This window comes from Erinaceus europaeus, chromosome 15 (genome assembly GCF_950295315.1).
Source record: "Erinaceus europaeus chromosome 15, mEriEur2.1, whole genome shotgun sequence".
In the NCBI taxonomy this organism is placed as follows: Eukaryota; Metazoa; Chordata; class Mammalia; order Eulipotyphla; family Erinaceidae; genus Erinaceus; species Erinaceus europaeus.
In genome coordinates, this window is record NC_080176.1 from 94,917,964 (window position 1) to 94,984,912 (window position 66,949).

Here is a 66,949-nt window from a genome sequence, read left to right on the forward strand (position 1 = left end):
GCTGTGGCCTTCGCTTAGGTGCTAGTGCTGGAGTGAGTTTCAGGGCCTGTGACAGGGACGGGTTGTGCCTAGTCCTTGGAGCTGGGGAGCCAGCGGCCCTGCGTTTCTCCAGACTGCAGATGCGTCATTTTGACTGTGGTGTTGGAGACATGCTGTATTATGAGCAAAAGTACTTTCTCTCGCTAAGAAAGTGATGTTCAGCTTCTGCTGAGGGGCCCAGGACAGGGCGTCGATCGGGGAATCCTCGAGAAGAACGTGGCCTTTCTCTGGGTGAGCAGTAACTGCCACCGTGATTATCATGGGGCTTGCACACAAAGCCACCATTCCTGGCAGGCACTTTTTCTTTCTTTTTCCTATTTTCATTAGATAGGACAGACAGAAATAGAGAAAAGGGGGTCGGGCGGTAGGTAGCGCAGCAGGTTAAGCGCAGGTGGCGCAAAGCACAAGGACCAGCGTAGGGATCCCGGTTCGAGCCCCCGGCTCCCCACCTGCAGGGGAGTCACTTCACAGGCGGTGAAGCAGGTCTTCAGGTGTCTGTCTTTCTCTCCCCCCCTTTTTTTTTTTTTTTTAAATTTTTAGTATTTATTTGTTTTCCATTTTGTTGCCCTTGTTTTTTTTTTTTTTTTTTTTTTTTTTTCCTCCAGGGTCACTGCTGGGCTCGGTGCCTGCACCATGAATCCACCGCTCCTGGAGGCCATTTTTCCCCCTTTTTGTTGCCCTAGTTGTTGCAGCCTCGTTGCGGTTATTATTGCCATTGTTGACGTTGCTTTGTTGTTGGATAGGACAGAGAGAAATGGAGAGAGGAGGGGAAGACAGAGAGAGAGGGGAGAGAAAGATAGACACCTGCAGACCTGCTTCACCGCTTGTGAAGCGACTCCCCTGCAGGTGGGGAGCCGGGGGCTCGAACCGGGATCCTTATGCCGGTCCCTGCGCTTTGCGCCACGTGCGCTTAACCCACTGCGCCACCGCCCAACTCCCTCCCCCTCTGTCTTCTTCTCTCTCCATTTCTCTCTGTCCTATCCAACAGTGATGACATCAATAACAATAATAACTACAACAACAATAAAAAAACAAGGGCAACGAAAGGGGAAAGAAAGAAAAGAAAGAAGTTGAGAAAAGAAGGGGCTAGAGGAGACACCTGCGGACATGCTTCACAGCAGCCCCCCCTTCAGGCGGAGAGCGGAGACTCAAACCCAGGTCCTCGCTATGCAGCTGTGGGTCCCGCTGTGCCGGGCGAGGGTGGCATGGCCCCGGAAAGGACTGGCTGGGCGGGACACAGGTGGCCACACTGGCAGTGTTGTGCAGCCCTCCCTCACCCTGCGGCCCCTGTGGACAGGACTACCTGAGCAAGGGCCTCACACAGGCTCCTGCGCTGGAGCCCACACAGCACTCGGGGGGGTGCGGCCTGCCCGGCCCGAGTGGCGTTTTCAAGGTCAGACGCGAACGGTCCCTCTGTGGGCCTGCCCCAGCTGGTCACTCTGCACTTTGTCCTTCGGCTGCTGCAGCTGATGGCCAGTTCATGTGGGGTCCCTCTGTCCCACAGCAGGTCCACACGGGGGTGACAGGCCTGTCACAGGGGAAGCCCAGGATGCCCAAGGAGCCTCCCCAGTGCCCACCACTGGGAGTTGGTGACTACGTGCTGTGTGGGCTCCAGCGCAGGAGCCTGTGTGAGGCCCTTGCTCAGGTAGTCATGTCCAGTGTGGCCACCTGTGTCCCCGCCCAGCCAGTCCTTTCCGGGGCCATGCCACCCTCGCCCAGCGGGACCCACAGCTCCCCAATAAGCCTGGTCCGTGAGGCGGTGGGCCCAGTGTCCCATCCCCCTGGCCCGGCCCGGCCCGCGGCTCTGCCCTGAGCTCATGTGCATGGACTGTGGGCAGTGCTCTGGTCTCAATAGAACTGCAGAAGTCAGGAGAAGCCACCAGGTAGGGTGAGCACTGCCATGTGTGTGACCCACACCCAGGCCCTGGTGCTAATCAGAAGAACCCTGGCATGAGAGGAAGCTCTGTGCTGTGGCACCTTTCCATTTTCTACCTGAAACAGAACAGCTGTCTGGGGAGTGAAACAGCCCATGCAAGGCTCTGGTATGGAAAAAACAAAACAACAAAAACGAAAGCCAAACAATCAAAAAACACCAAGAATTGGATTAATGCACGGGCTACAAACAACATCCCCTGGGTCTCTGAACCGTCGTCTGCTGGCTTTCCTTAGTAGCTTTCCTCAGTGACGTCGCCCCAGAGCAGGTGAAAAAGGCTGGGGGGGCTGTCAGGCAGCTCCTGCTCAGCTCTCCGTCTCCTCACATGGAGGGGGTGGGTAAGGGGCTCAGGCCTCAGTGCTGACAGGCTCTGCCCGCAGCTCAGGGCCCCCAGCGCCTCCTGGGCATGCACGGGCGTCAGGGGTCGGCACGGCTCTGCCCGTGGCTCAGGGCAGGAGTCAGCAGTCAGCACGGCGAGTGGATCCATGCAGTATCTCGTGTCCAGCTGTTTCTGTGCCTGTGACGCAGGCATCTGGGGCCTCGACACCTGGAGCAGGCGGACACCCTCCCACCTGCAGGGCCACCGCCTTGAGCAGGAGACACAGCACCTTTATTCTGGTCACTCCCGGCCACGCTCCTGGGGACCAGCCCACTGTCCAGAGACGTCCGCTGCTCCCAGCCGCAGGCCCGACATCCCCGGCAGCCCTGCTCAGTGTGGCCCGAGGGCCCTCAGTCACCTCTGTTCCTGCCACTGTGGCCACTGGCTTCTGCCTCTGCCTCGGGGTCTGCCCATCCACATCCATCCAGCTCCTCCTCGTACCCAAGGCCAGGCTCCTCGAGGTCCTCCTCCGGGTCACCTTCATCCTCCACCTCCCACAGGGCGCTTTTGGGGGAGAGGTCTGCGTCTCGGCGGGCCCTGGCCTTCTTCCTCCTGCTGCTCATCTGCCTAGTCAGCACTGCCAGCTGCTCCTGCCCAGGGGGGCTCCGGCCCACAGCCCCCTGGCCCTCTTTCTTCTTGTACTCCATGATCTGCTGGTTGAGAGCCTCATGGTCGATCCCGCACAGACTCCAGCTGGCAGTAGGGGGTGGCAGGGCACACGGCAAAGGGGCCTTGGTGGGTCTACAGGAGACAGAAGCTTCACCCTCCGCTCAGGCCAGCACCCCAGCCTCTGCGTGGCCTAGCTCACCCCACTCCAGGCCCAACACGTGGCCTCCTCACACCCACACTCCACAGCCCAGCCCAGCCCACACCTCACCCCATTCCACACGAGGGCCCTGCTACACTCTCCATACACACATACCCCAAAGGTATCACTAGGGCCCACACCCGAGCGGCACAGGGGCACAGCCTCCCCGCCCCCCCGCCCCAGATGGAAACATGACCCAGGAGGCACCTGGAGTCCCGCACGAGGGTACCCTTGTCCTCCTCCAGGGGTCCAAAGTCAGCGACTGCCAGCAGCCGGTCCACCTGGAGAGCGTGGGCAGAGGTGAGCATGGCTCCCCTCAGACACCAAACACACAGCAAGTCTCCTGCCACTGCTTCCTGGCTGCGCCACACCCATTTGTGCCTGTCCCGTTTGCAGGAGCAGCCAATCGGGAGTGGAATTCGGTGACGTTCACGGTGCCTGCCGCTGTCTCATCAGACGTGATGGAAACACCAGAATGTGCCGCTGGGGGAAGGTCTTCCCTCAGGCTCTCTGAGAAATCAGGGAGCAGGGAGCTCACAGCGGCTCACCCACAAAAGCCAGCACGCAGAAGAGAGGGCAGTCGCCACCAGAGGCGAGTGGGCAAAGGGCAGCCCACCCACACCGACAGGACCTGACAACCCACACGTCCTGCCCTCCGTCCAACTCCAGACTCCTGCGAGCAGACGGGCTGGGGGCCTAAGCTCTGCAGGCCAGCAGAAAGGCCTGAAGAAGGCCCCCAGAAGTTGTTAACCAAACATTTATTACTTAGCCCTAGACACCCTCCCCTCCTACCCTCAACTCGCATCCTCTGTCACTCTACTCAGCTGACTACACAGACAAAGTAAGACTTATCTCCCAGTCTCTCTGACAGCATCTTTACTGTCACCCCTTGACGCGCGCTTGCAAAGAAAGCAGGTAAGGAGTTGGCCAGGAGAAGCACTGGCAAAAAATACATGTCAACCGAAAGACAATGACTGTCCCTGTGAAAGCCTTTATTAGCGTCATCCAACAAGCAAATGCAGTGAAACTCGAGCCTAGCTTAGTCACAGGGGCATTTCCCCCGCAACTTGAGGCCAGACCCCATAGACCTAGTAAAGGTTTAGATACAACAGATGTGACACTCAGCACTCTAACAGCTGAGAGAAAACGCAAGCTCCTCAGATAAAGTAGGGACGACAAAAGCTGGAAAAGGGCAAGAGACGGGCTCACCTAACAGTGGCCTTTTTGGTCACTACCAGGCCACCCCATCCTCTGGGATTCCCACACAGACATGATGGACCTGGACCTCTAGCAGACCCTCTCTCCACCGTCACTGGTCACGTCCATCAGGAACGCCATCACAGCCCTCCTGTGGCCTCCCCAGGACCGGCCCTCACTGCAGAGCAGCCATGGTGGGGACGCCCCGCTCTCTGGAGGGAGGCTGGTCAGCCTGTTCTGCCCCTCGAGGAAGACGGGTCCTGACAGGAGAGCAGCCTGGAATGTTCCAGCTGTGCCCAGGGACTGTGAGCTCAGACTGATGGGGACTCAGAGGCCACACGGGCTCCTGTGCTGGATGTGAACAGACACGGGCCCTGGGCAGATCCATGGGGCTTACAGTTAATGGTATTTAGAGTGGGGATAGATAGCATAATGGTTATACAAAGAGACACTCATGTCTGAGGCTCCAAAGTCCCAGGGTTCAAGCCTCAGCACCACCATGAACCAGAGCTGAGTAGTGCTCTGGTAAAACAAAAACAGTTAATTGTATTTATACACTTTACTCAAGTTTGGGAGCTACTTTTTGCTCTAATCCAGATTCTTGGCCCTATTTGAAACTCTACACCTTTCCAGACAGTACTTTTAGGCCACTTCCATGTAAACTTTCAAGTTCAAGCCAAAAATCACTAGTCATGAACCCATAGAAACAAACCTAAAATAGACTTCCTGTATTCTTACCACCTTAAAATCCCAATTCACACCTGCTCTAGTCCTACTTTCTGGTTCCTATTCAGTAAACATTTTGTTCTGCCTCATAACTTACTGTCTTTCAGACATCAGTCGTAAATGCTGCTGCAAGTCTATCCTAAACATACGCAGACCTCACCAATGGTCCTGGAACTTCATCTCTCTCTCTCTCTCTTTCTCTCTCTTCCTCTCTCTCTCTCTCCATATATATATAATGTATTTGTTTTTTACCAGAACACTGATCAACTCTGGCTTGTAGTGGTACAGGGGATTGAAGCTACGACTCTGGAGCCACAGGCATGAGAGTCTCTTTGCATAACCATTATGATATCTACCCTCACCTCCAGAGCCCTAGCCTACCAGGGGAAGAGAGAAACAGGGGGTATGTATCCACTTGCCAACGCCCATGTCCAGTAGAGAAGCAACTACAGAAGCCAGAACTCCCACCTTCTGCTCCCCAAAAAGAATTTTGGTCCATGCTCCTAGAGGGGGAGAAATGTCAGGGGAAGATGCCCAGAGGGCTCTGAACCCCAATTCCATCAGGACCCAGAGAGAAGAGGAAAAAAAAAGGACATTTGGATAATAGGTGTAGGTGTGACTTAGAAATGAAGAGAAGGCAGAACCATTGAAAAAATGAGCCAAAAAAAAGAGATAGTTACAGAAATAATAGTTAAGGTGTGATGGATAGCATTATGATTATGCAAAGAGACTTTCATGCCTGAAGCTGCAAAATCCCAGGTTCAATCCCTCAGCACCACCATCAGCCAGAGCTGAGCAGGGCTCTGGTAAAATAAAAACAGGTGGCGCAGCGGGTTAAGTGCAGGTGGCACAAAGCGCAAGGACTGCCGTAAGGATACCGGTTCGAGCCCCCGGCTCCCCACCTGTAGGGGAGTCGCTTCACAGGCAGTGAAGCAGGTCTGCAGGTGTCTGTCTTTCTCTCTCCCTCTGCCTTCCCCTCCTCTCTCCATTTCTCTCTGTCCTATCCAACAATAACATCAATAATAACTACAACAATAAAACAACAAGGGCAACAAAGGGAATGGATAAATATTTTTAATTTTTTTTAAACTTTATTTATTATTGGATAGAGAAAGAGAGAAATGGAGGGGAAGGGAAGCTAGAGATGGAGAGAGACAGAGAGACACCTGCAGCCCTGCTTCACCACTCTGAAGCTTTCTCCCTGCAGGTGGGGATCAGGGCCTTGAACCTGGGTCCTTGCACACTGTAATGTGTGCACTTAATTAGGTGCGCCACCTCCTGGCCCTGATAAACATTTAAAAAAAAAATAAAAGAAATAACAGTCAACTCATATCTGTGACCTTTGGAGAACCACTGCAGTTTCTAATGGAGAGAATAGGGACACAGAACTCTGGTGGTGGGAACAATGTGGAATTATACCCATTTCTGTAATACTACAAATCACTACTAAAAAAAAAAAGTTTACCTCAGCGGTAGGGTGGTAGCACACCTGGTTGAGCATACATGTTGCAATGTGCAAGGACCCAGGTTCAAGCTCCCGGCCCTCATTTGTAGGGGGAGGGGAACAACATGTGAAGCAGGGCTACAGGTGTCTCCCTCCCCATTCTCTCATAATTTCTGCCTGTCTCCATCAAGTAAATAAATTTTTAAAAGAAATTAAAAAATGAAAAGCTTACCTCTGCTAGTGCTGCCTTCTCTCTGTCCTGAACAAACACAAGTGGAGGCACATTCCTCAGGATCTGCAGAGACATCAGAAGGTGCCTGTGGAGAAAAGCCCAGCTCAGCTGTGGGAGAGAGAGAGAGAGGGGCTGCAGCCAGGCACAGCCATGGTGAGTGTGCAGTGTCCACAGCTGTGAGGAGAGAGAGAGAGGGGCTGCAGCCAGGCACAGCCATGGTGAGTGTGCAGTGTCCACAACTGTGAGGAGAGAGAGGGGCTGCAGCCAGGCACAGCCATGGTGAGTGTGCAGTGTCCACAGCTGTGAGGAGAGAGAGAGAGGGGCTGCAGCCAGGAACAGCCATGGTGAGTATGCAATGTCCACAGCTGTGGGAGAGAGAGGGGCTGCAGCCAGGCACAGCCATGGTGAGTGTGCAATGTTCACAGCTGTGAGGAGAGAGAGAGGGGCTGCAACCAGGCACAGCCATGGTGAGTATGCAATGTCCACAGCTGTGGGAGAGAGAGAGGGGCTGCAGCCAGGCATAGCCATGGTGAGTGTGCAGTGTCCACAGCTGTGGGGAGAGAGAGGGGCTGCAGCCAGGCACAGCCATGGTGAGTGTGCAGTGTCCACAGCTGTGGGGAGAGAGAGGGGCTGCAGCCAGGCACAGCCATGGTGAGTGTGCAGTGTCCACAGCTGTGGGGAGAGAGAGGGGCTGCAGCCAGGCACAGCCATGGTGAGTGTGCAGTGTCCACAGCTGTGGGGAGAGAGAGGGGCTGCAGCCAGGCACAGCCATGGTGAGTGTGCAGTGTCCACAGCTGTGAGGAGAGATAGGGGCTGCAGCCAGGCACAGCCATGGTGAGTGTGCAATGTCCACAGCTGTGAGGAGAGAGAGGGGCTGCAGCCAGGCACAGCCATGGTGAGTGTGCAGTGTCCACAGCTGTGGGAGAGAGAGGGGCTGCAGCCAGGCACAGCCATGGTGAGTGTGCAATGTCCACAGCTGTGAGGAGAGAGAGAGAGGCTGCAGCCAGGCACAGCCATGGTGAGTGTGCAATGTCCACAGCTGTGGGAGAGAGAGGGGCTGCAGCCAGGCACAGCCATGGTGAGTGTGCAATGTCCACAGCTGTGAGGAGAGAGAGAGAGGCTGCAGCCAGGCACAGCCATGGTGAGTGTGCAATGTCCACAGCTGTGGGAGAGAGAGGGGCTGCAGCCAGGCATAGCCATGGTGACTGTGCAATGTCCACAGCTATGAGGAGAGAGAGAGAGGCTGCAGCCAGGCACAGCCATGGTGAGTGTGCAATGTCCACAGCTGTGGGGAGAGAGAGGGGCTGCAGCCAGGCACAGCCATGGTGACTGTGCAATGTCCACAGCTATGAGGAGAGAGAGAGAGGCTGCAGCCAGGCACAGCCATGGTGAGTGTGCAATGTCCACAGCTGTGGGGAGAGAGAGGGGCTGCAGCCAGGCACAGCCATGGTGAGTGTGCAATGTCCACAGCTGTGAGGAGAGAGAGAGAGGCTGCAGCCAGGCACAGCCATGGTGAGTGTGCAATGTCCACAGCTGTGGGAAGAGAGAGGGACTGCAGCCAGGCACAGCCATGGTGAGTGTGCAATGTCCACAGCTGTGGGAGAGAGAGAGGGGCTGCAGCCAGGCACAGCCATGGTGAGTGTGCAATGTCCACAGCTGTGAGGAGAGAGAGAGAGGCTGCAGCCAGGCACAGCCATGGTGAGTGTGCAATGTCCACAGCTGTGGGAGAGAGAGGGGCTGCGGCCAGGCACAGCCATGGTGAGTATGCAATGTCCACAGCTGTGGGGAGAGAGAGGGGCTGCAGCCAGGCACAGCCATGGTGAGTGTGCAGTGTCCACAGCTGTGGGGAGAGAGAGGGGCTGCAGCCAGGCACAGCCATGGTGAGTGTGCAGTGTCCACAGCTGTGGGGAGAGAGAGGGGCTGCAGCCAGGCACAGCCATGGTGAGTGTGCAGTGTCCACAGCTGTGGGGAGAGAGAGGGGCTGCAGCCAGGCACAGCCATGGTGAGTGTGCAGTGTCCACAGCTGTGGGGAGAGAGAGGGGCTGCAGCCAGGCACAGCCATGGTGAGTGTGCAGTGTCCACAGCTGTGAGGAGAGATAGGGGCTGCAGCCAGGCACAGCCATGGTGAGTGTGCAATGTCCACAGCTGTGAGGAGAGAGAGGGGCTGCAGCCAGGCACAGCCATGGTGAGTGTGCAATGTCCACAGCTGTGAGGAGAGAGAGAGAGGCTGCAGCCAGGCACAGCCATGGTGAGTGTGCAATGTCCACAGCTGTGGGAGAGAGAGGGGCTGCAGCCAGGCACAGCCATGGTGAGTGTGCAATGTCCACAGCTATGAGGAGAGAGAGAGAGGCTGCAGCCAGGCACAGCCATGGTGAGTGTGCAGTGTCCACAGCTGTGAGGAGAGAGAGGGGCTGCAGCCAGTCACAGCCATGGTGAGTGTGCAATGTCTACAGCTGTGGGGAGAGAGAGGGGCTGCAGCCAGGCACAGCCATGGTGAGTGTGCAATGTCCACAGCTGTGAGGAGAGAGAGAGAGGCTGCAGCCAGGCACAGCCATGGTGAGTGTGCAATGTCCACAGCTATGAGGAGAGAGAGAGAGGCTGCAGCCAGGCACAGCCATGGTGAGTGTGCAATGTCCACAGCTGTGGGGAGAGAGAGGGGCTGCAGCCAGGCACAGCCATGGTGACTGTGCAATGTCCACAGCTATGAGGAGAGAGAGAGAGGCTGCAGCCAGGCACAGCCATGGTGAGTGTGCAATGTCCACAGCTGTGAGGAGAGAGAGAGAGGCTGCAGCCAGGCACAGCCATGGTGAGTGTGCAATGTCCACAGCTGTGGGAAGAGAGAGGGACTGCAGCCAGGCACAGCCATGGTGAGTGTGCAATGTCCACAGCTGTGGGAGAGAGAGAGGGGCTGCAGCCAGGCACAGCCATGGTGAGTGTGCAATGTCCACAGCTGTGAGGAGAGAGAGAGAGGCTGCAGCCAGGCACAGCCATGGTGAGTGTGCAATGTCCACAGCTGTGGGAGAGAGAGGGGCTGCGGCCAGGCACAGCCATGGTGAGTATGCAATGTCCACAGCTGTGGGGAGAGAGAGGGGCTGCAGCCAGGCACAGCCATGGTGAGTGTGCAATGTCCACAGCTGTGGGGAGAGAGAGGGGCTGCAGCCAGGCACAGCCATGGTGAGTGTGCAATGTCCACAGCTGTGAGGAGAGAGAGAGAGGCTGCAGCCAGGCACAGCCATGGTGAGTGTGCAGTGTCCACAGCTGTGGGAGAGAGAGGGGCTGCAGCCAGGCACAGCCATGGTGAGTGTGCAATGTCCACAGCTGTGAGGAGAGAGAGAGAGGCTGCAGCCAGGCACAGCCATGGTGAGTGTGCAATGTCCACAGCTGTGAGGAGAGAGAGAGAGGCTGCAGCCAGGCACAGCCATGGTGAGTGTGCAATGTCCACAGCTGTGGGGAGAGAGAGCGGCTGCAGCCAGGCAAAGCCATGGTGAGTGTGCAATGTCCACAGCTGTGGGAGAGAGAGAGAGGGGCTGCAGCCAGGCACAGCCATGGTGACTGTGCAATGTCCACAGCTGTGAGGAGAGAGAGGGGCTGCAGCCAGGCACAGCCATGGTGAGTGTGCAATGTCCACAGCTGTGGGAGAGAGAGGGGCTGCAGCCAGGCACAGCCATGGTGAGTATGCAATGTCCACAGCTGTGAGGTGTAATTAGAGGTGAGCAGATGTTCACAGCCATGGGGATGTACAGAGGGTACAGACATGGGGATTGTTCATATATGCTCCGCTGTGTGGTGGGCAGTGTGTGTGTGTGTGTGTGTGTGTGTGTGTGTGTGTACACAGACAGGGTCAGCTGTGGGGCGGGCAGTGTGTGTGTGTGTGTTTGTGTGTGTGTGTGTGTGTGTTTGTGTGTGTGTGTGCGCACACAGACAGGGTCAGCTGTGGTGGGGTGGGCAGTGTGTGAGTGTGTGTGAGTGTGTGTGTGTGTGTGTGTGTGTGTGTGTGTACACAGACAGGGTCAGCTGTGGGGCGGGCAGTGTGTTTGTATGTGTGTGTGTGTGTGTGTGTGTGTGCGCGCACACAGACAGGGTCAGCTGTGGGGCGGGCAGTGTGTGTGTATGTGTGTGTGTGTGTGTGTGTGTGTACAGACAGGGTCAGCTGTGGGGCGGGCAGTGTGTGTGTGTGTGTGTGTGTATGTGTGTACAGACAGGGTCAGCTGTGGGGCGGGCAGTGTGTGTGTGTGTGTGTGTACACAGACAGGGTCAGCTGTGGGGCGGGCAGAGTGTGTGTGTGTGTGTGTGTACAGACAGGGTCAGCTGTGGGGCGGGCAGTGTGTGTGTATGTGTGTGTATACACAGATGGTCAGCTGTGGCGCGGGCAGTGTGTGTGTGTGTGTGTGTGTGTGTGTGTACAGACAGGGTCAGCTGTGGGGCGGGCAGTGTGTGTGTATGTGTGTGTGTGTGTGCACACAGACGGTCAGCTGTGGGGCGGGCAGTGTGTGTGTATGTGTGTGTGTGTGTATGTGCACACAGACAGGGTCAGCTGTGGGGCGGGCAGTGTGTGTGTGTGTGTGTGTGTGTGTGTGTACACAGAGTCAGCTGTGAGGCGGGCAGTGTGTGTGTGTGTGTGTGTTTGTGTGTACACAGACAGGGTCAGCTGTGGGGCAGGTTGTGTGTGTGTGTGTGTGTACAGACAGGGTCAGCTGTGGGGCGGGCAGTGTGTGTGTGTGTGTGTGTGTGTGTGTGTGTGTGTGTGTGTGTCGGGGGTGCTGCACCCGGCGGGTACTGAGGCCAGCAACATCTGTCAAGCCACCAAGACCTGCTGAAGGAGGGGATAGGGCCCTGCTGTGAAAGCAGTGTTAGCCTCTCACTCCGGACCCCGACCTAGATCGTGGGGCACACTCTGAAATCTAAGCCAGGCCCCAAAATGCGGAAGTGCTTCCAGAGCTTCCTGTGGCGCAAGGGCATCGAGAGGCAGGCGGGACTGAGGGCGCAGCACGAGCAGCAGGGCCTCACCTCATGTGCGCCGCACTCCTCTGTAGCTCGGCCTGCGCGCGCGCGTTCCACTCCGCAGACAGTGATGTCCTCCAGTACACGCGGCAGGCGGAGAAGTCTGACGTCAGGGAGACCTGCCCCCCCACAGGTCCAGGTTAGGCCTCTGAGACAGACACTAGGCCCCCAGCCAGAAGCTCACGCCCACCACTGAACCGGCTGACCCCACATGGAGCACTCGGCGGGGGGCCCACCGCCAGTCTCGGTGTCCCGCGCTGTCCTTGGACAAGACCAAGACTCAGCAGCTACAAGGCAGAGGGTGGCCTCCCTCTCTCCACACGAGGAAGAGGCAGGCAGAGCCTCTTCACCTCACCTCCTGTCCTTCACGCTCCGTCTCACCACACTGACAAGGCTCCTGGCCACTTGCTCAGTGCTCACAAGGGCAGGGCCAGCCCCACTGCTGTGAGCCCACGCAACCTGCATACACGCCCAGCCCCACCCGCACCCCACTGAAGGCCTCGCACGTGAGGTGGCCTGTGTCTCCCGCACGAGCTGCCGGTCACGCAGCCTGCCTCCTGTGCCCCGGTACCTTGGAGAGCTCCACGTCCAGGTCACAGACCTCCTGGCTGACATGGGGGGTGCACAGCAAGTCTGTCAGTGCCTTGTAGAGCAGGCCGTTGAGGGCCCGCAGGCGCACATGGTCTTCCTTCTGGGCTCTCCTGGCAGTGTTCTTGGTCAGCACATCCACCTGGGACGGCTTGTAAGCCTTGGAGGAAGAAAGCAACTACGTGTCGGGCGGGCATCTGCCACCAGGACGCCCGCTGCTGTGAAGCTCAGCATTAACTGATCTGGGGGCCCAGTGAGAGCACACACATCATGGGCAAGGACTCGGGCTCCAGCCCCCACTCCCCACCTGCAGGGCAGCCTCACAGCCGTGAAGACTGTCTGCAGGTGTCTAGCTTTCTCCCGCCTTCTCTTTTAATTTTTTTTTTTAATATTTTATTTTATTTATTTATTCCCTTTTATTGCCCTTGTTGTTTTATTGTTGTAGTTATTATTGTTGTTGTCGTTGTTGGATAGGACAGAGAGAAATGGAGAGAGGAGGGGAAGACAGAGAGGAGGAGAGAAAGATAGACACCTGCAGACCTGCTTCACCGCCTGTGAAGCGACTCCCCTGCAGGTGGGGAGCCAGGGTTCGAACCGGGATCCTTATGCCAGTCCTTGTGCTTTGCACCACCTGCGCTTAACCTGCTGCGCTACAGCCCGACTCCCTCTTTTAATTTTTTTATCTATTTATTAGATAGAGACAATCTAGAAGGCAGGAGGATATAGAGAGGGAAAGAGACAGACATACACCTGCATCCCTACTTCACCACTCATGAAGCTTTCTTCTCTCTTCCATCGGCCTCTCCCCTCTCAATTTTTCTCTGTCCTCCCAAACAAGAAGAAAAAGAAAAAGGGAAATTGCCCCTGGGAGTGGATTCACAGTCATCACCAACCCTGGTGTAAAAACTACTTTTAAAAACCCGTTTGACAGACCCAAGTCCTTCCACATCACCGAGTTCCCTTTCAAGATGAAAAGTACAGTTAGAATTCGTTCCCCTTTTTTGTCACTAGCTTACTGCTAGGGCTTGGTGTCTGTATGACAACACTATCTTGCTCAATGGCTGATCTTTCTTTCCTCCCTTTTTTTTTTTTTTTTTTTTTTTGCCTCCAGGGTCGCTGGGGCTCAGTGCCTGCACTATGAATCTGCGGTGACTCCAACAGGAGTTTGGGACTATTAGCATACAAATGACGTCACCCTGAGGAGGTGCTTCAGAGAAGGGATGTAGAAAAGCAGGGACTTTGAGCACGTGAGCCCCTTTGGCTGCTGCTGCTGCTGCTGCTTCTGGTCAGAAGCTTCTTCTGGTCAGGTATCCGCCATGGCTGTTTCTCCTGGGAACTGAACATGTGACTCTGTAGCCAGTAAACTGTTAGAGCCCTCTACAGCCGTGAGCAACCTTTACCTCAGCTTATAATTGTTTATCTTATGGGACCAAACTTTTGATAACTATGTGTAGACTTTAAGGACCTAGTTAGTATACTCTTAATCCTTGATGATAAGTGTTTATTTTGCCTTTTACCTGTTTCACCCTAATAAATCTTGTGTTGTTTAAACCCGTTCTAAGACCCTGCTGTGAATCCTTCTACTCACTGCGCAGCAACCTCAACCCCCAAACCTCTTTTTAAGCTAATTTTCAACATAAACCCACTGCTCCTGAATGCCATTTCCCCCTTTTTATTGCCCTTGTTGTTAATATTATTACTGCCATTGCTGTTGTTGGATAGGACAGAGAGAAATGGAGAGAGGAGGGGAAGACATGGGGAGAGAAAGACAGACACCTGCAGACCTGCTTCACTGCCTATGAAGCAACTCCCCCCCCCCCGCAGGTGGGAAGCTGGGGGCTCAAACCGGGATCCTTACGCCAGTCCTTGCGCTTTGTGCCATGTGTGCTTAACCCACTTCGCTACCACCTTCTTTCCTTCCTAAGAGAGAGGCAGACAGAATGAAAGAAACCAAAGCACTGAAGTTTCCTTCCGTGTGGTGGAGGCCAAGCTTGAATCTAGGGACTGGACTCGAAACCTCAGAGCCTCAGGCAAGAGTCTTTCCGAAGAAGCATTATGCTATCTCCCATGTCCCCGTGTTTCATTATAAAAGATAACTGCACGGGAGTCGGGCGGTAGCGCAGCAGGTTAAGCGCACATGGCGCAAAGCGCAGGGACCGGCTCAAGGATCCCGGTTCCAGCCCCCAGCTCCCCACCTGCAGGGGAGTCGTTTCCCAGGCGGTGAAGCAGGTCTGCAGGTGTCTGTCTTTCTCTCCCCCTCTCTGTCTTCCCCTCCTCTCTCCATTTCTCTCTGTCCTGTCCAACAACGACGACATCAACAACAATAATAGCTACAACAACAATGGAAACAACAAGGGCAACAAAAAGGAAATAAATAAATGAATATTAAAAAAAAAAAGTAACTGCACATGGGGGCAGGGGCGTCTCTCAGGGTGGAGCACACATCTCACACATGTGGTTCTGGGTTCGACCCCCAACACCACACACACACACATATAACCCACAGACTACAGAGTGCTCCCTGTGTGTGTGATGCAGTTCTCAGTGCACATACTGTCTTCTGAGCACTGTCACCTGTGTAGCCTTTCACAGCTCACGTGTGCTACCATTTGTATGCAGACACCAGCTGGTGTTACCACACTGGAACTGAGGAGAGGACAGGCTACAAAACCTCAGTGTCAAGTCTTTAAAGGTTACAATGTTGTGGTCCAGGAGGTGGCGCAGTGGATGGAGCATTGGTCTCTCAAGCATGAAGTCCTGAGTTTGATCCCTGGCAGCATATGTACCAGAGTGATGTCTGGTTTTCTCTCTCTCTCTCTCTCTCTCTCTACTATCCTTTTCATTAATAAGTAATATTTAAAAAAACAAAAGGGGGGGCCAAGTGGTGGTGCACCTGTTTGAGTGCACATGTTACAATGCGCAAGGTCCCAGGTTCAAGCCTCCAGTTCCCACCTGCAGGGGGAAAGCTTTGCGAGTGGCGAGTCAGGGTTGCAGGTGTCTCTCTCTATCACTCCCTTCTCTCTTGATTTCTCTATTCAATAAATAAATAAACATAATAAGATTTTTTTAAAAAGTTACAATGCCCCAACACAGCTGGTCCCTTCTACTGCAGAAATGGAAGGACAGCACGCTTAGCCCCACCCCAAATTCCACAGTTCCTCCACACTTACCAGGTGAGGGCCCAGGGAAGGAGCATCATACCAGAACTTCTTTCTGTGGGGAGAAAGCAAACTGCTGGATGTTGGTAGCAAAGGGAGGAAGAAAAGTTTACACAAGCTTCCTCAAAGTCATGACACCACACCTGTTTCTATATATTTTTTTTTTTTGCTTCCAGGGTTACTGCTGGGGTTCAGTGCCTGCACCACAAATTCACTGTTCCTGGAAGCTATATATTCCCTTTTGTTGCCCTTGTTATTTTTTATTGTTATAGTTATTGTTGTCATTGTTGGAAAGGACAGAGAGAAATGGAGAGAGGAGGGGCAGATAGAGACAGTGATAGAAGGGATGGTGACAGAAGGGATGGTGACAGGGAGGGATGGTGACAGGAGGGACGGGGACAGGAGGGATGGTGATGGGAGGAACAGTGACAGGGAGGGATGGTGACAGGAGGGACAGTGACAGGGATGGACAGTGACAGGAGGGATGGTGACAGGAGGAACCGGTGACAGGAGGGACAGTGACAGGGAGGGAAAATGACAGGAGGAAGAGTGACAGGAGGGACGGTGACAGGGATGGGCAGTGACAGGAGGGACAGTGCCAGGAGGGACGGTGACAGGAGGGAGAGTGACAGGAGGGACGGTGACAGGAATGGACAGTGACAGGAGGGACGTTGACAAGAGGGGCAGTGACAGGAGGGATGGTGACAGGGAAGGTGACAGGAGGGACAGTGACAGGAGGGATGGTGACAGGAAGGACGGTGACGGGAGGGACGGTGACAGGAGGGTCGGTGACTGGAGGGACGGTGACAGGAGGGTCAGTGACCAGAGGGACGGTGACAGGAAGGTGACAGGAGGGAAGGTGACAGGAGGGACGGTGACAGGAGGGACGGTGACAAGAGGGCCAGTGACCAGAGGGACAGTGACAGGAAGGTGACAGGAGGGAAGGTGACAGGAGGGACGGTGACAGGAGGGTCGGTGACAGGAGGGACGGTGACAGGAGGGACGGTGACAGGAGGGCCAGTGACCAGAGGGATGGTGACAGGAAGGTGACAGGAGGGACGGTGACAGGAGGGACGGTGACAGGAGGGCCAGTGACCAGAGGGACGGTGACAGGAGGGCCAGTGACCAGAGGGACGGTGACAGGAAGGTGACAGGAGGGACGGTGACAGGAGGGACGGTGACAGGAGGGCCAGTGACCAGAGGGACGGTGACAGGAGGGACGGTGACAGGAGGGACGGTGACCAGAGGGACGGTGACAGGAAGGTGACAGGAGGGAAGGTGACAGGAGGGACGGTGACAGGAGGGACGGTGACCAGAGGGACGGTGACAGGAAGGTGACAGGAGGGAAGGTGACAGGAGGGACGGTGACAGGAGGGCCAGTGACCAGAGGGACGGTGACAGGAGGGACGGTGACAGGAGGGACGGTGACCAGAGGGACGGTGACAGGAAGGTGACAGGAGGGAAGGTGACAGGAGGGACGGTGACAGGAGGGCCAGTGACCAGAGGGACGGTGACAGGAGGGACGGTGACAGGAGGGACGGTGACCAGAGGGACGGTGACAGGAAGGTGACAGGAGGGAAGGTGACAGGAGGGACGGTGACAGGAGGGCCAGTGACCAGAGGGACGGTGACAGGAAGGTGACAGGAGGGACGGTGACAGGAGGGACGGTGACAGGAGGGCCAGTGACCAGAGGGACGGTGACAGGAGGGACGGTGACAGGAGGGTCAGTGACCAGAGGGACGGTGACAGGAGGGACGGTGACAGGAGGGTCAGTGACCAGAGGGACGGTGACAGGAGGGAAGGTGACAGGAGGGACGGTGACAGGAGGGTCGGTGACAGGGAAGGACGCTGACAGAGAGGGGACTCGCGTGGTCTGGCTCAGCCCGTCCCCCGCCCGCCCCGAGCGCCGGCACCTGTTCTTGGCCGCGAACTTCTTGAGCAGGTTCTTCCCGCAGGCCGCCGGCGAGCCGTGCACACCCCGGAGGACTGGCCCCGCCAGGCGAGCCCGCAGCACCCGCACAGCTCTCAGCACCAGGGACGCGGCCGCCATGGCGCTGGAACCGCGGAGCCGGCGTGTGTGCGTGCGTGCGTGCGTGCGTGCGTGCGTGCGCGCGCTTTTGTGCGTCTGACGTGTGGGGCGGGGCGATGTGACGACAGAACGGGGGTGGAGCGAGGGGGGCCGAGAGGCGCGGGGGCGGGGCCTGGGAGCGGAGTGAGCGCGTGAGGGGCGGGGCAAGGAGCGCAGGGGCGGGGCCTGGGAGCAGAGTGAGCGCGTGAGGGGCGGGGCAAAGGGCCCAGCGTCTCTCTGGAGCGCAGGGGCGGGGCTCCGCGCGCGAGGGGCGGGGCCAGCGAGGCCACAGTCTTAGAAGGCGGGGTCACAGCTGCCGCGGCTGCGGAGGGACCTGTGGGCAGGGCGACTGCCTGTGGGCGGGGCCGGCGTGCGGTGGGCGGAGCCGCGCTGGGCGGTTAGCTGGCCGGGCGCGCAGGTGCTGGGGCCGCGGGGCGCAGACGCACTAGGTGCCCAGGTGCCTTCCGCGCGGGCGGCCCTGCTGCCTCCGTGATGGTGGAGCCTGAGGGGGCGCTCACATCGCTCACCACGTTTCGGGCAGAGCCTGGGATTCGGGCTTCGGACCTGCTCGACTGTGTCGGAGGAGGCTCTCCCAGGGGTGAATCTGGCCCAGTGGCGTCGAGAAGGACGCAGAGCGGAGTCCCCGCGGGGACGGCAGCGCTGCGCCCCTGGGCCGCTCAGTCCCCGCGGGGATGACAGCGCTGCGCCCCTGGGCCGCTCAGATCAGGCCCCGCCCACGCCCAGGCCCCGCCCCATCACAGTCAGAACAGGCCCCGCCCACGCCCAGGCCCCGCCCCATCACAGTCAGAACAGGCCCCGCCCACTGCCAGGCTCCGCCCCGATCACTGTCAGAACAGGCCCCGCCCACGCCCAGGCTCCGCCCCATCACCGTCAGATCAGGCCCCGCCCGCGGCCAGGGCCCTCCCCGATCACGGTCAGATCAGGCCACGGCCAGTGCCAGGGCCAGGGCTAGGGCTCCGCCCCGATCACGGTCAGAACAGGCCCCGCCCACGGCCAGGGCCCGCCCCGATCATGGTCAGAACAGGCCCCGCCCACAGCGAGGCTCCGCCCCATCACCGTCAGAACAGGCCCCGCCCGGACCACATCCAGGCCACGCCCCCGAGACCGCGCCTCTGCGCGAGGAGGACTGGCGCGGCGGAAGTCAACTCAGGCGCGCGCCGGAAGTAGTCTATACGCCGGCGGAAGTCTTTCACTGCGTCGCGGCCCAGCGAGCGAGGTAGGACGCGCGTGGGCGAAGGCACAGGGGACGGCACGTACGCGCACGGGGACTAGGAGGCCGCGGGCGGGAGGAGAGCGCCGGATTTCTGTGCTCGCAGGTGACTGCGGCCTGCGCCTCCGGGGAGCTCCCGGCCGGGGGGCTGCGGGCGGGGGGGCTGCGGGGCGGGGGGCTGCGGGCGGGGGGCGCTGCGGGGCGGGGGCTGCGGGCGGCGGCTGGACCCCAGGTTGGGCTGTTGCACCGGGCGGGGGGCCGCGGGCGGCCGTGGGGTCGCGGGCGGCTGACTCCCGCCCCCTGGCCGCAGACCCCGGCCGGCCGCCATGTCGTACATGCTCCCGCACTTGCACAACGGCTGGCAGGTGGACCAGGCCATCCTGTCGGAGGAGGACCGCGTGGTGGTCATCCGCTTCGGGCACGACTGGGACCCCACGTGCATGAAGATGGACGAGGTGCTGTACAGCATCGCCGAGAAGGTGGGCGCAGAGCCGCAGAGGAGGGCGAGGGATGCGCAAGATCAGAAACGGCCGCGAGTGGAGCCTGGCACCCGAGTGAAAGACTCTGGGGGGGGGCAGGTCCCTGAAGGGCGATGAACGACCTGCTGCGGCGTGTGCTGTTACATGGGAAACGGGGTGCCACGCGTGTGCGGACTGCTGTGCTCACTGTTGAACGTAAAACGTTAACTCCCCAATGGAGAAATAAATTAAAAAGAAAGGCGGGCGGGCGGGCAGGGAGGGCCACGTGCGCCCTGGCAGAGAGCGAGTAGGGCAGGGAAGCCTGTGAACCGGCCTGCAGGAGGAGGAGATGAGGGCTCGCGCCACCGCCACAGTTCTGTCAGCGACCACGCAGTGGCCACCGGGGTCCCCACGGAGCGTGGAGAGTCTCCTCTACTTCTCTGTCCCCCGTGCAGAGTCGCGGGTCTCAGCTCTCTGGATGCCACGTATGGGCGAGACCGTCCGTAGTTGCCTTCCGTCTGTCCCTTCAGATCCGCTCATTCTGCCCCATAGGACGCGACACCGCCGTTTCCGACTGCAGGGGGGAGCGGCGTGGAGGACTCACCGCTTGGCTCTTGTCCGGTCAGCCGTCGGCGGGCCTGTGGCCTGTGTAGCCCCCTTTTCTTTCACCGGAATAGGAGGCGCTGGCTGGGCAGGGCTGGAGCCCTGGCTGTGAGCACGGCCTGTGTCTGGAAGGGAAGATGCTGCCTTCCCAGCTGGAGGGTCGCAGGGGTGGGTCACTGGCGCGTTGTGGACACCAACTGGGGCGGACTGCTCCGTGAATCTGGGTCGGGTCCAGAGGGGGCTTCCTTGGGCATGGCCTGGGGTTGGCGTTTGTTGTTTGTTTTGTTTTTACAGTGCTGGGACCTCATGCACGATGAGTCCACTATTCTTAGACCAACTTTTTTTTTCTGATGAGAGACGGAGGGAGAAAAAGAGACAAAGTGAGGAGAAACACTCCACCACTCATTAAAATATTTCCTGCAGCGTTCCCACTGGAGGCCTGGGACTGAAACCCAGGTCCTTGCACACTGTATCAGGTGCACTGTGCCGGGGTGTGTGTGTGTGTGTGTGCGTGCGTGTGTGTGTGCGCGCGCCTCCAGGGTTATTGCTGGGACTCATGCCTGCACCACAAATCCACTGCTCCCGGAGGCCATTTTCCCCTTTGTTGCCCTTGTTTATCGTTGCTGTTGTTAGTATTGTTGTTGTCCTTGTTGTTGGATAGGACAGAGAGACATGGAGAGAGGAGGGGAAGACAGAGGGGGAGAGAAAGACAGACACCTGCAGACCCGCTTCACCGCTTGTGAAGCGACGCCCCTGCAGGTGGGGAGCCGCGGGCTCCAACCGGGATCCTCAGCAGGTCCTTGCGCTTTGCGTCACGTGCGCTTAACCCGATGCGCTACCTGACGCCCGATTGTTTTTAATGTCGATTGTTTTTAATGTCGGAAAGGGCGGGAGGGAGAGACACCGCACTGCTCCATCCTTGGGTCTCCCCTGGTGCTGTGGTGCTACCATGGCCTCACAGCCTGGGCCTCCGGTGAGGTAAGGTGCCCTTTTCCCAGGCGAGCCAGCTCCTGGCCTAGTGTCTTGGTTTTGTCTTGTTTATCCAGAGTACGACTCAGCACTGGCTGCTGCTGGATGGGAGCTGGGCTGTTGCTGCTTTCTCCTCCCCGTCACTTCTGACTTAATCTTTGGAAACCTTCCTGTGGGGCCCCTTCCTTTTAGACACAGACACTGGGGAGCAGAAGAGGCGGTCTGTGCGTGGGGTCGGTGCTGGGGGGTCTCTGCCTGCCCTCCCAATGCCATCCTGCTGGTGTAGGTGGTGCGGTGCGCGTGCCCGTGGCATTGGGCCTCGGGTGCGGTCTGTCGGTGCCGGCTCTCACTGAGCACTTTTCTGCCATTTACAGCATTTCTCCCCCACCCCCCTTTCTTTGTTAGTTTGTTCTTAGCAGAACATCACTTCTGGGTTGACTGCTTTCTCGGATGGAGACGGGAGACGCCACGTCACTGACGCTCCCCTACTGCAGGGAGGGTGGGCTCTTTGCATTGAGAAACCAGCACTTTTTTGTTTTTGATAGAAATCGAGGGAAGGGGGAGATAGATGAGGAGAGACAGCTGAACGAGCGGGTGAGTCTGCTAGAAGTGGCGGTGGCGGCTGTCCTTGTGCCGGAAGCTCGTGGGGGACTCCCCGTCGGGGAGGTGGAGAGGTGCGGGGGTGGTCACAGAAACTGACGTCGACCAAGGATCTGAGCGGTGGCAATGGAAAGCCACAAAGCAGAAGGGTAGGACGGCACTGCCATCTGACGAGTCTTTAGCGGCGGTGAGGCTGGGGAAAGCTCGCAAGACAGGATCCAGTACACGCGGTGCTTACGTGGCCGTGTCCGTTGCCGCAGAGTTGGCTTTTCATGCTTGTGCGCTAGGGGCAGCAGGGGTGAGCAGAAGTGCATCCTGACGGGACTGGTGTGCCGGTCCCTGTTTGGGCGCCAGATGCCTGGTTAGCTTCACGTGCGGGAGACAGACGACCAGGGACTCATGGCTGAGCTGGGAAGCAGTGCGGTGTTTATTGAGAAAAGAATCTGCATTTGTAGTTTCCAGGAAGGAAGTGGTAGGGTGGGAAACGGCATGTGACTAGGAGAGGGGCCGGAGTGAAGAAAGAGTAAACCAGTGGGGATTAAACCAGTGCCCTGCAGACAGGGCGGGTCTCCGACAAAACAACGATTATGTAAATAGACCAACAGACTGGGAGTGGTTTGAGTCCGTTTTCTAAATCTCATGGACTTGCAGTCAACAGAAAACAAATTGAGAATGTGAGGTTCTCTCGGGTCCTAGTCTGAGTGGGGTGTGTGGGGTGGGGGCAGAGTGTGCAGGAAGTGATTGCAGCGCTCAGAGGTCATGGAGCAGCAGGGCTGCAAGGGAGGCCAGTGGCTGCTTCCAGATCACCTTCCCCTCTCATCTCCACTGGCAAAACATGGGGACTCCTTGGAAAATTATTCTGCTGTACACGTGTGTGTGTGTGTGTGTGTGTGTGTGTGTGTGTGTGTGTTGTGGAATCAAAATTGATCTGTTTTTTAAAGTATCAACTTTCTTCCAGGTTAAGAATTTTGCAGTCATCTATCTGGTGGATATCACAGAGGTGCCTGACTTCAATAAGATGTACGAACTGTACGACCCCTGCACGGTGATGTTCTTCTTCAGGTGAGTCTGCACAGTGGCCACCAGGTGAATGTCACAGCAGGTAATTAATTTTCTCTCTTTGTTCACCAAAGACAGATGGACAGAAAGAGCCAGAGCCTCGTGTAGGCTCAGAGGTGACTGGGATCCGACTGCAGACGTCATGCTTGGAGCCCAGAGCTCACTCAGCCACCTTCTGGATTGCTTTCTTTTTCAGAGTGACATTTACTCTGTACAGTTATCCCCCCCCCCTTTATTTATTTATTTTTTGCCTCCAGGGTTATTTCTGGGGCTTGGTGCCTTCACTATGAATCCACTGCTCCTGGAGGCTGTTTTTCCCATTTTGTTGCCGTTGTTGTCATTGCTAGATAGGACAGAGAGAAATCAAGAGGGGGAGAGAAAGAGACACCTGCAGACCTGCTTCACCGCCTGTGAAGGGACCCCCTCCCCCACACCTGCAGGTGGGGAGCCAGAGGCTCAACAATTACCCTTTTAAAAATATATATATACTTTATTATTTTAATGAGAGAGAGATAGGGAGGGAGAAAGACACACCAGAGCCCTGCTGAGCTCTGGCTGATGGTGGTGCTCGGGATTGAACTTGGGCCTCAGAGCTTCAAGCAGGAGTGTCTTTATGCAGAAGCATCATGCTATCACTCCTGCGTTATTATTATTAACACTAACAATAATAATTTTATTCAGAGCCTGAGGCAGGAGACTCTTTTTGGCATAACCATTGTGCTGTCTGCCCAGTCCTGTGCAATTACTCTAGAAATAACAGAAAGTGAGGTAAAGTGAACAGAAAGTGAGGTAAAGTGACCAGAGTTGTTCTTTCTTTTGCTAAAGACAGAAGGGGTGGGGGGCACACACCCCTGCGGCCCTGCTTCACTGCTCATGAAGCTCCCCCTGCAGGTGGGACGGGGGCTTGAACCCAGGGCCTTATGAGTGATGCCACTTGCACTCAGCCGGCTGTGCCACTGCCTGGCCGGAAGGTTTGAAGTTTCGCTTGCTGCTCACGTTCACACGACTTTATTTGGGTCTTTTGTCCCCAGGAATAAGCACATCATGATCGACCTGGGTACCGGCAACAACAACAAGATCAACTGGGCCATGGAGGACAAGCAGGAGATGATCGACATCATCGAGACCGTGTACCGGGGAGCCCGCAAGGGCCGGGGGCTGGTGGTGTCTCCCAAGGACTACTCCACCAAGTACCGCTACTGAGCCCGGGCCCGAGGACTTGGCCTCCAGTACTGTACTCAGCCCAGGCCCGAGGACTTGTCCTCCAGTACTGTACTCAGCTCAGGCCTGAGGACTTGTCCTCCAGTACTGTACTGGGCCCAGGCCCGAGGACTTGTCCTCCAGTACTGTACTGAGCCCAGGCCCGAGGACTCCTATCACCAAGTACTGCAGGCCTGTGGATGTAGCCTTCCACCTCGAGCAGGCCCAGCCTCTGCCAGGTGACCCCCGGCCTGGCCTGTTTCCCTTCAGTAGACTGGCCGCAGCTGGAATGAAGCCCCCACAGTGCCTCACAGGCGCCTTAGCAGCTGGCCGCCAAGAGGGGGTCTCCACGCTGGGGGAGTGGGCCTGTCAGGTGCCCTCTTACTACATCTGTCAGGGTCTGCATGTCTCCTGAGCTGCTGTCACTGGAGCCGGTGACCTGGCAGAAATGTGCATCTGAGGCTCTGCGACGCACGTGGACAGGGCCGTCCTGCCCTGCCCTCCATTCCCTGGCGTTCCTCCAGGTGGAGTGACCCGGGACACAGCTGCATTTATTTGGGCTCAAGGTCAGGTCTGCCTCCACCCTCTGAGCCAGGACGTGTGGTGCTGCATCTCAGTTGGCATCTGTGGTAACACCAAGTGGCCATGTGAAGAGACACCAGCAGGTCACGGAGACATGTCCAGACAGAGTCACCTGCTGCTGAGGTGAGGCTCATGGGCCAAACCAGGCAGAACTGCAGGAGCTTACGGCCATGTGGAAGGGCAGTGGAGGGCCAGAGAGGGACCCACAGCCCCACCTGCTTGCTGAGAGCGGAGCCTGCCTGGCCCTGCAGAAACCCACCCGCACTGACATTCACCTGTAAGGTCACTTGGCCACAGCTCCCGGGTGGCCCCCAAAACTAGGAATGGAGGGGGCTTGAGCCCCTAGAGGTGCATCCCGCTTCACCTGAGGCTTGAAGACCCCAGGCTCTGACTCCGCTCTATGCCAGGGTAGAGTGCTGCTCTTGTGTGTCATAAAATCAATAAATTATTTTGTTTTATTTTTATCTTTTTTTTCCTTCCAGGGAAAAAAAATCCACTGCTTCTGGAGGCCATCTTTTTTCCATTGTTGCTGTTGTTGCCCTGTTGTTGGGTAGGACAGAGAGAAATGGAGAGAGGAGGGAAAGACGGGGAGAGAAAGACAGACACCTGCAGACCTGCTTCACTGCCTGTGAAGCGACCCCCCTGCAGGTGGGGAGCTGTGAGGATCCTTACGCCCATCCTGCTGCTTCATCTTTAAAAGATTTCCTTGCTTATGGTCCGGGAGGTGGTACAGTGGATAAAGCACTGGATTCTCAACCATGAGGTCCCGAGTTTGATCCCCGGCAACACATGTACCAGAATGATGTCTGGTTCTTTCCTCCTATATTTCTCATGAATAAATAACTTCTTTAAAAAAAAAAAAAGAGAGAGAGATGGGAGTCGGGTGGTAGCACACGTGGCGTGAAGCACAAGGACCGGCATAGGGATCCCGGTTCCAGCCCCGGCTCCCCACCTGCAGGGGAGTCGCTTCACAGGCGGTGAAGCAGGTCTGCGGGTGTCTGTCTTTCTCTCCCCCTCTCTGCCTTCCCCTCCTCTCCATTTCTCTCTGTCCTATCCAACAACAAGGACATCAATAACAACAATATGACAACAATAAAAAACAAGGGCAACAAAAGGGAAAATAAATATTAAAAAATAAATTTTTTTAAAGATTTTTTTGCTTTACCTGAGGAAAGGAGAGAACCAGAGCATAGCTGGCAGATGATGCTGGGGACACAACAGTATCCACTGTCACCTCCCTGGCTTCAGATGTAGACCAATTAGGAAAGAAAGTAGCAGGGGCCTCGGCCAGAAATAAGTGTGTGTGTGTGGGGTGACCACCAAGCCCCGGCAATGACCTTGGGGACAGGTAAAAGGCAGCTCATGCTGTCACAGTTCTGCAGGAACCTTTTGTGTGAGGTTTTGAGGTGAGGTCACAGCTCCGTCCTCTGGCCGTTCTCGTAGAGCAGTCAGCCAGGAGTCAGGCGGTGGACCTTGGTTGAGGCAGGAGGCAGTGGGGCTCAGCACTGAGGCGTCCTCCGGGACCAACTTGAGGGAGGGCACTTCCTGCCATAGCCACAGGCAGCGACAGACCTGCCCCAAGGAGGGGAGACAGGCCTGTGGCTCAGCCTGTGTTCAGCAGCAGGGAGCCTGAGGCTGAGCCACCCACCTGCAGACCCCAGTGGCCTCTCAGCCAATGGCAGAAACCAGACAGTCCAGCTGACCACATGGCTGCCTGGAGCTCGGAGCTGCTGCGCAGAGGTTCTGAGACTTGGGGGCTCAGCCCTGCCCCACTCCAACCTGGGAGCTTAGCTCTGGGCACCCGGGGAGCAAGCTTATGTGTCTCGACTGGGGGAGGGGGACATCCAGCCTGGCCTGGAGTCTGGAGTGGGTGCTGGGGGCCCAGTCTGCCCGAGTGTGAGGGCTGTGGGGTGCTTGCCGGCTGTTGCAGCACCTGTATGGGATGCCACAGGGTTGGGCTGCCGGAGCCAGAGCAGAGCCACGGACCCGCCCTGGAGAGGCCTGTGTGTGGGACCTGGGGTCCTCCCCCATGCACCTAGGGCTCGGACCTGATGGAGACCCAGCCTGTCTCCTAGAGGGTGTCTTTAGAAAGGAGTTACCTTTTTTTTTTCTTCTTAATATTTATTTTGGATAGAGACAGAGAAATTGACAAGATAGACCTGCAGCCTTGCTTCACTATGCGTGAAGCTTTCTCCCCTGCAGGAGGCCGGGGCCTTGAACTGGATCCACTGTGGGCCCTGGAATGAATTCTCAGTTGTGATTTGCAGAGAGGGAGACATCCCAGCCCTGCTCCACCATCTTTGGAGTTCCCTTGGTGCCATCCGTCCATGGTGCTCCCTTGTGGAGCCAGGGCTCAAACCCAGGGCCTCTTGAATGGTGAGGCTGCTCTCGCAGGTGACCGCAAAGGGCTCTGGTGGAGGCTGGTGGGTGGGGGGCTCGATGGGCAACAGACACTCTCACTGCTGTGTGCCAGGCCGGGTGCCATGGGGGCTCTGGGCAGCAGGGCTGTGGTGCCTTTATTGTGGCTCCAGGCTGACCCTTTCAGAGGGACAGAGGGAGACTCCACAGCACCTGTGGTGAGCCTCTGGGGTGAGCGTGCCGTCCAGGTGAGCCCTGCGCCTGCCCGGACGGGGTCACTGAGCCTGCGGGTGTGGCCGTGAGCCGGGGTCTCCAGGGGGCCGGCGCTGCGGGCGTGGGGCTGGCTGCTGGACCCCCGCCTGCACCGTGAGTGCGTTCACACTACCCTGCAGCTCCTCCAGGCTCCGACCCATCTCCTCCAGTGCAGTGTCAAGGAGCCTGCACCAGGGACCCCCAAGATGGAGCAGAGGTTCCCCAACATGGGGCCAGGTACCCCAGGAGGGGACAAGGCCAGGGAGCCCCACAAGATAAGGTTAGGGACTCCCCCACGACTGGGCCAGGGTCCCACCAAGGTGGAATCAGACAGCCCCCTCCTCCCCTCCCTCCCCCCTCTCCCCTCCCCTTCCTTCCCTCCCCTCCTCTCCTTTCCCTTTCCTCCCTTTACTCCTCTCCCCTCCAGAGTGGTGTGGCTGGGCTTGAACCTGGGTCCTGCCTGTTCAGACCGGCTGAGGGAGGGGCCGGCCAGGTCTAGGAGAACTGGAGGCAGGCAGGCAGGCAGACACACACACACACACACACACCCGCTGGTGAGCTCTGGAGAAAGGATATTCCTGAGGTCCAGTGTGACCGTGAGAGCCTGGAAGTGGTCTAGGAGACCTGGAGGCAGGCAGGCAGACTGCACACACACACACACACACACACACACACACACACACACACACACACCGCTGGTGAGCTCTGGAGAAAGGATATTCCTGAGGTCCAGTGTGACCGTGAGAGCCTGGAAATGGTCCTGCACCTGCTGGAGCAGATTCTCCGCCTGGAAGAGACCAGAGGCCATTGTGGCCGGCTGGGGAGGAGGGCACCTTGCTGAGCACCCCCCCCCCAGGGTCTGGGCCCTCCGCTCGGGGCCACGGCCACCCTCTGCAGGCCTTGGGCAGGCAGCACCCTGTCCGGCTCTCACACCCCAGCGGCACGGCTTAGCCAGGAAAACATGTAGAGATGCCCGGGAGTCCGCAGCCCCACACCCACGTTTATACAAAGGACAGGAAAAAACACTGGCCTCAAGGCCACTGTACCCCATGTACACAACGGCCAAGAATTCACCTAGAATTAGGAGAATTAGAATAGATCCAAGAACTGTGGCATGGGGCCCTGGGAAGACTACTGGGCCATGAAACCTGTTCTCTGCAGGGAGAGAGCGGAAGGTGCTGGAGGAGCGGCTACTCCGTGGATCCAGTCAGGAAGAGAAAGGGGGTTCACTCAGATGCATTTGCTCACAGCCATGCAAAGGCCCTGGAGGAGGACAGGAGGTGAAGGGTCCTGTGCTGGGCACAGCACCCGCACAGACACACTCAAGCACACGCACAGCACACAGATGGAGAGCTATGCTGAGTGGCCCAGGACGGTAACCTGGGGAGGAGTCCTCTGAGCCCAGGACAGTGGCAGCTGCTCCCCATGCGCACCGCAGGGTGACCTGCAGGCAGAGTTCTGAGCAGACAGGTGGGAGGCAGCTCCCATAGGAGAGATGGGTCCAGACAGCAGCTCTTCAGGGCACGGTGGGTCCAGCCCCTCAGAAGAGCCCCTGGCCCAAGGGGAGGGGAGGACACGGCCACTCACCAGGTCCTGTAGCAGATAGGAGCTGGGGCACGGGGCAGCCATGTCCTCTGGCACGGGGACTGTGGGGCCAGGCTGGCAGGGGCAGTGGGCTCAATCCGTGTGTGGGCGGCGCAGGGAGGGGCGGCCTGTTTGGGCTGGACCCTAGGCCGGCCGGTTCCACTGGTCTGCTGAGTCCCATGCTGGTGGGACTGGTACTTACTGCAACCACAGGGCGCGATCAGCCTGTGGCCAACCTGATGACAGCCCGCACCCACCCCACCCCACCCAGGCTCCACCCTGAGGAGCTCACCGCCCACACGGCTGGCCCTCCAGCCCCACCCCACAGAACTCACCACCCACACGGCTGGCCCTCCAGTGGTGTGCAGGCCAGCATCCACCCTCAGCATCCACACTCAGCCCAGCGTCCAGTGGCAAGGCTGCCTTGTGGCTGAGGAGATGAGGGCCGGGGTGGCCCCAGAGGAGCAGCAGGCAGAGTGCGCTCTCGGGAGCAGGCCCAAGTGTGATCCCCAGCAGTGAATCTGCTGGAGTCCCCTCTCTCATTAAAAAGGAGTCTTTTTGCTTTCTCCCTTTTATTATCTTTATTTATTGGATAGAGAAAGGCAGAAATCAAGAGGTAAAGGGGGCTATAGAAAGGGAGACACAGACATGCCTGCTACCCTGCTTCAGCCCTCGCAAAGCTTCCCCCCTACAGGTGAGGCTGGGGGCTCGAACCTGGGTCCTCATGCACTGCAATGTGTGTGCTTAACCAGGTGCGCCACCATCCAGCCCCCCTTTTTCCTTATTTTTAATTTTTTCCAGAGCACTGCTCAGCTCTGGCTGATGGTGGTGCTGGGGATTGAACCTGGGACCTCAGAGCCTCAGGCAGGAGAGTCTTTTTGCAGAACCATTAAACTGTCTCTCTAACCCCATTATTGTTATTACTACTACTACTACTATTTTTTTATATTTCTAAATTTTTTATATTTATTTATTTTCCCTTTTGTTGCCCTTGTTTTTTATTGTTGTAGTTATTATTGCTGTTGTTGTTGTCATCGTTGTTGGCTAGGACAGAGAGAAATGGAGAGAGGAGGGGAAGACAGAGAGGAGGAGAGAAAGACAGACACCTGCAGACCTGCTTCACTGCCTGTGAAACGACTCCCCTGAGGTGGGGAGCCAGGGGCTCGAACCGGGATCCTTACGCCAGTCCTTGCGCTTCGCACCATGTGCGCTTAACCCGCTGCGCTACTGCCCGACTCCCACTACTATTACTATTTACTCTGAGCCCTGCCCAGCTCTGGCTGATGGTAGTGCTGGGGATTGAACTTGGGGCTGCAAAGCTTCAGGCTTGAACGTCATTTATATAACCGTTATGCTGCCTCCCTAGCCCACGTCTATTGTTTGAAGACCTATTTTATTTTTAGGAAGACAGAGAACAAAAGGACAGATCACTACTGAGGATTGAACCGTGCATGGACCTTTGGCATGCAATCCCAGGGCTCTACCACTTGACTATCTCCCTGTGTAAACTTTTTTTTTTAACCAGAGCCCTGCTCAGCTCTGGTTTATGGGGATTGAACCTGGGACCATTATGCTATCTACACCCTGCCCTCCCAACCTTTTGATAAGGCTCAAACCCAGGGCCTCTAAGCCCTTAATTGCTGTCTAGTCTCTTGTTTTTGTGAGAAAGGAGAGGGCGAGAAGGAGGCGTCTCCTCAGCTCTGCTCCATTTTCAGGGAGACCCTTGGTGCAGCCATGGTGCCCCAACATGGCGTTGGGGTTCGAACCTGGGAAAAGCATGCCGCTGGGTGAGCTACGTCCAGAGGTTTCCTGCTCATGTGTCAGAAACTCCTTCCTGTCCTGAGGCTTCATTCGGAGTGGCTCCTGGACTGGCTCTTGCCGACACTTTGCTTTCAGACTTAACCAGTCGGATGTCTTCACGGGGTTCCCTCACGCGTGGCCCAGGAGTGATTCCTCAGGCCAGGGACAGAGGGCGGCACAGGGAGATTCCAGAGCCCCCAGGCTCTGTGCCGCCTCAGTGGGAGCTGGTCTCCCCAGCCTCTGTCTCCCTCAGCTCTCAGGCTTGTCCCCCTCCTGTGCCTGCGCCTCCAGCAGCTTCTGCCTTCAGGTGTCTGGGTGAGTCTCCTCTGGCTTCAGGGCGGCAGCCTTGTCCCTGTCCTGCTGTGTGTGGGGACAGGAGAGGCGCCAGGGGCTCGCTGACCTGCCCTGGCCTCCAGACTCGCCACCTGCTCCTGGAGGGGCCGCAGCTGGGGCGTCTCGTCGACTCGGGGGGGCTAGCTGTGCCCGCTGGCCCTGCCCGCCGCCCAGGCCACCCCCAGGGCCACCCGACGGGGTCATTGGTGGTGGCTGTTCCAGTTCACTGCTTGCTGGGTGGCTCCTCGAAAGACCTCGCGTCCCTTCTCCTGGCCAGGTGACCGCGCCCCGCACAGAGGACCCACAAATTTTTTTTCACTTACTTATAGTTTCCTCTTAGTTAATAGTTTTGAGTGCTTATGGAGGATAAAATATACATTCTGCAAAATCTATTGAGAAATGAATGTATTATAATTAAAAGAAAATGTGTTTTGTTCTGAAAGATACTAGCAATGTATTCCCTGCTGCCTCCCGCCGTCCAAGGACCCCCTGCCCCAGCCCGCCGCCACCTCGCAGTGACTGCAGCCGTGTTCTGGCCCCCACGCCCCCCACGCCCCTGCCACGTGCCAACAAGCCCCCGGTGCCACAGCCTCTCCCAGCTGCCCAGCTGCCCCGTCATGTCTGCCCCGGGCGCTCCCTGCGGCTGAGAGCCAGGGGAGGGGGCTCTGCCTCTGCCTCTGTCTCTCCCCCTGCCTCTCCCTCTCCCTCTGCCCCTCTCCCTCTCCCTCTCCCTCTCCCTCTCCCTCTCCCTCTCCCTCTGCCCCTCTCCCTCTCCCTCTCCCTCTGCCCCTCTCCCTCTCCCTCTCCCTCTCCCTCTGCCCCTCTCCCTCTCCCTCTGCCCCTCTCCCTCTGCCCCTCTCCCTCTCCCTCTGCCCCTCTCCCTCTCCCTCTCCCTCTGCCCCTCTCCCTCTGCCTCTCCCCCTACCCCTCCCCCTCTCCCCCTGCCCCTGCCCCTGCCCCTGCCCCGTCTGGGCCTGCCCCTGCCGCCCTCCCCGCTCGTCCTCCCTGCGGACTCAGCCCCCCACCCTCCAGGCCCGGCCGCCCGGCGCTAGGACCCAGCGGTGCGCGGCCGCCACGCGCGGGGCGGAGTCGGCATTGTGACGTCACGTCGGCCTGAGCTCGGACGGTCAGACGGAGGGACCCACGGACAGACTGACCCGGTGCCGGGTGATCGGTGAGCCTGCGGGCGGCTCCTGCGCGCTATCAGGGTGGGCGCCCCTTCATCCAAGGCCCGGCCATGTGCCCGCTGTAGGGTGCTCCCGGTCCCCAGACCCGCTGCAGGGTGCTCCCGGTCCCCACACCCGCTCCCGGGTCCCCACACCCGCTGCAGGGTGCTCCCGGTCCCCACACCCGCTCCCGGGTCCCCACACCCGCTGCAGGGTGCTCCCGGTCCCCACACCCGCTCCCGGGTCCCCACACCCGCTGCAGGGTGCTCCCGGTCCCCACACCCGCTGCAGGGTGCTCCCGGGTCTCCACACCCGCTCCCGGGTCCCCACACCCGCTGCAGGGTGCTCCCGGGTCCCCACACCAGCTCCCGGGTCCCCAGACCCCGCTCCTGGTTGCTCCCGGGTCACCACACCCCACTCCTGGGTGCTCTCGGGTCCCCAGACCTCGCTCCTGGGTGCTCCCGGCTCCCCAGACTCCGCTCCTGGGTGCTCCCGGGTCCCCAGACTCCGCTCCTGGGTGCTCCCGGGTCCCCACACCCCGCTCCTGGGTGCTCCCGGGTCCCCAGACCTCGCTCCTGGGTGCTCCCGGCTCCCCAGACTCCGTTCCTGGGTGCTCCCGGGTCCCCAGACTCCGCTCCTGGGTGCTCCCGGGTCCCCAGACTCCGCTCCTGGGTGCTCCCGGGTCCCCAGACTCCGCTCCTGGGTGCTCCCGGGTCCCCACACCCCGCTCCTGGGTGCTCCCGGGTCCCCAGACTCCGCTCCTGGGTGCTCCCGGGTCCCCACACCCCGCTCCTGGGTGCTCCCGGGTCCCCAGACTCCGCTCCTGGGTGCTCCCGGGTCCCCAGACTCCGCTCCTGGGTGCTCCCGGGTCCCCAGACTCCGCTCCTGGGTGCTCCCGGGTCCCCACACCCCGCTCCTGGGTGCTCCCGGGTCCCCAGACTCCGCTCCTGGGTGCTCCCGGGTCTCCACACCCCGCTCCTGGGTGCTCCCGGCTCCCCAGACTCCGCTCCTGGGTGCTCCCAGCTCCCCAGACTCCGCTCCTGGGTGCTCCCGGCTCCCCACACCCCGTTCCTGGGTGCTCCCGGGTCCCCACACCCCGCTCCTGGGTGCTCCCGGGTCCCCACACCCCGCTCCAGCCGTGCTCCCGGGTCCCCAGACCCTGCTCCCAGGTGCGTCCCCAGCCCCACCTACTTTCTGTCAGGGTCCCCTGGCTGCGCCCCCTCTCTGTCCGGGGTCCCCGGCCGCCCTGACCCCCAGCCTCCCGCAGGCCCTGATGCTGCAGGCCTCGGGGCGCCCCCAGCCCCACGTGCCCCGCCCGCATGGAGGCCGAGGGCCTGGACTGGCTGCTGGTGCCGCTGCAGCGCCTGGCGTCTTGGGCGGCCGCGGGGGCCATGGTGTTCGGAGGGGTGGTGCCCTACATCCCGCAGTACCGCGACATCCGCCGCTCGCAGAACGCGGATGGCTTCTCCACGCATGTGTGCCTGGTGCTGCTGGTGGCCAACATTCTGCGCATCCTCTTCTGGTGAGCGGCCCCGGGGCTGGGGGCACTGCCGCCGCCTGCCTGGGGACCTTGGCCTGCTCCTGGGTCGGTGGGAGGGCGCAGGCAGCCCTGCTGGGCTCCACGGTTGTGCCCCAGTGAGCTGTGGGGCCGTGGACCTTCTATCCCCTTTAGCCACGCCATGTGCTGTGACATTTGTTTTTTTAAAGACTTGTTTGTGTGAGAGGGGCCAGAGCTGATGGTGCAAGCCCGTGCCTCCCAGCCCCAGGGTCACACGCGCTGACATTGGGATGCCAGCTTTCTGGAAACTACCTAGGAGCCTAGTTTCCTCACCCCCTCCCAGCCCGACTTCCTCTTATTAGTTTACTCTGGTAAGAAAACTGAAATTAATTTCGGCCGTTGCTGAAGCTGACTGAAGTGGGAGGAAGTGAGCTTTCGGGCCCGAAGCTCCGGGGCGCGGCGACAGGGCTCTGTGCCAGATGTCCATGGAGTTGTGGTCGGCACAGAAGAGGATGTGTCCCACTCTGAGTGTGGGGCCTGAGTCTAACGCTGTCCCCAGGAGGTCACAAGCCAGTGCCCCCCCACCCCTGACCAGCTAGGCGCTCTGCTGATGGCTGTCACCTGGTTCTGTGGCTGTCACCTGGATCTGTGGCTGTCACTGGCTGTATGACTGTCACTTAGTTCTGTGGCTGTCACCTGGACCTGGGGCTGCCACCTGGATCTGTGGCTGCCACCTGGCCCTGTGGCTGCCACCTGGCCCTGTGGCTATCACCTGGCTCTGTCACCTGGCCACCCGTCCCTGTGGCTGTCACCTAGCTCTGTGGCTGTCACCTGGCCCTGTGAATGCCACCTGGCTCTGTCACCTGGCCACCCATCCCTGTAGTTGTCACCTAGCTCTGTGGCTGCCACCTGGCCCTGTGGCTGTCACCTGGCCCTGTGGCTGTCACCTGGTTCAGGTGCTATCGCCTGGCTCTGTGGATGTCACCTGGTTTAGGTGCTGTCACCTGGTCCTGTGGCTGTCACTGGTTCTGTCACTTGCCTCAGGTGCTGTCACCTAGCTCTGTGGCTTCCACCTGGCTCTGTCACCTGGCTCTGTGGCTGCCACCTGGCTGGCTTCTCTCTTCCCCAGGTGAGCGCACTTGCCCTCACAGCCAGCCTTTGCCCGGGGTTCCCGTTCTCACAAGTCCTGCCCCCCCTGGCTAGGTGGCCCCCCTCCTAGTCCTCAGGGCTTTCGTGGCAGCTAGGGGAGCAGACCCGGGCACCGCAGGCACTGGGCCGGGAAGCTGGGTGTCCTGGGAGGACGGCCCCAGGCTGGAGCTGCTCCATTACAGGTCCTGCTCCTGGAAAGCCTATTCAAGATGGGAACACACAGCCCACAGAATAGAAAACAGAAACCCAACACTGATCCCAGGCTTAAGGCTGAAGGAGGTGGGGTAGGGGCACGGCCTCAGCACCTCACGTCCAGCCAGGCTGACCACATGAGGCATGTGCCCTGGACTTTGTCCCTGGCAGCTGTGTCCACGTGCCTGAGCTCAGTGCTCAGGCCAGCACCCTGAGCTGTCCTGGTCAGTGAGGACCCGGGGGGCTATGAGCTCAGTCCCTACAGAGACCTGGGTTCCTGGGGTGCTGCTGCCAGGGGTGCCAGTATCATCCTCACTGCCCGCTGTGGGTCCTCTGCCCTCCTGTGGACCCCTCCTCGTGCGGGCTTCTCCATTGTGAACACCCTCCCTCCTGTGGACCACTGGAGCCATTGTCCTGCTCTGGGTCCCCTGCTGGGTCCTGCAGCCTCTCTGGGACCCTGTGCCTCATCTCCCTGCAAAGCAGCCTGTGTGATGGGACAGGTTTCAGGGTTCCACGTGTCAGTGCGAGGTCAGAGGCCAGGCAGAAGTCATGAGCACATGGGGATGGGAGGCCTTCGAGGAGCCAGCCTTGGTCTGTGCAGACCCTGGAGACCCGGATCCAGCCCCTGGGCACCTGGGTCCTGGCGTTTGGCCCCTCTAGGCCGACACCTCCTGGGTCAGGGGAGGGCTGAGGGCCCGTCACTGCATGACCTCTGACCCCACTCCACTTGGGCACTGTGTGAGGAGACCGTGTCACTGGCAGCTGTGGTGACATTGCCAGCACTGGAGGGGACACTGGGAGAGGCGGAGTCCTTGTATCCACTGTGGCAACACCTGCTTCTCGCCACTGGTGTGGTGCTGCACCCCAAGTCCCCCTGGGTGATGGGACCCCAATGCCCTTCCCTCCCAGCCGAGTTGGGGCCGCACCGTCCAGCACTCGAGGGCAGCTGGGAGGCAGGAGTGTGGCCCTTGTGCCTAGTAGGAGCAGTGTTCTCTGCCTTGTCCAGCGGAGGGCTTGCCCGGCCTGAGCTCTGTCCTGTCAGGCTGTTGGGGACAACGTGCTCTCCGACTCGCTGGCAGGCTGGCTGCATCTTTGGCTGCTTGAGTGTTTCCGTGTTTTGGCAGCAGGAGCGAAGCCAGGGCTTCCCAGCTCAGGAGTGCGGCTGGGCGGGACCTGGTTCAGCACTTGCATGCTCTCCTTCTTTTTTAAAATTATTATTATTATTATTAGAAGAATGCAGAGAGAGAGACACACACACAGAGAGAAACACCAGAGCACTGCTCAGCTCCGGCTTATGGTGGTGCAGGGGATTGAACCTGGGACTTAGAAGCCTCAGGCATGAGGGTCTGTTTGCATAACCGTTATGCTGTGTCCCCTGCCCTCGCTCTTTTTCTTATTCTTTCTTTTAAAAATAAAAAGTATTATTTGTTATTATGGGGGGCATCCCCCAGCTCAGGCACCCCCGCTCCCGTGTCCAGACCTGGCCTCTGCCATGTGCGGAGGGAGCTTTGTCCCGGCACCTCTGGACACTCGTTTCAGTTGGGCGCTGAGGGCCTGGCCTCCCCAGCTCCGTCCAAGGCCTGGCTCAGCCTTCTGGTGCAGCAGGCTTGGCGAGGGCCCACGAGTTGCCCGTGACCCCTCACTTACGACCCATCCTCTGCCGTGACCCTTCACCTGAGACCCCCTCACCTGTAACCCCATGTCTGTGATCCCTTGCCCGTGACCCCATGCCTATGACCCTCTCCCTCATGACCCTTCATCTGTGACCCATCACTCGTGATCCCTTGCCTGTGATCCCTTACTCATGATGGACCCTGGTCCCTGGGCTGTCCATCCTTCCCTGACTGTCTGCCCCCGGTGGCCTTCTCTCCTGTGTGCCCTGGGAGAGGCTCTGTCCCCTGACACCTGTCTGTCCCCAGTGGCCTTCTCTCCTGTGTGCCCTGGGAGAGGCCTCTGTCCCCTGACACCTGTCTGTCCCCAGTGGCCTTCTCTCCTGTGTGCCCTGGGAGAGGCTCTGTCCCCTGACACCTGTCTGTCCCCAGTGGCCTTCTCTCCTGTGTGCCCTGGGAGAGGCTCTGTCCCCTGACACCTGTCTGTCCCCAGTGGCCTTCTCTCCTGTGTGCCCTGGGAGAGGCTCTGTCCCCTGACACCTGTCTGTCCCCAGGTTTGGGAGGCACTTCGAGTCTCCGTTGCTGTGGCAGAGTGTGGTGATGATCCTGGCCATGCTGCTGATGCTCAGGCTTTGCACCGAGGTCCACGCAGCTGGAGAGCTGGGTCTGAAGCGCCGGGCCTTCTCAGGTGGGGACTGCACAGGTGGGGACTGCACGGGTGGGGACTGCACAGGTGGGCTTCTCAGGTGGGGACTGCACAGGCGGGGACTGCACAGGTGGGGACTGCACAGGTGGGGACTGCACAGGTGAGGACTGCACAGGCGGGGACTGCACAGGTGGGGACTGCACAGGCGGGGACTGCACAGGTGGGGACTGCACAGGTGGGGACTGCACGGGTGGGGACTGCACAGGTGGGCTTCTCAGGTGGGGAATGCACAGGTGGGGACTGCACGGGTGGAGACTGCACAGGTGGGGACTGCACAGGTGGGGACTGCACAGGTGGGGACTGCACGGGTGGGGACTGCACAGGTGGGGACTGCACAGTTGGGGACTGCACAGGTGGGCTTCTCAGGCGGGGACTGCATGGGTGGGGACTGCACAGTTGGGGACTGCACAGGTGGGCTTCTCAGGCGGGGACTCCCCACGTTGGGGGCTGGTCCTCTGCAGAGGCCCCGTGTGGCCCCATGTGGCCCTGTATGGCCTCAGAGCTGCATCCTTGCCACTGGTGTGTCCGGTGCTGGTCTCTGCTCTGACTGCCAGCTGTGCCTCCTCAGGACTCTGCGCGTCCTCTCCTGGTGCCCGAGTCTGGAGCAGGAGTGGACCCCGGGACCCGCACTGGGCTCTTGCGTCCAGCCAGAGGAATGTCAGTCGCTTGACCTGGTAGAAAGTAGGTGGCTGTGGAGTCAAGTGGTGGTACATCAGGCTGAGCGCTCACATCACAGTGCACAAGGACCTGGGTTCAAGCCCCTGGTCCCCACCTGCACAGGGAAAGCTTCACAAGCCGTGAAGCAGGGCTGCAGCGGTTAGAGGAGGTGGACGTGGAAGGCAGAGAGGAGCTGGCAGGAGAGGAGTCTCAGGCAGACTTGTGTCCTCATAGCTCGGTGACACCAGAGCAGCAACCACCTACTTTCTTGTCTCTTATTGTTATTTATTTATTATTGGGTAGAGGCAGAGAACTTGAGAGGGGCAGGGGAGATAGGGAGGGAGAGAGAGAGTGTCACCTCCCCTTCTGTCCCCAGGTGGGGTGGTATCCTAAGGGGGCCACGGATGCCGCAGTTTGGGGGAGAAACCACGTAGAGAAGGAAACACCCGCCACAGGCTGTGGCTTGGAGTGGCCGCGGCACCTTGTCCTCAGCGCAGAGGTCCGGCCTCCCCTCCTGGGGGTCCTGGGGGGGTGGGCTGGGCTTGCATACACCCCCCCCAAAGCCTGAGGCAAACAGACACTAGTCAGCTGGCTCTGAGCTGAGGGCCTGAGGCTGTGTTTCTTTCTTAAAAGATTTATTTGTTAGGGGCTGGACGGTGCCAGGTCTGGCTGAGCACACACATTACAGTGTGCAAGGACCTGGGTTCAAGGCCCAACACTCCACCTGCTGTGGGGAAGCTTCATGGGCAGTGGGGTAGGGCTGCAGGACCCTCTCTCTCCCCCTCTCCCTCTCTCTCTCTCTCCCCCTCTCCCTCCCTCTCTCTCTCCCCTTCTCCCTCTCCCCTCTTTCTCTCCCCCTCCCTCTCTCTCCCTCTTTCTCCCCCTCCCTCTCTCTCCCTCTCCCTCTCTCTCTCCCTTCCCCTCTCCCTCTCTCCCTCTTTCTCCCCCCTCTCTCCCCCTCTCCCTCTCTCTCTCCCCCCTCCCTCTCTTTCCCCCTCTCTCCCTCTCTCTCTCCCTCTCCCTCCCCCTCTCCCCCCTCTCCCCTTCTCCCTCTCCCTTTCCCTCTCCTTCTCTCTCCCCCTCTCTCCCTTCCTTCTTGATTTCTATATCATTTAAATAAATAAAACAAAGTAGTATAAATAAGACTAATTTATTAATGAGAAAGAGGGGACCTGGGCCTCCTGACATGTCCTGCCTTCTGCCAGGCTGGTGTGTGGCTTGGACAGGTCCCTGGGGGCTTTGCTGTGTGGCTTATCAGCGAGGGTGTAGGTGCCGGCCGTGTCCTTCCCGAGCCCCGGTCTGTGGCTGTGCTCTCTCGCATCCAGCTCTGCGCCTGTGTGGCAGGCGGGCCTGGCCAGGAGCACCCATGGACATTTGCTTCTGAGCAGCAGGACATGTGCCCAGCACAGGCAGGGCAGCTGGTGGGCTCTAGTGCTGGCCGCTGTGGACTGGAGCCCAGTCGAGGCCCCAGCGGGCCTGCAGCCAGTGCCCACCCCCAGCTGCCCACTCCCAGCTGTCCACCCCCAGATGTCCACCCCCTGCTGCCCACCCACAGCCGCCCACCCACAGCCGCCCACTTCCCTCCTGATGGAGCCGGGGCCTGATGGGAGTAGCAAGCAGGAGGCCAGCCCACTGTCCACTCCAGCCTAGTGGGCATGACTGGGAGGAGTGAGGTGCCCACTGTCAGTAGTGACCCCAGGTGACCATCCTTCTGCTCCGTGACCCCATGGTACGGCAGCTGTGGACTTGGAAACGCCCACCTCAGAGAGTCAGGCTCCCACATGCCTTCACCCCGTGCTGTTCTCACTCTGAGAGCTCAGTTTGCCCCCATTCTCCAGCGTGCAGGCAACACTGGTCTCCTGGTCCCTGTCCTAGCATCTGACCTGGTCCCACCCTGGTGTCTGTCCCGGTCCTTGTCCTGGTCCGTGTCCTGATGTCTGTCCTGGTCCCACCCTGGTGTCTGTCCTGGTCCTTGTCCTGGTCCGTTTCCTGATGTCTGTCCTGGTCTCTAACCTGGTGTCTGTCCTGGTCCCATCCTGGTGTCTGTCCTGGTCCTTGTCCTGGTCCCACCCTGGTGTCTGTCCTGGTCTCTAACCTGGTGTCTGTCCTGGTCCTTGTCCTGATCCGTGTCCTGATGTCTGTCCTGGTCTCTAACCTGGTGTTTGTCCTGGTCCTTGTCCTGGTCCGTGTCCTGATGTCTGTCCTGGTCCCATTCTGGTGTCTGTCCTGGTCCGTTTCCTGATGTCTGTCCTGGTCTCTAACCTGGTGTCTGTCCTGGTCCATGTCCTGGTCCGTGTCCTGATGTCTGTCCTGGTCCCATCCTGGTGTCTGTCCTGGTCCTTGTCCTGGTCCCTGTCCTGATGTCTGTCCTGGTCTCTAATCTGGTGTCTGTCCTGGTCCTTGTCCTGGTCCGTGTCCTGATGTCTGTCCTGGTCTCTAACCTGGTGTCTGTCTTGTCTGTCCTGGTCCCCGTCCTCGTCCTTGTCCCTGTCCTGTGGGTGAGCTGAGAGTGACTGGCTCTGGGTGGGTCGGGACCCAGCACCACCCCTGCCTCTGCTTGGTGGCGTGGCCGCTGGTGTTCCTGGTCCCTGGTTCACAGTAGAGCTCCTGGAGGAGGAGCTGCCCTGGGCGCTGGTGTCTGGGTCCCCTGTCACAGCAGGGCCTGGCTCTGGGCCAGACTCCCCTACCCAAACCTGGGCTGGACAGCCAGCAGGGCAAGTGTCTTGCAGGGCCTTGCGAGCTGGGTGCCCCAAGTCCCCAGCTCACACTACCCTCTGTCTCCCTCCTCCCGTGTCCCTCCTTCCTCTGCCTCCCTTCCTCTCCTGTCTCCCTCCTCCCTCTCCCACCTCCCTTCTCCCTTTCTTGTCTTCCTGTCTCCATGTCTCCCTCCTCCCTTCTTTCTCCCTCCCTCCTCCCTCCCTCCTCCCTCATCCCTCCTCCATCCCCTGTCTCCCTCCCCTGGTCTCTGGCCGCAGTTGCAGACTGTAAGGATGAGGCTGGCAGGACACCCCTCCGCCGGGCCCTCCTGGGTACGTACCTGCCGCCCCTGCCCCGCCACTGTCCTGCCCCGCCAGCCTCCTCCCCATCTCTGTGCATGAAACCAAGCCACCTCTCCCCACTAACTGCCCCTTGCTGACCCGGCATGCCACATTTTTAACTATATAGGATAGAAATTGAGAGGGGAAGGGGAGACAGAGAGACACTTGCAGCCCTGCTTCACCACCCATCCAGGAAGCTTTCCCCTTGCAGGTGGGAACCGGGAGCTTGAACCTGGGTCCTTGTATAGTGACGTGTGTGCTCAACTGGGTCCACCCTGCCTGGCCCAGAAAATTTTTCTCAAACCCACCCCAAAGTGTCCCCTTGTGTCTGGAGCTGCTCTGCCTGTCACTCCTGGGCACGGCAGGCCCAGTGCTGCCTCTGCTCAGCTGCCCGCGGCCTCTCAGCTGGAGACCCCTCCTCCCTCCCTCCCTCCCTCCACTCTGCGTGCTGCCCCGCACGTCCCCAGGCAGAGGTGAGGGCTGTGTTGGGGCTGTTGTCTGCTTCCTGCGCTGACAGGTGGGAGAGCGTCACCTGGAACCCCTCTCGCCGGGGTTTGCAGACGCGCCTCTGGTGAGGCAGACCAAATGCCCTTCTGTGTTGAGGCTTCGCTTTTCTCATGAGGAGAAGATGTCAAACCCTTTTCCGTGTATCTTGAGGTGACAGTGCATTTATTCCCCCAGAGCCTGCTCAGCTCTGGCGGATGGTGGTGCAGGGGACTGAGCCCGGGGCCTCAGGGCCTCAGGCAGGAACCTCCCAGCTGTGCCGTGTGCTCCCTCTCCTGTGTGAGCCAGGCTCCTTTGCTGTTCAGTCAAGGGCTTGTCTGCCATCTGTGAGGTGTGGTCCTTCTTGTGGTCTCCTTGGTTTTGAGCTCGGCCTTGTGAGGTGACATGGGGAAGGGAGGCACTCTTTCCTCTCCGGGTTTTCTGGCATAATCGTGAAGTCTTAGAGCTCTCTATTTAATTACATTAGGCATACCACATCCCATACGTTTAACTAGAATTCTTTTTTTAAAAAAAAATATTTATTCCCTTTTGTTGCCCTTGTTGTTTTATTGTTGTAGTTATTATTATTATTGATGCCATTGTTGTTGGATAGGACAGAGAGAAATGAAGAGAGGAGGGGAAGACAGAGGGGGGGAGAAAGACAGACACCTGCAGACCTGCTTCACCGCCTGGGAAGCGACTCCCCTGCAGGTGGGGAGCCGGGGGTTCGAACCGGGATCCTTATGCCGGTCCTTGTGCTTTGCGCCACCTGCGCTACCTTGAACTATTTTTAATCTCCTTCAAGAGTTCTTTTCTTTTTTAAAAAAAATTTATTTATTTACTAGCTAGAGACAGAGAGAAGGTGAAGGGGGGAGAGAGGCACCTGTCACACTTGTAAAGCTTCCCCCCTGCAGGTGGGGACCCGGGGCTTGAACTCGAGTCCTTGCGCCCTATAGTGTGTGCACTTAACCAGACGCACCACTGCCTGGCCCCCTGACGTCTTTCCTGACTCACTTACTCCTAGGGATGTTGCTCGATGTGAACCTGGCTGTGGGCTTCCCAAGCCTCTTACTGCTGTGAGACGTGGCCCACTATGGCGGGACAATGTGCTCTAGCCTCTTCTTTCCTTTCCTTTCTTTTTAACATTTTTTATTCATATAATGGACACACCGACAAGACCACAGGATAAGGGGTACAACTCCGCACAGCTCCCACCCCCGGAGCTCCGAGTCCCTCCCCGCCGCTCTAGCTCTTAGCCCCTGAGCCGAGGAGGAGGTGGTGGTGTGTTTCCAACTCCACCCTCCTCTTTTTCATGCCGGGATCTGTCTCAGGGGCGCTCAGTGCTCACACTTGGCCGTGTGAGGGGGGATCTTTTAGCTTGTTCTACTTGGGGGTCTTTTCATGTCTGCTCTGCTGTGCTGTGCTGTGTGGGCTGAGATTCGCCTCACACTTGGGGCTTCTCCGTTGCTGTTTAGTCAAGTACTTTCCTTTCCCTCCCCCGGGAGGACACGCGTCTAGTGTCCCGCGGTTCTGTCCCACTGTCCCCGACCCTCCGGGATCTTCTGGCGGCACCACCTCTGTGGAGCTGTCTTCACATCCGAAGGTTTCTCTAAGCTCTGTGGAGACTCCGGTCCGCAGCGGCCTGTCCTCGCCTACTCTGCTCGCCCCTCGACGGCCCCTCAGCGCCCCTCCTCTGATTCTGCATGCGACGTCGGTTCTGACAGCGGGTCCTGCCGCTCTGTGGTCTTTCTGCACAGTCCAGAACCAGCCCCTCCACAGGCTCCTTGTTTCCTGTTTCTCTGCGGAGCTGTGTGTGTGTGGCCCTTGCCTGGATGTTTCCTGGATGTCTGTGCTCCGCGGGATGCCTCCCGCTAGCTGTGGGCCCAGCCAGTGAGTCCCGACCCCCGCCTCCTGCTGCGGCTGCTGCCCACCCCCGGCTGGGCAGCCACCCTGCCGCCCCGCCCCGCCCCGCCTGCGCATTGTCTCTGGGGCCCAGAAAGCACCTGAGCCTGGTGCGGGCCAGTTAACGGAGAGCAGGGCCTCGAGCCGACAGGAGCAGAGCACCTGGGTGGCAGGGAGGCTGCAGGGCCTCCCGCCTGAGTGAGGAGTGGGGTCTGGCAGCGGGCTGGGCCCAGCCCCGGGGTGGGGACGTGGGGCCGAGGGGGCCGCGGAGGGCGCGGGGCCAGGGCCGGGTCCTGATCTGAGGGGGATGCGGCAGGCGTGACCCCGGCAGTGCTGGGACCCAGGCTCTGGATGGAACCCGGCTGACCTGCACCGGCTACTCTGCCGGCGGCCGCACGGGGGCGCGTGGGCCGAGCCGGGGCGGCTCAGGTCTCCCAGGGCTGCCTGTGGGGTCACCCACTCCCGCTTGGGCCCTCCTGGTCCTGGGAGCACCCGCCAGAGGCGCCTCTGATGCAGGTGAGTGACCTGCTGGGAACTGAGGTGTTCTGCCGCGCCCTCCCCAGGCGTCCCAGCTGTGAGGACTCCCCGAGCAGGTGGCAGTGACGGTCGGCAGTGCGGGCTGTGGTCACAGGCTGGCTGGTGCCCCTGGCTGGCTGGCGGTGGTGAGAATGGCTCCTCAGCGCTAGTTCTTTGGAGCCTGCTCTTTCTGATCTCACGTGTGAGAGTGGGGGCTGGGGGTGGACGGCCTTGGGCTGTATGTCCTCCCTAGTGATGGTCCCCTTGCCCAGGGCGTGGCAGCAGGTGGGTGCAGGCCTGTTTCCCAGGTGGCCCTGGCTTCCCTTCTCCAGCCAGCCGTCACCCCGGGCCTCTGCCACCCCGACCCACCACCCTGCTGTCCTGTGACCCTGCCACCCCACCCAACTGTTCTGGGTGGGGCCCTCCAGGCGGGGGCTGCTCCAACTCCTGGCGCCTCCTGTGCCACGTGACTGACAGCCCTGTGTGCCTGCAGGGGTACAGGGGTCTGCTGGGGGTCCTCTTGGTCTCAGACCCATGTCCTTGGCACACGTGCCCCTTCTGTCTCCCTGTGGAGCTCAGGTCACTGTCGGGCCTTTTGTGTCAACTTGGCCGTGATGGGAGCTGGCGTCAGCTCTGCTGATTCAAGTTGTTGCCTTTGCAGTTCTGGAGGTCGGGGGTATATGTCTCTGAGGTCAGATAGCTCAGAGGTCGGGGGTGTATGTCTCTGAGGACAGATAGCTCGGAGGTCAGGGGTGTATGTCTCTGAGGACAGATAGCTTGGAGGTCGGGGTATATGTCTCTGAGGACAGATAGCTCGGAGGTCAGGGGGTGTATGTCTCTGGTGTCAGATATCTCAGAGGTCAGGGGTGTATGTCTCTGAGGTCAGATAGCTCGGAGGTCAGGGGTGTATGTCTCTGAGGACAGATAGCTCGGAGGTCAGGGGTGTATGTCTCTGAGGTCAGATATCTCGGAGGTCGGAGGTGTATGTCTCTGAGGACAGATAGCTCGGAGGTCAGGGGTGTATGTCTCTGAGGTCAGATAGCTCGGAGGTCAGGGGTGTATGTCTCTGAGGACAGATAGCTCGGAGGTCAGGGGGTGTATGTCTCTGAGGTCAGATAGCTCGGAGGTCAGGGGTGCATGTCTCTGAGGTCAGATAGCTCGGAGGTCAGGGGGTGTATGTCTCTGAGGTCAGATATCTCGGAGGTCAGGGGGTGTATGTCTCTGAGGACAAATAGCTCGGAGGTCGGGGGTGTATGTCTCTGAGGTCAGATAGCTCGGAGGTCAGGGGGTGTATGTCTCTGAGGTCAGATAGCTCGGAGGTCAGGGGGTGTATGTCTCTGAGGTCAGATAGCTCGGAGGTCGGGGGTGTATGTCTCTGATGTCAGATAGCTCGGAGGTCAGGGGTGCATGTCTCTGATGTCAGATATCTCGGAGGTCAGGGGGGTGTATGTCTCTGAGGACAGATAGCTCGGAGGTCAGGGGGTGTATGTCTCTGAGGTCAGATAGCTCGGAGGTCAGGGGTGTATGTCTCTGAGGACAGATATCTCGGAGGTCAGGGGGTGTATATCTCTGAGGACAGATAGCTCGGAGGTCAGGGGGTGTATGTCTCTGAGGACAGATAGCTCGGAGGTCAGGGGGTGTATGTCTCTGAGGTCAGATAGCTCGGAGGTCAGGGGTGTATGTCTCTGAGGACAGATATCTCGGAGGTCAGGGGGTGTATATCTCTGAGGACAGATAGCTCGGAGGTCAGGGGGTGTATGTCTCTGAGGTCAGATAGCTCGGAGGTCAGGGGGTGTATGTCTCTGAGGTCAGATAGCTCGGAGGTCGGGGGTGTATGTCTCTGAGGTCAGATAGCTCGGAGGTCAGGGGTGCATGTCTCTGATGTCAGATATCTCAGAGGTCAGGGGGTGTATGTCTCTGAGGTCAGATAGCTCGGAGGTCAGGGGTGTATGTCTCTGATGTCAGATATCTTGGAGGTCAGGGGTGTATGTCTCTGAGGTCAGATAGCTCGGAGGTCGGGGGTTATGTCTCTGAGGTCAGATAGCTTGGAGGTCAGGTTTCTCAGAGGTCGGTGTCTCTGGAGGTCTGATAGAGGGCCTGGGTGTGGGGAGATTGGAGAGCAGGCGGGTGCAGCCTGGACCACTGGACGGCCTGACTAGCCTTAGACAGAGCCGACACCTGGCCTTCCCTGGCCCGCTACCCTCGCCCCCTGCCAGGTCCCAGCTCTGGCGGCTGCCAGGCATCGGAGACAGCTCTGGGACCCCTGGCAGCGGGCTGGCTTGTTCCAGTGCTGGCGTCACCCCTGTGCCTGTTCTCGGGGGAGGGCGGGCGGGCTGACCGCCAGGAGCAGAGCCCACACCTGCCTGGCCTCCCTGGGCCTCACTCCCATGTGCCCTTCCGTCCCCCAGACTTGGACCCCCAGCACTTCTGGCGCTGGAGCAGCTTCTGGGACTATGTGCAGTGCGTGGTCGCCTTCACGGGCGTAGCTGGCTACGTCACCTACCTGTCCCTCGACTCTGTCCTGTTCGTGGAGACACTGGGCTTCCTAGCCGTGCTGACTGAGGCCATGCTGGGCGTGCCACAGCTCTACCGTAACCATCAGAACCGCTCCACTGAGGGCATGAGGTGGGTGCTTCTGGGGGAGGGGAGTTCTTGGGGCATGGAGGTGGGTGCTTCTGGGGGAGGGGAGTTCGTGGGGCATGAGGTGGGTGCTTCTGGGGGAGGAGAGTTCGTGGGGCATGAGGTGGGTGCTTCTGGGGGAGGAGAGTTCGTGGGGCATGAGGTGGGTGCTTCTGGGGGAGGGGAGTTCGTGGGGCATGAGGTGGGTGCTTCTGGGGGAGGAGAGTTCGTGGGGCATGAGGTGGGTACTTCTGGGGGAGGGGAGTTCGTGGGGGCCATGAGGTGGGTGGAGGGAGGGGGGAGCTCACGGGGAAGGGGGGTGCCCATGGGGGGAGACAGGCCGGGGAAGGGAGGGTAGCAGGAAGCAGAGCGCCCATGTGGGGCCGGGGCACAGGGCACAGGGGACCTGGGTGGGTGTGTCACACAGTCCTGCAGGGGTCAGGTATCATGACCTCTGACCCGACCCTTGATTCCTGGGCACGGGCTGAGGGTTAGTGGACTGTGGACAGCTGTCCCCAGGAGGCCTGCAGGCCAGTGTCCAGCCAGGCCCGACCGGCTGTGACATCACACCACGCCATGTGGACGTCCCCACTCCCACTCCCAGACCTCCCTTGGGGCCCCTGACCCTGCCCCCCACCCTGAGCCTGTCGCCTGTGTCCACAGCATCAAGATGGTGGTCATGTGGACGAGTGGGGACACCTTCAAGACGGCCTACTTCCTGCTGAACGGGGCGCCCCTGCAGTTCTCGGTGTGCGGGCTGCTGCAGGTCCTGGTGGACTTGGCCATCCTGGGCCAGGCCTACACCTTCGCCCGCCAGTCCCCCAAGCCCACCCTGCACGCCGTGCACCCTGCCAGCGCCAAGGCCCTGTGAGCCAGCAGATGCGACAGGACTTGCACCCGGTGCCGGGCTGGGTGCTGCCTCCCCACCCCCAGGAGCAGCTTGGCAAGACTTGCACCCGGGGCCGGACTGGAGCGGCCCCCCACCCCTGTGAAAGCAGCCAGGACAGAGGCTCAGGACTGTCCAGGCATGGCTGGGGGTCCAGGTGGGGCCACGGGGCAGGGTCCTCGCCCCATGGAGGCTGTGGGGCTGCTGGGGCATCCCCTGCTCCCTGGTCACATGGTTTTGGAGTGCAGCCCTGCACCCTTCCTTGTCACAGCTTCCTGGGGAGCACAGCCTGTCGGGGGCCCCGGGGGTCAGAGGCAGCGCCCCCCCCCCACCGGCCAGGAGCACCCAGAACCCCACCCATCCCAACTGGGGTCGTGGCCTGAAGCGTCCAGGGTGGGGGCTGGGCCTGGCGCCCAGAGACTGGCCGAGGAGGACTCTGGCCCCCATGGACCCTCGGCTGGCCCCCTGCGTCCAGCCTCACCGCAGCCCATCAGATACCCTGTCCCTGCCAGACAACCCCCCCATCCCCAGTGGTCAGCTCCTGCCACCTGATCTTGTGTGATTTGCCGAGCACTGTCAGCCGGCCAGCCCGGGCACCGTGGCTAGGCGTGTGGCCAGCACTAGACACTGTGAGTCAGTAAACTGCTCTGGACCCAGGTGGCCTCCTGAGTGACCCAGGGATGCAGGGGACATAGGGGCACTGGGGTTGTAGGGGACACAGGGATCATGGGAGGCATGAGGATGCAGGGCGGCTGTGGGGGACACGGGACGAAAGGGACATAGGGGTGCGGGAGGTGTGGGGAACATGGGGGGGCACAGGGTCCATGGGGGTCGTGGGGGGGTGTGGGGGCATGGGCTCCCCTGTCTGCTGCACTGGCCCAGGAGGGTGCGACTTCTGCCGAGGGCTAGAGCTGAGTCACAGCCACCAAGCTGACAGGACATTCGACACAAGGGCCGGGGATACTGGGGCTCCTGCTGCTACCCCAGCACCGGTCAGGAGGCATCCCCTGGAGAAGAGCCCGGGGCCCTGCGGAGCACACCCCAGGCAGATGGCCACTCACTGGGGGTGTGACCGTCCCCGTGTCCGGCCTGTGTGGCCAGGTAACAGCATCCAGCTCAGCCGCAGCCACGCGGGGAGGGCAGCCCCCTCGTGCCCAAGACCGGTGCCCTCACACACAGGACCTCCTGCCAGTCAACCCAACAAGGGACAGCAAGGGGGGGTGGTCTGCAGGTGAGGGGCCCACAGTGGGGCCCTGCCAATCGGATCCGCCTGAACCAGAACAATACCCTAGGGTGAACCTGAGGGAGGAGCCCTGACAGCCCCCACCCAGGTGTCACCTGAGGCCTGGTCATCTTGAGTCGGGACACCAGGATGCTGGTCAGCAGAGCCACGAGGCTCGGAGAGCAGCCTCCTGGGTGGGTGACTGGACATGGCTGGAGTGACTACCCTCTGTGCCCCGGCCACCCAGGAAGGAGCCATCAGGCCCCCAGATGTAGGCGGGCTGCTCAGCCGCACAGCGTCCAGCCTCCGGCAGATACCCTGGACAGAAGAGGCCGGTCTCTGACCCCTGGCCCTCCCTGGAGTCGAGCTGGCTGAGGCTTGAGTCCTGGGGCCTTGGTGGCCCTGCTCCCTCTGGGGGTCCAGAGATGGAGCTGGGACCAGGAAGCACCTTCGGAGAGACGGTGTGGGCAGACAGGCCGCCCAGTCAGGGCCCCCAGACACTTCCTGGTGGACGGGGAGGTGAAAGCAGCCTGTGAAAGGCCCAGAGGGGGTCAAGGGTGCATTTAGGGGGCAGGCAGGGCTAAACCCAGTAGAGCGCACGTGTCACCGTGAGCGGGACTGCGCCGGGCTGGCTTCGCGGGCAGGAGAGAGACGACCAGGGACTCGTGGCTGAGTGGTACGCGGTTCAGTCTTTGTTCATGTGGAACGTAGCGCAATCTCAGCTCTCTAAAATCACAGAGGATGTCCGTAGGATAGGGGCCAGGGAGAAGGAGAAAGCGTGCAAACAGTGAGGATGAAACCAGTGCCCTGAGGCAGGCGGTGCTGAGTTAACAGTGGTGATGTGAATAGAATCCAGGGTTAAGCAGGGGGAATTAAACCAGTGAAACAGAAGGGGTCTCAGGCAGAATTTAGAAGCAGACCAACAGGACTGCAGCTGTCTGTCTCTCCCCATGTCCTCCTGCCCTCTCAATTCTGTCTTCCCAAATGTAAGAATATATATATTTGGCTCCAGAAAAAAATATAATGGCAAGAGTCGGGCGGTAGCACAGCAGGTTAAGCGCAGGTGGCACAAAGCACAAGGACTGGCATAAGGATCCCGGTTGGAGCCCCCGGCTCCCCACCTGCAGGGGAGTCGCTTCATAAGCGGTGAAGCAGGTCTGCAGGTGTCTTTCTCTCCCCCTCTCTGTCTTCCCCTCCTCTCTCCATTTCTCTCTGTCCTATCCAACAACGACAGCAATGACAACAACAGTAACAAGGGCAACAAAATGGGGAAAATGGCAGAAAAAGAATATAGTAAAATAGAAAAGAATAGGGTAGGATAGACGAGAATAGAGTATGCTAGGGTGGGGTGAACTGGGCAGCATAAAGAACAGGCTACCAGGAGCTGGGTGTGGTGCACCAGGCTGAGCGCACACATCACATGCTTAAGAGCCCGGGTTCAAGCCCTCCTCACCAGTAGTGGGGGAAGCCTCACAAACGGTGGAGCAGGGCTGGAGATGTCTAGCTCCCCATCTCCCTCAATCTCTCTCTGTCCTAATATAAGGAAAACCAGTAAAACTTGAGTGGATTTTAGATCCTGCAAGCAGAGAGAAAGGCTTCTGCAGGGGTGAGTGCACTGAGGTGAGCGGCTTCCACACAAACGAGGGGGAGGTGACATCCAGCAGCCTGACACCCCCAGATGGGCAGGGAGGGGCACAGGCAGCTGTAGTCGAGGACAGCGCGGCTGGGGTGTACTCCCCAGATGTGGGGCCGTGCAGCTGCTTGTTGGGCTGTGGGGAGGTGACGGCACATGTGCAGTGGGGCCCATGGGGCCAGGCAGCGGTCAAGGGCTCAGAGCTTTAAGCACTGTCCTGCAAGTGCCCAGCTCTGCTAGGTGACAGTCACGTGTGAGCGTGCCTGTGAGTGCACGTGACCATTCACAAACGCACACACCCTTGAGTCCATCTGACCTGTGAACACAAGCACTGGGAAGGGTTAGTAAGGCCACAACTGGCACGCAGCCTGCCACAGCATCTGTCCAGAAAGGTGGCCAGGGTGCCAACACCGAACATAGCGGCAGGAGATAAGTGGAGACTTCCTCACAAGGGCCACACCGTTATGGGCTGAGTGTCACATGCTTCAGGGCTGTGTCACAGGGTTTCAGGGCTGAGTGTCACAGTGTTTCCGGGCTGAATGTCACAGTGATTCAGGGATGAGTGTCACAGTGTTTCATGGCTGAGTGTCACAGTGTTTCAGGGCTGAGTATCACAGTGTTTCAGGGCTGAGTATCACAGTGTTTCACGCCTGAGTGTCACAGTGTTTCAGGGCTAGTGTCACAGTGTTTCAGGGCTAGTGTCACAGTGTTTCAGAGCTAATGTCACAGTGTTTCAGGGCTAGTGTCACAGTGTTTCAGAGCTAATGTCACAGTGTTTCAAGGCTGAGTGTCACAGTGATTCAGGGCTAAGTGTGACTTTGTTTCAAAGCTGACTGTCACAGAGTTTCAGGGCTGAGTGTCACAGTGTTTCAGGGCTGAGTGTCACACTGTTTCAGGGCTGAGTGTCACTGTTTCAGGGCTGAGTGTCACAGTGTTTCAGAGCTAATGTCAGTGTTTCAGGGCTGAGTGTCACAGTGTTTCAGGGCTGAGTGTCACAGTGTTTCAGGGCTGAGTGTTACAGTGTTTCAGGGCTGAATGTCACAGTGTTTCAGGGCTGAGTGTCACAGTGTTTCAGGGCTGAATGTCACAGTGTTTCAGGGCTGAGTGTCATAGTGTTTCAGGGCTGAGTGTCACAGTGTTTCAGGGCTAAATGTCATAGTGTTTCAGAGCTAATGTCACAGTGTTTCAGGGCTGAGTGTCACAGTAATTCAGGGCAGAGTGTCACAGTGTTTCAGGGCTGAGTGTCACAGTGTTTCAGGGCTGAATGTCATAGTGTTTCAGAGCTAATGTCACAGTGATTCAAGGCTGTCACAGTGTTTCAGGGCTGAGTGTCACAGTGTTTCAGGGCTGAGTGTCACAGTGCTTCAGGGCTGAGAGTCACAGTGTTTCAGGGCTGAGTGTCACAGTGTTTCAGGGCTGAGTGTCACAGTGTTTCAGGGCTGAGTGTCACAGTGATTCAGGGCTGAATGTCACAGTGTTTCAGGGCTGAGTGTCACAGTGATTCAGGGCAGAGTGTCACAGTGTTTCAGGGCTGAGTGTCACAGTATTTCAGGGCTGAGTGTCACTGTGTTTCAGGGCTGAGTGTCACAGTGATTCAGGGCAGAGTGTCACAGTGTTTCAGGGCTGAGTGTCACAGTATTTCAGGGCTGAGTGTCACTGTGTTTCAGGGCAGAGTGTCACAGTGTTTCAGGGCTGAGTGTCACAGTATTTCAGGGCTGATTGTCACTGTGTTTCAGGGCTGAGTGTCACAGTGATTCATGGCTAGTGTCACAGTGTTTCAGGGCAGAGTGTCACAGTGTTACAGGGCCGAATGTCATAGTGTTTCAGAGCTAATGTCACAGTGTTTCAGGACTGAGTGTCACAGTGATTCATGGCTAGTGTCAGTGTTTCAGGGCTGAGTGTCACAGTGTTTCAGGGCTGAGTGTCACAGTGTTTCAGGGCTGAGTGTCACAGTGTTTCAGGGCTGAGTGTCACTGTGTTTCCGGGCTGAATGTCACAGTGTTTCCGGGCTGAATGTCACAGTGTTTCAGGGCTGAGTGTCACAGTGTTTCAGGGCTGAGTGTCACAGTGATTCAGGGCAGAGTGTCACAGTGTTTCAGGGCTGAGTGTCACAGTGTTTCAGGGCTGAGTGTCACACTGTTTCAGGGCAGAGTGTCACACTGTTTCAGGGCAGAGTGTCACAGTGTTTCAGGGCAGAGTGTCACAGTGTTTCAGGGCTGAGTGTCACACTGTTTCAGGGCAGAGTGTCACAGTGTTTCAGGGCTGAGTGTCACACTGTTTCAGGGCAGAGTGTCACACTGTTTCAGGGCAGAGTGTCACAGTGTTTCAGGGCAGAGTGTCACAGTGTTTCAGGGCTGAGTGTCACAGTGTTTCAGGGCTGAGTGTCACAGTGTTTCAGGGCTGAGTGTCACAGTGTTTCAGGGCAGAGTGTCACAGTGATTCAGGGCTGAGAGTCACAGTGTTTCAGGGCTGAGTGTCACAGTGTTTCAGGGCTGAGTGTCACAGTGTTTCAGGGCTGAGTGTCACAGTGTTTCAGGGCTGAGTGTCACACAGTTTCAGGGCTGAATGTCAGTGATTTCGGGCTGAGTGTCACAGTTTTTTAGGGATGAGTGTCACAGTGTTTCAGGGATGAATGTCACAGTGTCAGTTCTGAGTGTCACAGTGTTTCAGGGCAGAGTGTCACAGTATTTCAGGGCTGAGTGTCACAGTGTTTCAGGGCTGAGTGTCACAGTGATTCATGGCTAGTGTCACAGTGTTTCAGGGCAGAGTGTCACAGTGTTACAGGGCTGAGTATCACAGTGTTTCAGGGCTGAGTGTCACAGTGATTCATGGCTAGTGTCACAGTGTTTCAGGGCAGAGTGTCACAGTGTTACAGGGCTGAGTATCACAGTGTTTCAGGGCTGAGTGTCACAGTGTTTCAGGGCTGAATGTCATAGTGTTTCATAGCTAATGTCACAGTGTTTCAGGGCTGAGTGTCATAGTGTTTCAGGGATGAATGTCACAGTGTTTCAGGGCTGAGTGTCATAGTGTTTCAGGGCTGAGTGTCACAGTGTTTCAGGGCTTAATGTCATAGTGTTTCAGAGCTAATGTCACAGTGTTTCAGGGCTGAGTGTCACAGTAATTCAGGGCAGAGTGTCACAGTGTTTCAGGGCTGAGTGTCACAGTGTTTCAGGGCTGAATGTCATAGTGTTTCAGAGCTAATGTCACAGTGATTCAAGGCTGTCACAGTGTTTCAGGGCTGAGTGACACAGTGTTTCAGGGCTGAGTATCACAGTGTTTCACGCCTGAGTGTCACAGTGTTTCAGGGCTAGTGTCACAGTGTTTCAGAGCTAATGTCACAGTGTTTCAAGGCTGAGTGTCACAGTGATTCAGGGCTAAGTGTGACTTTGTTTCAAAGCTGACTGTCACAGAGTTTCAGGGCTGAGTGTCACAGTGTTTCAGGGCTGAGTGTCACACTGTTTCAGGGCTGAGTGTCACTGTTTCAGGGCTGAGTGTCACAGTGTTTCAGAGCTAATGTCAGTGTTTCAGGGCTGAGTGTCACAGTGTTTCCGGGCTGAATGTCACAATGATTCAGGGCTGAGTGTCACAGTGTTTCAGGGCTGAGTGTCACAGTGTTTCAGGGCTGAGTGTTACAGTGTTTCAGGGCTGAATGTCACAGTGTTTCAGGGCTGAGTGTCACAGTGTTTCAGGGCTGAATGTCACAGTGTTTCAGGGCTGAGTGTCATAGTGTTTCAGGGCTGAGTGTCACAGTGTTTCAGGGCTAAATGTCATAGTGTTTCAGAGCTAATGTCACAGTGTTTCAGGGCTGAGTGTCACAGTGTTTCAGGGCTGAGTGTCACAGTGTTTCAGGGCTGAGTGTCACAGTGTTTCAGGGCTGAATGTCATAGTGTTTCAGAGCTAATGTCACAGTGATTCAAGGCTGTCACAGTGTTTCAGGGCTGAGTGTCACAGTGTTTCAGGGCTGAGTAGTGTTTCAGGGCAGAGTGTCACAGTGTTTCAGGGCTGAGTGTCATAGTGTTTCAGAGCTAATGTCACAGTGTTTCAGGGCTGAGTGTCACAGTGATTCAGGGCAGAGTGTCACAGTGTTTCAGGGCTGAATGTCATAGTGTTTCAGAGCTAATGTCACAGTGTTTCAGGGCTGAGTGTCATAGTGTTTCAGGGCTGAGTGTCACAGTGATTCAGGGCAGAGTGTCACAGTGTTTCAGGGCTGAATGTCATAGTGTTTCAGAGCTAATGTCACAGTGTTTCAGGGCTGAGTGTCACAGTGTTTCAGGGCTGAGTGTCACAGTGATTCAGGGCAGAGTGTCACAGTGTTTCAGGGCTGAGTGTCACAGTGTTTCAGGGCTGAGTGTCACTGTGTTTCAGGGCTGAGTGTCACAGTGATTCATGGCTAGTGTCACAGTGTTTCAGGGCAGAGTGTCACAGTGTTACAGGGCCGAATGTCATAGTGTTTCAGAGCTAATGTCACAGTGTTTCAGGACTGAGTGTCACAGTGTTTCAGGGCTGAGTGTCACACTTTCAAGGCAGAGTGTCAGTGTTTCACAGCTGAGTGTCAGTGTTTCAGAGCTAATGTCACAGTGTTTCAGGGCTGAGTGTCACAGTGTTTCAGGGCTGAGTGTCACAGTGTTTCAGGGCTGAGTGTCACAGTGTTTCAGGGCTGAGTGTCACAGTGTTTCAGGGCTGAGTGTCACAGTGCTTCAGGGCTGAGAGTCACAGTGTTTCAGGGCTGAGTGTCACAGTGTTTCAGGGCTGAGTGTCACAGTGTTTCAGGGCTGAGTGTCACAGTGATTCAGGGCAGAGTGTCACAGTGTTTCAGGGCTGAGTGTCACAGTGATTCAGGGCAGAGTGTCACAGTGTTTCAGGGCTGAGTGTCACAGTGATTCAGGGCAGAGTGTCACAGTGTTTCAGGGCTGAGTGTCACAGTATTTCAGGGCTGAGTGTCACTGTGTTTCAGGGCTGAGTGTCACAGTGATTCAGGGCAGAGTGTCACAGTGTTTCAGGGCTGAGTGTCACAGTATTTCAGGGCTGAGTGTCACTGTGTTTCAGGGCAGAGTGTCACAGTGTTTCAGGGCTGAGTGTCACAGTATTTCAGGGCTGATTGTCACAGTGTTTCAGGGCTGAGTGTCACAGTGATTCATGGCTAGTGTCACAGTGTTTCAGGGCAGAGTGTCACAGTGTTACAGGGCCGAATGTCATAGTGTTTCAGAGCTAATGTCACAGTGTTTCAGGACTGAGTGTCACAGTGATTCATGGCTAGTGTCAGTGTTTCAGGGCTGAGTGTCTCAGTGTTTCAGGGCTGAGTGTCACAGTGTTTCAGGGCTGAGTGTCACAGTGTTTCAGGGCTGAGTGTCACTGTGTTTCCGGGCTGAATGTCACAGTGTTTCCGGGCTGAATGTCACAGTGTTTCAGGGCTGAGTGTCACAGTGTTTCAGGGCTGAGTGTCACAGTGATTCAGGGCAGAGTGTCACAGTGTTTCAGGGCTGAGTGTCACAGTGTTTCAGGGCTGAGTGTCACACTGTTTCAGGGCAGAGTGTCACACTGTTTCAGGGCAGAGTGTCACAGTGTTTCAGGGCAGAGTGTCACAGTGTTTCAGGGCTGAGTGTCACACTGTTTCAGGGCAGAGTGTCACAGTGTTTCAGGGCAGAGTGTCACAGTGTTTCAGGGCAGAGTGTCACAGTGTTTCAGGGCTGAGTGTCACAGTGTTTCAGGGCTGAGTGTCACAGTGTTTCAGGGCTGAGTGTCACAGTGTTTCAGGGCAGAGTGTCACAGTGATTCAGGGCTGAGAGTCACAGTGTTTCAGGGCTGAGTGTCACAGTGTTTCAGGGCTGAGTGTCACAGTGTTTCAGGGCTGAGTGTCACAGTGTTTCAGGGCTGAGTGTCACACTGTTTCAGGGCTGAATGTCAGTGATTTCGGGCTGAGTGTCACAGTTTTTTAGGGATGAGTGTCACAGTGTTTCAGGGATGAATGTCACAGTGTCAGTTCTGAGTGTCACAGTGTTTCAGGGCAGAGTGTCACAGTATTTCAGGGCTGAGTGTCACAGTGTTTCAGGGCTGAGTGTCACAGTGATTCATGGCTAGTGTCACAGTGTTACAGGGCAGAGTGTCACAGTGTTACAGGGCTGAGTATCACAGTGTTTCAGGGCTGAGTGTCACACTGTTTCAGGGCTGAATGTCAGTGATTTCGGGCTGAGTGTCACAGTTTTTTAGGGATGAGTGTCACAGTGTTTCAGGGATGAATGTCACAGTGTCAGTTCTGAGTGTCACAGTGTTTCAGGGCAGAGTGTCACAGTATTTCAGGGCTGAGTGTCACAGTGTTTCAGGGCTGAGTGTCACAGTGATTCATGGCTAGTGTCACAGTGTTACAGGGCAGAGTGTCACAGTGTTACAGGGCTGAGTATCACAGTGTTTCAGGGCTGAGTGTCACAGTGATTCATGGCTAGTGTCACAGTGTTTCAGGGCAGAGTGTCACAGTGTTACAGGGCTGAGTATCACAGTGTTTCAGGGCTGAGTGTCACAGTGTTTCAGGGCTGAGTGTCACAGTGTTTCAGGGCTGAATGTCATAGTGTTTCATAGCTAATGTCACAGTGTTTCAGGGCTGAGTGTCACAGTGTTTCAGGGATGAATGTCACAGTGTTTCAGGGCTAGTGTCATAGTGTTTCAGGACTCAGTGTCACAGTGTTTCAGGGATGAATGTCACAGTGTTTCAGGGCTAGTTTCACAGTGTTTCAGGGCTGAGTGTCACAATGTTTCAGGGCTGAGTGTCACAGTGTTTCAGGGCTGATGTCACAGTGTTTCAGGGCTGAATGTCACAGTGTTTCAGGGCTGAGTGTCACAGTGTTTCAGGGCTAGTGTCACAGTGTTTCAGGGCTGATGTCACAGTGTTTCAGGGCTGAATGTCACAGTGTTTCAGGGCTGAGTTTCACAGTGTTTCAGAGCTGAATGTCACTGTGTTTCAAGGCTAGTGTCACAGTGTTTCAGGGCTGAGTGTCACAGTGTTTCAGGGCTGAGTGTCACAGTGATTCATGGCTGAATGTCACAGTGATTCAGGTCTGAGTGTCACAGTGTTTCAGGGCTGAATGTCACAGTGATTCAGGGCTGAGTGTCACAGTGTTTCAGGGGTAGTGTCACAGTGTTTCAGGGCTAGTGTCACAGTGATTTGGGGACTCTCCTTCCCTCCTCGAATTCTGTCTCTAGTAGGTTAATAAAGAATTATGCCAGAAATTAGTGAATGTGTAAATAATAAATATATAGAATGTAGGGTAGTCAGCAAAATGGTTCTGCAGAGACTTTCCTGCCTAAGTCCCAGTTTCAATCTCCACGATATGGCTCCAATGAAAATATTAAAATTAAAACAGAAAAAAGTGACAATACCGTAAGTTGCATTGTGGAAAAGACCACCCAACTCAGAAAGCCTCTAGCCAGTCTAAGAAAAAAAATTAAGGTGATGGCTGAGGAGACAGCATGGCGGTCTGCCAGTTTTGCAACCCAAGGGTCTGGGGTCCCAAGTTCAATCTCCACACCACCACCATAAGTCTGAGCTTAGCAGGGCTCTGGGGAACATTTAAAAAACAGGAGAAAGCAAATCATGATCAGAAATAAGGGGGGCAACTCCATGTCCACATTTGATGAGGACAATTTGCTGAAAGGCACACTCACTGACATTCATACAAGAAGAGAAAGAATCTGAATGGGTAGGTCAGCCGGCATCTGTTAAAGAAATCGAGTAACAGGTTTCCCAAATAGGAAGCGCCAGGTCCAGATGGTCGCAGGGGTGAATGCTGAGAAACACTTGACTAGCATCTTCAGGGGAGAAGACGGAGGCAGCACTCTTTTTTTTTTTTTTTTTTTTTTTTTAGAATTTATTAATGAGAAAGATAGGAGGAGAGAGAAAGTACCAGACATCACTCTGGTACATATGCTGCCAGGGACTGAACTTAGGACCTCATGCTTGAGAGTCCAATGACTTACCACCGTGCCACCTCCCGGACTACGATGGAGACTGCACTCTTAACTCAATCCAAAGGCCAGAGTCAAGGGTGTCCCAGGAAAAGAAGGGCAGAGACCAGTTTCTCTCACGAAGGCTACAAAAGCACTTCACAGAACATCAGCAAATTCCGTCTCTGACACGAGGGCAGATGCCAGGGTGAGGAGGGATATTCTGCTGAGATGTAGAGGAGGCTCCAGTGACGGACTGTGACCCGTCTCTCCACAGACGAGAAGCCGCAGATGCCATCTCCACCCATGACTGACTTCCCAACCCAGACTCCTCCCCTGGTCTTCCTTTTTTTCTTTTTTAACTAGAGCACTGCTCAACTCTGGTTTACGGTGGTAAAGAGGATTGAACCTGGGACTATGCAGCCTCAGGCATGAGTCTCTTTGCATAACCATTATGCTATCTACACCCATGGTTTTATTTTTCCATTTCTCCCTATTTAAATTTTTTCCCTTTATTGGGGGATTAATGTTTTATCTTCAACAGTAAATATAATAGTTTGTACATGCATAACATTTCTCAGTTTTCCATATAACAATACAGCCCCCACTAGGTCCTCTGTCATCCTTCTTGGACCTGTATTCTCCCCACCCCCCACCCCAGAGCCCTTTACTTTGGTGCCATATGCCAACTCCAGTTCAGGTTCTACTTGTGTTTTCTCTTCTGATCTTGTTTTTCAACTTCTGCCTGGGAGTGAGATCATCCCATATTCATCCTTCTGTTTCTGACTTATTTCACTTAACATGAATTTTTCAAGGTCCATCCAAGATCAGCTGAAAATGGTGAAATCACTTTAATTTTCCCTTTTGTTGCCCTTGTTTTGTTGTTGTTGTTATTGTTGTTGATGTCATCGTTGTTGGACAGAGAGAAATGGAGAGAGGAGGGGAAGACGGGGAGAGAAAGACAGACACCTGCAGACCTGCTTTAACGCCTGTGTAGCGACTCCCCTGAAGGTGGGGAGCCAGGGGCTCGAACCGGACCCAGTCCTCTCCTCTGCTCCTAGCACCTGGGCTGGGCGGCAGAGGAGCCCAGGCACTGGCACCAAGGCTGGGAGGGAGGGAGGGGCAGGACGGGGCCCCTGCAGAAGGAACAGCCGAGCTCCTGCCCTGCCCTGCGGTGGGTGCCTGCTGAGTAGGGGCGTCCAAGGCAGCACCCCGGGTCCCCACAGGCCGTCGGGCGCAAACCCAACCAGGTACATGGCCAGGGAGACGCTGGGCTGGTGAGGCACAGGACTTGCACACCTGATGCCTGTACCACAACCCTGGCTGCTCTCCTCTCCCTCCCTGAATGAAATGGATCTCATAAAAAGATCTGTCCTTGGGAATCAGTCGGTAGCGCAGCGGGTTAAGCGCACGTGGCGCAAAGCGCAAGGACCGGTGCCAGGATCCTGGTTCGAGCCCCTGGTTCCCCACCTGAGGGGAGTCGCTTTGCAGGTGGTGAAGCAGGTCTGCAGGTGTCTGTCTTTCTCTCCCCCCACCCGTCTTCCCCTCCTCTCTCCATTTCTGTCCTATCCAACAACAAAGTCAGCAATAACGATAAACAAGGGCAACAAAAGGGGAAAAAATGGCCTCCAGGGGCAGTGGATTTGTAGTGCAGACACCAAGCCCCAGTGATAACCTTGGAGGCAAAAATGATAAAATCGGGTGTCGTGCGGTGGCACAGCAGGTTAAATGCAGGTTGCGCAAAGCACAAGGACCAGCTTAAGGATCCCGGTTCGAGCTCCCGGCTCCCCACCCACAGGGCAGTCACTTCACAGGCGGTGAAGCAGGTCTGCAGGTGTCTGTCTTTCCCCCTCTTGTCCTGCTTCCCCATACGACCTTGGATCCCCGAGCTCCTCTCCTCCTCCCTCAGGCTTTTATCCTTTCACGAGAAAGTGAAGCACAGAGCCTCCCCTGGTGCTGCCTCTCCATCTGGTGCTTGGCAAAGCAAGGGCTTACTGGGTCAGCTGTCTTCCCACCTGATAAATGATTGGAAAACTTTTTTTTTTCTTTTTTAAATATTTATTCCCTTTTGTTGCCCTTGTTGTATTATTGTTGTCGTTATTATTATTGATGTTGTCATTGTTGGACAGGACAGAGAGAAATGGAGAGAGGAGGGGAAGACAGAGAGGGGAGAGAAAGACAGACACCTGCAGACCTGCTTCACCGCCTGTGACTCCCCTGCAGGTGGGGAGCCGGGGGCTCGAACCGGGATCCTCACGCCAGTCCTTGCGCTTTGTGCCACCTGCGCTTAACCCGCTGTGCTACTGCCCGACTCCCGATTGGAAAACTTTTAAAGAAGTTTATTGATTCATGTACTTTTGAGAGAGTACAGCGTCCCCCGGGGACTGAACCTGCAGCCCGTCATCTCAGGCCCTGACATGCTGAACTATCTCCCAGCTCATGACACAACTTTTAAAATTTTATTTACTTTTTATTGCCATTAGGGTTTTTGCTGGGGCCATTTCCCCCCTATTTTTATTTGACAGAAGAGACAGAAATTGAGGGGGTCAGGTGGTGGATAGAAATTGGGGGGGGGTTGGGCTGTGGGGCAGCGGGTTAAGCGCAAGTGGCACAAAGCGCAAGGACCGGCGTGAGGATCCCGGTTCGAGCCCCCGGCTCCCCACCTGCAGGGGAGTCGCTTCACAGGTGGTGAAGCAGGTCTGCAGGTGTCTGTCTTTCTCTCCCCCTCTCTGTCTTCCCCTCCTCTCTCCATTTCTCTCTGTCCTGTCCAACAACGACAACAATAATAACTACAACAATAAAACAAGGACAACAAAAGGGAATAAATTAAAAAATATTAAAAAAAGAAAAAAAAAGAACTTAATCTTAGTTTTTACTATTCTGTGCATTATATATATATATATATATATATATATATATATATATTTAAAGTTTATTCCCTTTCGTTGCCCTTGTTTTATTGTTATAGTTATTACTGTTGTTGTCATCGTTGTTGGATAGGACAGAGAGACATGGAGAGAGGAGGGGAAGACAGAGAGGGGGAGAGAAAGAGAGACACCTGCAGACCTGCTTCACCGCCTGAGAAGCGACTCCCCTGCAGGTGGGGAGCCGGGAGCTCGAATCGGGACCGTAACTCCAGTCCTTGCGCTTTGTGCCACGTGCACTTAACCCGCTGCGCTACCGCCCGACTCCCTGCACTATATATTCTTAAAAAAGTATTTTAATGTATTTGATAGGAAAGAAACAGAGGAGAGATAAACAGACCCACAGCCCCTCTTCACCCATCTTGAAGCTTCCCTCCTGCAGGTGGAGACCAAGGGCTTGAACCCAGGTCCTTGCGCACTGTGATGTGTGCATTCAACTGGGCATGCCACCGCCCAGCCCCTCAGAGGGGACCCACGTGCTCCAGGACCAGCAACCATCCTGGACACCTGGGCAGCCCTACAGCACACTTGGGGTCACGACGCTCTCAGCCAGAGGTGCCACCGAGAGCTGGTGGGGTGGGCACGGGGTGGACAGGGCCTGGGTGTGGGCTGGGAGGGGCTGGTGTGCAGCGGCCTCAGACAGCGGATAGACTTGCTTTCTTTTTTTTTTTTTATTAAATTTTTTATTAAAGAAAGGATTAATTAACAAAACCATAGGGTAGGAGGGGTACAACTCCACACAATTCCCACCGCCCAATCTCCATATCCCACCCCCTCCCCCGATAGCTTTCCCATTCTCTATCCCTCTGGGAGCATGGACCCAGGGTCATTGAGGGTTGCAGAAGGTAGAAGGTCTGGCTTCTGTAATTGCTTCCTCGCTGAACATGGGCGTTGACTGGTCGGTCCATACTCCCAGTCTGCCTCTCTCTTTCCCTAGTAGGATGGGTCTCTGGGGAAGCTGAGCTCCAGGACACATTGGTGGTGTCTTCAATCCAGGGAAGTCTGGCCGGCATCCTGATGACACCTGGAACCTGGTGACTGAAAAGAGAGTTAACATACAAAGCCAAACAAATTGTTGAGCAATCCTGGTCCCAAAGCTTGGAAAAGTGGAGAGGAAGTGTTAGGGAGGTACTCACTGCAAACTCTAGTGTACTTCTGCTTTCTTACTTTGGTGCCTTACTCCAAACTCAGTCAATTTCTGCTTTGCGTTTCTACTTCTTTTTTTTTTTTTTACATGCATAACATTCCCCAGATTCCCATTCAACAATACAACCCCCACTATTTCATTCATCATTTTTCATGGACCTGTATTCTCCCCACCCACCCACCCACCCACCCACCCCAGAGTCTTTTACTTTGGTGTAATACTCCAATTCCATTTCAGGTTCGACTTGTGTTTTCTTTTCTAATCTTGTTTTTCAACTTTGGCCTGAGAGTGAGATCATCCCATATTCATCCTTCTGTTTCTGACTTATTTCACTCAACATGATTTTTTCAAGGTCCATCCAAGATTGGCTGAAAACGGTGAAGTCACCATTTTTTACAGCTGAGTAGTATTCCATTGTGTATATATACCACAACTTGCTCAGCCACTCATCTGTTGTTGGACACCTGGGTTGCTTCCAGGTTTTGACTATTACAAATTGTGCTGCCAAGAACATATGTGTACACAGATTTTTTTTGGATAGATATGTTGTGTTCCTTAGGATATATCCCCAGGAGAGGAATTGCAGGATCATAGGGTAGTCTATCATGTCAGATATGAGAATAGCTGTTCCTGCCCTTTTTTGTGGGCCATTGGCTTGAATGATAGTTTTCCATCCTTTCACTTTAAGTTTGTGTTTGTCTTGTTGCGTTAGGTGAGTTTCCTGTAGACAACATATTGTTGGGTTGTGTTTTCTGATCCATCTTCCTACTCTGTGTCTTTTAATAGGTGAATTCAGGCCATTCACATTTATTGATATCAAAGATTGAAGATATTTTAACGCCATTCTTGTAGAGTTTTAGAGTGTTTTGATATGTGTTCTATTTGTGGTGGTCTGGTTGTTTATAGGAAACCTTTCAGAACTTCTTTCAAGGCAGGCTTGGTGATGGTTGCTTCCTTCAACTGTTGCTTGTCTGAGAAGGTTTTGATGCTTCCATCTAGTCTGAATGACAATCTAGCAGGATATAGTATTCTTGGCTGAAAGCCTTTCTCATTGAGCACTCGATAGATATCTTGCCATTCTCTTCTGGCCTGTAGTGTTTGTATGGAGAAGTCTGCTGCTAATCTTATGGGTTTTCCTTTGTAGGTGACTCTTTGTTTTTCTCTTGCAGCCTTGAGGATCCTTTCTTTATCCTTATTCCTTTCCAATCTAAGTATGACATGTCTTGGTGTCTTTAGGTCTGGGTTAATTCTGTTTGGGACCCTCTGGGCTTCTTGAATCTTTATGTCTTTGGTGTTGTCTAGACTAGAGAAATTTTCAGCTATTATGGCCTGGAGAACGCTTTCTTCCTCCCCTTCTCTTTCTTCCTCTGGTAAGCCAATAATGCGTATATTGTTTCTTTTGAAGTCATCCCATAGGACTCTGTTGTTGTTTTCAGCATCTCTTAATCTCTTTTTGAGATCTCTTACTTCTTCTTTAGTTGTCTCTAATTCATCCTCAATCTTGCTAATTCTGTCTTCAGCCTCATTGATTCTATTCTCTCTGCCCTCTACTGCTTTCTGGAGTTCATCTATTTTGTTGCCCTGCTCTGATACTGTTTTAGCTTGTTCAGCTAGTTGCCTTCTTAGCTCAGCAATTTCAGCTTTCAGCTCTCTAATAACCATGAGATTATTAGAATTTTCTTCCATATTCTCATTTGTTGTTCCTGCAGTTCTGATTACAATTTTTTCAAATTCTTTACTCACTCCTGTTATTATTTCCTTAGCTAATGTTTGGATGTTGAACTCGTTGTTTTGTGCTTCGCCCTCTGGAGGACTTTTAGCTGGACTCTTGTCCTGGTTCGAGTCTCCTTTATTTTTTCTTGTTGTTTTAACCATTTTATATAAGTTAACAGTTTTTTCAATCCCTGAGTTGGAGTTCAGTGGTATAAAAGCCTTTTTTTTTTTTTTTCCCCTGTAGGCTATGGTAGCCTGAGGGCTTTTAAACTATCAATAGGCTTCTTGGCTTAATCAATGACTCCTGACCAAGAGATAAAGCAGGGTGTGGCAGAGATAATCCAGTGGTTATGCAAAGAGACTTTCACAGCCCTTCAGCTATGCCACCGAGGTATAGGTCTTCTCCTGAGTTTCCCGGTTAGATCTCTGTGCCCTGGTGTCCCTCCCTGTTGCTGATCCAGATTCTGAGGGTAGTAGCAATGGAGACTCAGAGTTGTACTTGGTGAGTCTCTGGGGAGTCCTTTCCTCCCTTCAGCTGTCCCCTTGTTGGTGGAGCAGACTGGAGGTGGTGTCTCCACTGACAGACTGTCGAACTGTTAGCAGTCACTTAATCTCTCCTTAGGCCCCTCTCTCCTCTCTGTCACCAGCCACGCGTGTTTGTACTCACGGGTGATTTACTGGGTTTCTGTGGTCATTCTAGTCCTGTCTTGTTTCGGTCCGGGTGGTCTCCTTTGGTATTCCTAGTTGATCCGGGAGAGGAGAGGAGAGGAGAGAAAGCGATCTGCTGCTCGTAGCTCCGCCTCCGGAAGTCTGGACTTGCTTTCTTGTAAGGGAGGGAACCCTGGGTTTTGTGCAGGCACACTGCCCCACAGACTCCCAGTCTACTATTTTCTCTCTCTCTGGCCAAGTGTGGGACAGGAGTGAGGATGCAGATGCAGAGACGGGAGACACCATCTGTGGAGCTTCCCTGTGCCAGCGTGGTGCTCCCCTGGCCTCGGGCAGTGTTCCCTGAGATGGTCATGGCCCACCAGTGCAGCCAGACCCCCACTCCTGGGCCCCAGAACAGCCACCATGAGGGTGGGGCTCAGGGTCACGCGCCCAGGCATGACACCTGTCTCCCTGCCCCCATCAAGGGACCCTGGGGTGGTGGTGGGGGGAGTCTGTCGTGTCGTGTGTGCTGGGGGATCCTGCCCTCTGTGTAGGGGGGCCCGGGGGAAGGACACATGTCCAGCCAGGCCCAGTAACAGAGAAGAGTTACAAAAAGGTTTTTTATTAAAGGAAAGATCTGTTGTTGTGTGGGTTATGAAATAGATTTACAAAACTTTACAGACCTCAGGGGCGCCCAGACAGGCGATGCCCAAAGCTGTGGGGTCCCGACCGTGGACCCTTCCTCTAGCTGGCGCCCAGGTCAGCTCAAGCTGGGGTGCCAAGGCACCGGCCACAGCATAGCCCTCCGCCGGCTGCCCCCGCCTCCCCGAACACCCCTGCACGGGCCCTCAGCATCGAGTCTCGTAGAAAAGTAGAGTTTGCGGTAGTAAGACTGCTTAAAAACGTCCATTTCTACGTGGAGCTGTGCAGCCCTCAGACAGGCGTCTCCCGGGACCTGCGGCCCGTCACAAGAACTCCCCGAGCTCAGCCTCCAGCGCCGCCGCCATCTCGTCCGCCTCAGAGCTGCTGCCTTCGTCCTCCACACTCGAGTCTCCACTTCCTGCGTCTTCCTCTGGCAGCTTCCGCTTGTGGCTTCTGTGGGAGCACAGTGCTGAGGGGGGCACGGCGGACACCAGGAGGATAGCACCCCCTGGACCCCCGTGCAGTGCCCTCTGTCCACCCGCCCCGTCCCCTCTCCCGCCCCGTCCCTCCTCCCCACCTGGAGCCACGGCCTTCAGCTGGACTCTTCCCACTGGGTGTGGCGGCCAGGTCCGGGTCCCCTTGGGGGGGCTCTGTGGCCAGGGGCTCCCGGGGCGGGGCTGCCCCCACGGGCTCCCCCTCTGGCTCCTCCGGCCGTCTCTTTTCACTGTCACTGTCGTCACTACCCTCCCCCAGGATGTCGTCCACCTGTGGAGGAGAGACCAGGTCTGACAGGGCCCCTGAGAATACAGCAAGGGGCTGCTGATGTCAGCTGGGGCCTCCACCTGAGCCAAGCACCTAAAGTACGGACGGCGCAGCGGAAAGGCTACAGGTGTGGCGAGGCTGCGGATGGGCTGCTGGGGCCCAGACCCATCCCGGGACATCTTAGCCCTGAGCTGGAGGCCACAGGCCCAGTGTGCTCACCTCCCAGCACAGGCGACGCAGACCCCGGGGCTCACCTCCCAGCACAGGCGACACAGACCCCGGGGCTCACCTCCCAGCACAGGCGACGCAGACCCCGGGGCTCACCTCCCAGCGCAGGTGACGCAGACCCCGGGGCTCACCTCCCAGCACAGGTGAGGCAGACCCCGGGGCTCACCTCCCAGCACAGGTGACGCAGACCCCAGGGCTCACCTCCCAGCACAGGCGACGCAGACTCCAGTTCTCACCTCCCAGCGCAGGTGACACAGACCCCGGGGCTCACCTCCCAGCACAGGCGACGCAGACCCCGGGGCTCACCTCCCAGCACAGGCGACGCAGACCCTGGGCCTCACCTCCCAGCACAGGCGACGCAGACCCTGGGCCTCACCTCCCAGCGCAGGTGACGCAGACCCCGGGGCTCACCTCCCAGCGCAGGTGACGCAGACCCCGGGGCTCACCTCCCAGCACAGGCGACGCAGACCCCGGGGCTCACCTCCCAGCACAGGTGACAGACCCGGCTCACCTCCCTGTCCATGCTCTCCAGGTCCTCCTTGCACAAGCTGTACAGCGGCATGGTCTCTGACAGGCTGGGCTGCCGTTTCCTCCTGGAAGGACCCGGCCGGGCTCCGTCCGCGCTCTCGGGGACCTCGTCACCCAGCATCTGCTGCTGTGGTCGAGCCGCTCTGGAAGGGGGTCACAGGCCCTGTGAGGGTGCGGACATCACACGCACACCACACTGAGCCCTCGTCACCCCGCCCCGTGGGCGGCAGACAGAGCCCCCTCGAGAGAGAGCAGGAGCCGCGCATGCCCCCACCCGCCTCTCGGGCAGGTGTGCAGACACGTCCTGTTCCGGTACCGACCTTGGGCAGGCAGTGGACATAGTGTGGAGGCCTGTCACCAGGGACCCTGTTTATCCGCTGCTGACTGGTGGCTGGTGGAGGGGCACCCTCCTCCTTGCAGGAGAGCCACCGGCTTCCAAGCAGAGGCAAGGCGACTGACCGTCTCGAGAGACCCCCCCCACCCCCCCAATAGGGTGAGGTGAGCCCGGGCCTGCACTCCATGCAGGACGGGGTGAGGGTCTGG

At 57.2% G+C, this 66,949-nt stretch overlaps 4 protein-coding genes and 2 long non-coding RNA genes across 13 annotated transcripts in view; 3 read left to right on the forward strand and 3 right to left on the reverse strand.

Moving 5' to 3' along the window:
* Positions 1–2,116: 2,116 nt before the first annotated feature.
* RBFA (ribosome binding factor A) lies at positions 2,117–17,589 on the reverse strand. 3 transcript variants are annotated; one of them, XM_060174055.1, is made up of 7 exons: positions 17,419–17,589; positions 15,518–15,560; positions 12,373–12,507; positions 11,766–11,878; positions 6,759–6,843; positions 3,367–3,440; positions 2,117–3,092 (listed from the first exon to the last, which is right to left on the reverse strand). In XM_060174055.1, the coding sequence occupies exons 1-7, from the start codon at positions 17,553–17,555 to the stop codon at positions 2,702–2,704; spliced, it is 978 nt and encodes a 325-aa protein (XP_060030038.1). In that variant the 5' UTR covers positions 17,556–17,589; the 3' UTR covers positions 2,117–2,701. The 3 variants fall into 3 exon arrangements, with proteins under 3 accessions (XP_060030038.1, XP_060030037.1, XP_060030036.1); XM_060174054.1 differs by having other exon boundaries at positions 12,361–12,507; XM_060174053.1 differs by having other exon boundaries at positions 12,331–12,507; positions 17,419–17,588.
* A 1,525-nt stretch (positions 17,590–19,114) lies between these two features.
* Positions 19,115–24,733, forward strand: TXNL4A (thioredoxin like 4A). Its single transcript, XM_007537086.3, has 3 exons — positions 19,115–19,283; positions 22,393–22,496; positions 23,525–24,733. The coding sequence occupies exons 1-3, from the start codon at positions 19,131–19,133 to the stop codon at positions 23,694–23,696; spliced, it is 429 nt and encodes a 142-aa protein (XP_007537148.1). The 5' UTR covers positions 19,115–19,130; the 3' UTR covers positions 23,697–24,733.
* Positions 24,734–27,557: 2,824 nt separating this feature from the next.
* LOC132533187 (uncharacterized) lies at positions 27,558–30,893 on the reverse strand. Its single transcript, XR_009545105.1, has 3 exons — positions 30,670–30,893; positions 28,319–28,670; positions 27,558–27,672 (listed from the first exon to the last, which is right to left on the reverse strand). It is a non-coding gene; the product is annotated as an uncharacterized LOC132533187 (long non-coding RNA).
* A 748-nt stretch (positions 30,894–31,641) lies between these two features.
* On the forward strand, positions 31,642–47,680 carry SLC66A2 (solute carrier family 66 member 2). 5 transcript variants are annotated; one of them, XM_060174057.1, is made up of 6 exons: positions 31,642–31,776; positions 33,036–33,290; positions 36,772–36,920; positions 40,556–40,609; positions 45,928–46,144; positions 46,802–47,680. In XM_060174057.1, exons 2-6 carry the CDS (start codon positions 33,088–33,090, stop codon positions 47,007–47,009), a joined length of 831 nt encoding a protein of 276 aa, XP_060030040.1. In that variant the 5' UTR covers positions 31,642–31,776; positions 33,036–33,087; the 3' UTR covers positions 47,010–47,680. The 5 variants fall into 5 exon arrangements, with proteins under 5 accessions (XP_060030040.1, XP_007537149.1, XP_060030042.1 ...); XM_007537087.3 differs by having other exon boundaries at positions 36,772–36,905; XM_060174058.1 differs by having other exon boundaries at positions 31,705–31,810.
* On the forward strand, positions 36,939–38,400 carry LOC132533188 (uncharacterized). Its single transcript, XR_009545106.1, has 3 exons — positions 36,939–36,963; positions 37,069–37,098; positions 37,335–38,400. It is a non-coding gene; the product is annotated as an uncharacterized LOC132533188 (long non-coding RNA).
* Positions 47,681–64,847: 17,167 nt separating the features above from the next.
* CTDP1 (CTD phosphatase subunit 1) overlaps positions 64,848–66,949 on the reverse strand; it is a 14,400-nt gene continuing 12,298 nt past the window's right edge. The window contains exons 11-13 of one of the 2 annotated variants that reach the window (XM_060174060.1): positions 66,390–66,549; positions 65,466–65,653; positions 64,848–65,341 (exon numbers count right to left, since the gene is read on the reverse strand). In XM_060174060.1, coding sequence (XP_060030043.1) covers positions 65,212–65,341; positions 65,466–65,653; positions 66,390–66,549 — 478 coding nt within the window. In that variant the 3' untranslated portion in view covers positions 64,848–65,211. Of the gene's footprint in view, positions 65,342–65,465; positions 65,654–66,389; positions 66,550–66,948 lie in introns of those variants that run through there. The other variant, XM_060174062.1, reaches the window with a different exon arrangement.

Coding starts and splice junctions, on each gene's coding strand:
- RBFA (XM_060174053.1), bottom strand. CDS start 17,555: ATGGCGGCCGCGTCCCTGGTGCTGAGAGCTGTGCGGGTGCTGCGGGCT. Junction 11,879..12,330: donor TGGACGTGGAGCTCTCCAAG/GTACCGGGGCAC, acceptor GTGGGGGGGCAG/GTCTCCCTGACGTCAGACTT. Junction 6,844..11,765: donor AGGAGTGCGGCGCACATGAG/GTGAGGCCCTGC, acceptor TTTTCTCCACAG/GCACCTTCTGATGTCTCTGC.
- TXNL4A (XM_007537086.3), top strand. CDS start 19,131: ATGTCGTACATGCTCCCGCACTTGCACAACGGCTGGCAGGTGGACCAG. Junction 19,284..22,392: donor TGTACAGCATCGCCGAGAAG/GTGGGCGCAGAG, acceptor ACTTTCTTCCAG/GTTAAGAATTTTGCAGTCAT. Junction 22,497..23,524: donor ACGGTGATGTTCTTCTTCAG/GTGAGTCTGCAC, acceptor TTTTGTCCCCAG/GAATAAGCACATCATGATCG.
- SLC66A2 (XM_060174057.1), top strand. CDS start 33,088: ATGGAGGCCGAGGGCCTGGACTGGCTGCTGGTGCCGCTGCAGCGCCTG. Junction 36,921..40,555: donor CTCAGGTGGGGACTGCACAG/GTGGGGACTGCA, acceptor CTCTGGCCGCAG/TTGCAGACTGTAAGGATGAG. Junction 40,610..45,927: donor CCTCCGCCGGGCCCTCCTGG/GTACGTACCTGC, acceptor TCCGTCCCCCAG/ACTTGGACCCCCAGCACTTC.